Source organism: Oncorhynchus mykiss, chromosome 21, assembly GCF_013265735.2.
Source record: "Oncorhynchus mykiss isolate Arlee chromosome 21, USDA_OmykA_1.1, whole genome shotgun sequence".
NCBI lineage: Eukaryota > Metazoa > Chordata > Actinopteri > Salmoniformes > Salmonidae > Oncorhynchus > Oncorhynchus mykiss.
Genome location: NC_048585.1, coordinates 20372188 through 20433135, shown reverse-complemented (window position 1 = coordinate 20433135; position 60948 = coordinate 20372188). Strand labels below are relative to the sequence as shown.

At 43.0% G+C, this 60948-nt stretch overlaps 5 protein-coding genes across 15 annotated transcripts in view; 1 reads left to right on the top strand and 4 right to left on the bottom strand.

The window, feature by feature from the left end:
- Positions 1-1070: 1070 nt before the first annotated feature.
- Positions 1071-9800, bottom strand: LOC110499971 (serine/threonine-protein kinase 38-like). Of its 2 annotated transcripts, none has more exons than XM_021577053.2 (13): positions 8994-9800; positions 7243-7382; positions 6359-6410; positions 6078-6200; positions 5647-5854; positions 4751-4905; positions 4491-4593; positions 4303-4364; positions 3952-4069; positions 3698-3821; positions 2745-2840; positions 2447-2538; positions 1071-1854 (listed from the first exon to the last, which is right to left on the bottom strand). In XM_021577053.2, the coding sequence occupies exons 2-13, from the start codon at positions 7374-7376 to the stop codon at positions 1730-1732; spliced, it is 1392 nt and encodes a 463-aa protein (XP_021432728.1). In that variant the 5' UTR covers positions 7377-7382; positions 8994-9800; the 3' UTR covers positions 1071-1729. The 2 variants fall into 2 exon arrangements, with proteins under 2 accessions (XP_021432728.1, XP_036813110.1); XM_036957215.1 differs by lacking the exon at positions 8994-9800 and adding an exon at positions 8488-8630.
- A 1710-nt stretch (positions 9801-11510) lies between these two features.
- Positions 11511-15649, bottom strand: med21 (mediator complex subunit 21). Of its 4 annotated transcripts, none has more exons than XM_036956486.1 (5): positions 15511-15649; positions 13932-14028; positions 13522-13636; positions 12780-12880; positions 11511-12288 (listed from the first exon to the last, which is right to left on the bottom strand). In XM_036956486.1, exons 2-5 carry the CDS (start codon positions 13971-13973, stop codon positions 12109-12111), a joined length of 438 nt encoding a protein of 145 aa, XP_036812381.1. In that variant the 5' UTR covers positions 13974-14028; positions 15511-15649; the 3' UTR covers positions 11511-12108.
- Positions 14050-16737, top strand: LOC110499964 (FGFR1 oncogene partner 2 homolog). 5 transcript variants are annotated; one of them, XM_021577031.2, is made up of 6 exons: positions 14058-14325; positions 15283-15436; positions 15551-15668; positions 15774-15916; positions 16031-16144; positions 16263-16737. In XM_021577031.2, exons 2-6 carry the CDS (start codon positions 15302-15304, stop codon positions 16398-16400), a joined length of 648 nt encoding a protein of 215 aa, XP_021432706.2. In that variant the 5' UTR covers positions 14058-14325; positions 15283-15301; the 3' UTR covers positions 16401-16737. The 5 variants fall into 5 exon arrangements, with proteins under 5 accessions (XP_021432705.2, XP_021432706.2, XP_021432703.2 ...); XM_021577032.2 differs by having other exon boundaries at positions 14062-14343; XM_021577030.2 differs by having other exon boundaries at positions 14050-14120; positions 15774-16144.
- Positions 16738-18805: 2068 nt separating this feature from the next.
- LOC110499963 (transmembrane 7 superfamily member 3) lies at positions 18806-29447 on the bottom strand. The gene is made up of 12 exons (XM_021577027.2): positions 29070-29447; positions 27131-27285; positions 25847-25997; positions 25230-25350; positions 23696-23867; positions 23384-23561; positions 22758-22844; positions 22243-22323; positions 20756-20908; positions 20514-20611; positions 20181-20343; positions 18806-20065 (listed from the first exon to the last, which is right to left on the bottom strand). The coding sequence occupies exons 1-12, from the start codon at positions 29140-29142 to the stop codon at positions 19812-19814; spliced, it is 1686 nt and encodes a 561-aa protein (XP_021432702.2). The 5' UTR covers positions 29143-29447; the 3' UTR covers positions 18806-19811.
- A 10875-nt stretch (positions 29448-40322) lies between these two features.
- Positions 40323-60948, bottom strand: part of LOC110499962 (GAS2-like protein 3) — a 27967-nt gene continuing 7341 nt past the window's right edge. For 2 of the 3 annotated variants that reach the window (XM_036957213.1, XM_021577025.2), the window contains exons 2-9: positions 52027-52082; positions 48446-48623; positions 48095-48213; positions 47700-47841; positions 46986-47049; positions 46439-46580; positions 45736-45843; positions 40323-42959 (exon numbers count right to left, since the gene is read on the bottom strand). In XM_036957213.1, the coding sequence (XP_036813108.1) occupies positions 41718-42959; positions 45736-45843; positions 46439-46580; positions 46986-47049; positions 47700-47841; positions 48095-48213; positions 48446-48623; positions 52027-52050 (2019 nt within the window). In that variant the 5' untranslated portion in view covers positions 52051-52082 and the 3' untranslated portion in view covers positions 40323-41717. Of the gene's footprint in view, positions 42960-45735; positions 45844-46438; positions 46581-46985; positions 47050-47699; positions 47842-48094; positions 48214-48445; positions 48624-52026; positions 52083-57382; positions 57541-60948 lie in introns of those variants that run through there. The other variant, XM_021577026.2, reaches the window with a different exon arrangement.

Below are 60948 nucleotides of genomic sequence, written 5' to 3'. Positions count from 1 at the left end.
AGCCACGTTGACGTTAAGTTTTTTTTTAAACAAGTTATTTTTTTCATTTCACTTCACCAATTTGGACTATTTTGTGTATGTCCACTGCATGAAATCCAAATAAAAATAAATTTAAATGACAGGTTGTAATGCAACAAAATAGGAAAAACGCCAAGGGGAATGTAGCAAGGGCAACATTACACGAGTTTAGATTATTGGATATGCAAGTTGCTGAGGTGCACAACTAAATCAGAATCACTGAAATGTTTGACCCTTACGTTTGAATATCTATTTTTATGACATCACCCACAGCGGGTGTTCACTAAAGTTTAGTAAATGTTTACTATAAAAAAGTACATTTAATTGAAAATGTAGTTCCCAACTTAAATGGATGCATTTTGGGGAGCGATGTGAAGTGGAGATCAAACATGATTTCCAATGTTCTTTAAACAAAAAAAAAGTGCCATCTGATATTTGTCAATAAATTTTAACAAAAATGTAACTAATGTAAAGTTACACTCAGCGAAATGACATTGCCACGAGCAGCACCGCAGATACCGAGATGAGCGAGATGCAAGACGTTGCTCTCCCGCAGTCACACACAGCATCTGCGCATGTGCACGGGTTCGCTTCACACCGACCAAAAAAGCAGAGAAGTTAAGCATCACGCTTCAACGCGCTTAGTTGTTGCAGAAATTGACCCAATATACGGTTTACTTTCTGCATCATATTGCTACTTTTTAGTATTAGTAGCATTGCATTTTCATTGACATCCATGACAAGATCTCTAACTTGCAAAAACAAATCTGCTTCTACATTACCGTTTCTTATCTCAACCACTAGAATGCAACACTTTTCTATTCCTCTGACACCATTAAATAATTTAGAGCTATTAAATTCCAGATTATCAAGGCATTAAATTAGACACCACAATGGATTAATCCCAGAGCCATAGATACATGTACGGATGGCTCACCATACTCCATGTTAGCAGCGAACGTTCCATGACGGAAGGATTACTATTTGCATTGTAACTAGAATGAAACTTTTTGGCTAACATGGCACCCATAAAAGACTTGAAACGTTAGAACTTTTTATACCTACAAGTTTAGCAAACCACGTTTACTTAACATTAACTACATGCATTTTCTGCAGTCATACATGAGGTCACGAGATAACCCCCAACGAATACCCTGTCCTTCTCCAGCGTTTTAGACCCTGCAAATCAGTGTGTAAACATGCAGATATGATGGTCGCGTTCCCCTGCTCAGACGTTGCATCAACCAATGGTTGCGTACCTCGTCATCGACTATGCCGTCGGACACCAGATTGCTATAACATGTGGTTAGCCGATAGGTAAAATACCTATCCAGGTGTTGTAAAATCGGGCATAATTCAGCAACGCCTGGGCAGAAGAACCGCCCATTGATTTAGTCACCTAGTAGTAGTCACTTCAAAGGGGAAGTTCAGTTTTTTCAGGTTGAGGAACCATCTAACATCAAGTTGTAAAACACAAACTTCCCCTTTAACAGCCCAAGCAAGGCCTAAGACAAAATATGATACATGTATTGTTTATATCCCTGTTCCTCTTGCCGTTGGTGCCCCAATGGATGTGGCCAAGCAGGAAAACCCTGGTGAAGCATGTAGCCAAGAACCTCCTCATCATTATTCTTGATAATAAACAGCAGGGGTTTACCGCCCAACCCTGTGTCTACATTGTCTCTCCCATTTCCCTCATGCCCTCCTCATCTCAGGCCTTCCCTGCCTTCATGTATGTGGGGATGGTGCCTCGCTGAGTCAGCCCCTCAAACCTCTTGTAGGTGTAGTTCAGGAACACCCAGTCCTTGGATTTGTCTGGTTCTGTCACGTTGGAAACTGAAACAACAAGATGGTAAATTATATACAACAGTGTATTAAGGTTAACACCAGTGTTATTGTCGCCTCCTTGCCACTAGAGGGCAAAACTGAATAGGAAATTAATCTCGATCTCAGAAGTGTAGGAATGTATGAATAACAACAGGACTATGGGTCCTATTTCATCTAAATTGGAGATGACTCAAAGATTCCTGTACACCAAAGCAAACCTGCACTGCAGCACAAATGTTTCTTCTGCTTTCATAGTTTTTACATTTTATCATTCATTTCATAAATATTGTGAAAAACTTTTCATACATGAAATGCAGCTCAAAGTAGTAATAGAGATGTAACGGATGTGCAACGGCTAGCTAGTTAGCGGTGGTGCGTGCTAAATAGCGTTTCGGTGACATCACTTGCTCTGAGACCTTGAAGTAGTGGTTCCCCTTGCTCTGCAAGGGCCGCCGCTTTTGTGGAGCGATGGGTAATGATGCTTTGTGGGTGACTGCTGTTGATGTGTGCAGAGGGTCCCCGGTTCGCGCCCGGGTATGGGCAAGGGGACGGTCTAAAGTTATACACAAAGTGTAACAGTAAACAAAGTGATTATTATTACCTGGCTGAAGGATGTCAGATTCTGGGAACTCATCAAAGTTTGATGTGTCATCGATGCTCTTGATCTCAATGGAGATGGCGGCTGGTCTTTCCCTATGGAAGGAAAGCTAATGTGAGTCGGTCTATTTAAAACCTTTTTCCTAATGCCTTTTGCTGAAACGCACCAAAGACAACCAATTTAAAGCTAAGTGACTTGGCTTTTGTTTGGGCTGTGATTTCATGTTATACCTCCTTTAAGATATTGCTATCACACATGCTTAGACACACACACACGTATGTACTGAAGAACAAACACATACCTGATGTGTTCCCAGTCCACAGGCTCAAAAAAGGCGTGACTCTTCATCTCCTCAACACTCACAGCACCAACACGGTTCTCAGCATCATTACAGTACCTAAAATGGGTTCATGTTGTTGGAGCACCAAAGCCTTTGTTTCACAAAATAGGAAATTTATTGCGCTGAAATAAAATGTCTACTTTACTGCAGTTTGATACGGCGTGTTTTTGTGGATGTGATCATTTTGGTAACTCAGCCTGCAGATGTGACTTACGATCCAGTTCTAATGTATTATAAGACATGTCATTAACATGCATGACCACCTTATGTCTTCGTCATTAACATCTCATAATGATCATGAGTAACAGCTATTTTGAGTTCTCCCAATCTAGCAGATGTGAAGCTATAGGCCTAAAATATAAGACGTTATAAAAGGCTCACACATCTTTATAACAAGTATTAAAGCACTAACTATAAGCATTAGCGGTCAGAGCAGCTTACAGATCACTCCACCTGTACACAGCCCACGCAACTACCTCATCCCCATATTATTTTTTTTGTTGCTCTTTTGCACCCCAGTATCTCTACTTGCACATCATCATCTGCACATCTATCATTCCAGGTTTAATGCTAAATTGTAATTGTTTTGCCACTATGGCCTATTTATTGCCTTACCTCCCTAATCTTACTACATTTGCACACACTGTATATAGATTTATCTATTGTGTTATTGACTGTGCGTTTGTTTATTCCATGTGTAACTCTGTGTTGTTTTTGTCTCACTGCTTTGCTTCATCTTGGGCAGGTCGCAATTGTAAATGAGAACTTGTTCTCAACTGGCCTACCTGGTTAAATAAAGGTGAAATTAAAAAAATGATACCAGTAAAGTGTTAATACTTTTCTCCTAAGAGGACAATACCTTTTGATACATACACACAAGCAGATATCCTATAAGGTTTCATATGACCACAAACCTGAGAATCAAGTCCTTGGCCCGCTCTGAGATGGGCACCTCAGGGGGGAAGACCAAGGTCTCCTTCCAGTTCATCACCTTCCTATACGTCTCCTGGGGTGTTTCAGAACAGAACGGGGGGTACCCTGAGACACACAACAGGGGAGAATGTCAGTATGTTACAAAGTAGGAGCAATGAGTTAGCCAGCTAACTTTCTGAAAAAACGTCCTAACATACTTGGGCATGTTGTAATTGACTCGGTTACATAGACATACCTATCAGCATCTCATACATGATGACCCCCAGAGACCACCAGTCACAGAGCTTGTTGTATCCCGTCTGCAGGAACACTTCCGGGGCAATGTAGTCCGGTGTTCCCACTGTGGAGTAGGCCTGTTGGTTAAACACAAACAGATGTGGAGACACTAATATGTAAATTCAACCCAAAGGCTACAGTATTGGGTGTGCTTGTTTCACAGTGCATGGTCTGTGGTGCTCAGAGAATCCTTAACAAAAACATTCATGAGATCCCCGAGAGGGATCCTGCTCAAAGGACCAATGAGAAGGGCGGTACCAAAGATATAATAGGCAATAAAATATATAGTCTCTCACATCCAAACTCTTACCAGTTGCCTCCGGTTCTTCTTCCACGTCTCTGCTTTTCTCTTTGAGTTCATGTTTTGGAAAGCTGTGGAATATTTCAAGTTCAAAGACATGGCAGTGTTCTATCATTAAAACGACTGAATAAACAAATTATATTTTGTCTGAATGAAAATAAAAGTGAATGATTCACAAGTTGTAAAGAGTGACTCACAGAAGTCACTGGGAGGGTTGTGTGTGAGGTTCCTGTAGAACTCTGTACGGTGGGCCTTCTTCAGTCCCGTACACAGACCAAAATCAGACAGCTTTACATGGCCCTGCAGAAGCAAAAGACTCTCCGATCACACCTCCAATACAAACAGTTATTATATACTTTAATTGGCCATCTGTAAGTGAATGCTTCTCTGTGTGCGTGTCTCTGAGCATGTGTCTGTTTGTGTACAGGGGTAGGCCTGGACCAGGCCAGTGTCTCACCCTGGAGTCCAGAAGCAGGTTATCAGGTTTGATGTCTCTGTGGATGAAGCCCAGCTGGTGGATAGAGTCGATGGCCAGGACAGTCTCAGCTATGTAGAACTGGGTAGCTTCTTCAGACAGGGTGTCCTTTTTCATCAGCAGGGTCATCATGTCACCTGCACATATTAATGACACTATGCCACTAACCCCGTTTTTTTTACATGATGTGTGTAACAGATGACCAATTAAATTAAATAATAACAGCATACACTCATTGGCCAATTTATTAGCTACACCCATCCAGTACTGGGTAGAACCCCTTTTGCCTCTAGAACAGCCTGAATTCGTCAGGGCATGGATAGTACAAGGTGTGGCATTCAGACGTTGCACAATTGGTATCAAAGGACCTAACGTGTGCCAGGAAAACATTCCCCACACATTACTACCAGCCTGTACCGTAGACACCAGGCCGGATGGGTCCATGGACTCATGCTGCTTATGCCAAAACCAGACGCTGCCATCAGCATGACGCAACAAGAACCGGGATTGGTCGGACCAAATTACATTCATTGTTCTTGTTAACTACACTCAGTGGAGCTGCTAGTAAAACTTTCTTAACTTGGACATTCATTTTTGGCCATGTTAAAGTTTATACTTCCCTCTTTCAATTATCATGTGGGGAGGTTAAAATAATGAAAATAGATCTACCAAATCTATTCATTGATTGCTTCCTTGACATTATCATTCACCCGATAAGATGTGAAAATAGTTTGTACTACTAACATGATGGGAAAGGTTAAATAACCCTGCTCTAGATGTCTCTATGTACAATGTGTAATGTCACTATATCTATTTCTAATACAAAATGGTTTGATGTAATTTGTGGAGTCAGACTGTGGCCAGCAAGAGAAACCCACCTCCAGGTAGAAACTCCATGATGAGGTAGAGGTTCCTCTTATCCTGGAAACTGTAGAACATCTTAACCACCCAGGCCCCGTCCGCCTCCACCAAGATGTCCCTCTCTGCCCGAATATGAGCAACCTGCTCCTTCTCTAACATGTCAGCTTTCCTCAAGATCTTCATGGCATATATGTGCCCGGTGTCTTTTTTCTGCACCAAGCGGACCTGAGGACAAACGTAGGAGTCACACATGAGTATGCCACATTTGAGAGGCTTAAGTGTAATTAGTTGCTAACTGCTTTATAAATGAGTGGTCAGACCAAACCATGCATTGCTAACTTTTTTGAAAACTTCAGTAAAGACCATATTAATCCACAATCAATACCAGCATACACGCAAAGGTCCATATAAAGAAAATAAACAGAGAGAGAGAGATATAATAACCTACCTCTCCAAAGGCACCTCGACCAATGACCTTTAGTGACTCAAAGTCATCCAGGCCCAGCCGGGTCCTCTTCAGCCGCAGGAACTCTGTTTCCTTCCTGGCATGCTGGGAGCGTCGCATGACCTTCTGTTGAGAAACGGGCACAGAGACACCAATAATCAGTTCCATTTGGCTTCCTCTAAAATAGTAGATGTGACAAACATGCAAAGAAAGTGCTACCCACGACATTGATTCCAATCCATTATTGGAATTAAAGCCATCATTCCACACGAGTGGATGTTTACCTCTTCATCTATCAAGCCTTCGTCATCCATGACTTTCTCCAGCTTCTTCTGCCTGGAAAAACAGAGGGGAACATGCAGGTATTCTGAAGCCAGTCGACCCCAGTCTAGTTACTCTGAAGCCAGTCGACCCCAGTCTAGTTACTCTGAAGCCAGTCAACCCCAGTGTTGTTACACTACAATTTTCTTTCTGGTGTCCTTTGACAGCTCTTTGGTCTTGGCCATAGTGGAGTTTGGAGTGTGACTGTTTGAGGTTGTGGACAGGTGTCTTTTATACTGATAACAAGTTCAAACAGGTGCCATAATACAGATAACGAGTGGAGGACAGAGGAGCCTCTTAAAGAAGAAGTTACAGGTCTGTGAGAGCCAGAAATCTTGCTTGTTTGTAGGTGACCAAATACTTATTTTCCACCATAATTTGTAAATAAATTCATTAAAAATCCTACAATGTGATTTTCTGGATTTTCTTTTCTCATTTTGTCTGTCATAGTTGAAGTGTACCTATGATGAAAATTACAGCCCTCTCATCTTTTTAAGTGGGAGAACTTCCACAATTGGTGGCCGACTAAATACTTTTTTGCCCCACTGTATGTTATTGTTGTGCGTTACGGTTTCACCCTCCATAGTAGAGATGTCCTACAGGAGCCACCGTACTTTGGCTAAACAGTTGGGATTGTGATGCTAGCTCACAAACGTGAGGATGCTCGGGTTGGAATAAACCCCAGCCATTTTATAAAGAACAAAGTCTCTCCCATTCTCTCAACATAACAACCCACTATTTGGGTCCTCTTAAAATGTAGCCAAAACAAGCTTGCGTTGCCAAATGCAAATATTCAGAACACCTGGCTGTCACATTCATGGGTGGCCTATAGAAGACACGTACGTACCTTGTCTCTCGCTCCTCGTGTTGTGTCAGCAGAGTGCTGTAGAAGTTCTCCAGTGTCAGCTTTGCCACGGTCACCCTCTCCCGGGTATGGTTGCTCATGGGAAGGGCAGCAGCAGTCCCTCCCGTCATGGCCATACTATCCTGTAGAGCAAAGGGAAACAATGACAACACTGACTGACTGAGGCCCAACACACATGTACTGACTGATATTCAACATAAGCCTACTGTACATCCAATAGCTTTTAGTTCCAGTTGAGTAATATCTGAGAGAAATTGTATTGCTACTGTCTATTACTAGCAGTGAGGAGCCTGTTTTAACTTGTCTTCGCATAGTACAGACCAGTTATGCCCACACTAAAACATCTAATCTTACTGCTGTACCCATTCATAGTATATCTTATGTAAATTCATCCAGTGTAGATACGTATAGATTGCATTTGGATGACTGTTAGTGGTATTTGGGTTGTTAGGTTAATTGGATTCATTCGGATATTTCTTCACCTTGTATTATTTATGTTCTTGTATGACATTTTACTGCATTTTTAGGTGCTAGTAACATAAGCATTTTTCTGCACCTGCTATAACATCTGCTAAACTGTGTACGTAACCAAAAAAAACACTGATGCAAGTTCACGCTTTCTTGAAAGACAGGTGCAGAGAGAGGGGCCATTGTGTGTGTGTGTGGGGGGGGGGGGGGGGGGGGGGGGGGGGGCGTTAAACATGCAATCAAGAAACCAAGTGGTCTCCACCCTGTGAGTCAGCATCGGACAGGAAGCAACTCCCCTTCAGCATGAAAAGACCCAGTCATGATGCCAGAGGGAGGGGGACTGTCTGGTACACATACACACAGCCAAGAACAACACCAAGCTCCATGCCCTCAGCAACATCTCAATGGGCAGTGAGGAAGAGTGTCTTGGGGGACTGGTCCATAGGGTTGTGCTCATGTACCAGTCCAATGAATCACAACACAATTTCCAATGCCTGTTTTCATGAGTTGTGCACCAGGCTCCTACTCCGGTTGCCTAAAACATCACCCTTAATTTCTTCTGCTTTCCCTATGCAAAGGCCATCTTTAATTATACTATTAGGTATGTCAATTTAGCAACATCGACATATTGTATTTTCCTGAGATTTAAGCTAGTAGTTAGTACTAGCAGTAATGTCCTTTGTTGTGTGGATTTCAGATATTCTGTATCGCATCACTACTCAGGCATGATTGAAATAGGGAGATTTCGGATGGCCTTACCAAAGCTTGTGAATTGTGATGTTTTGAACCAGTGCTTCGGAGGTCCAGTGCTTCGGAGGTCCCATTGTTATTTGTGAATTTTTAACTATTGAATTTGATACATAGCTAGATCCAAAATAGAAAAGGATTGGACGTAGACGCAACATTGGAATGTTTTCACATGTTATTTCATTCAATTCCAATGACTCACTGTATATAACAAGATGGCCATGATGAGGACGCTGCTTATGTGGCGCCAGTGTTAATAATAAGGACTGTACGAGCAGGTGATGATGAACACGTCATTGCCATGATTTGTGCATTGAGTTGCGTAACAGACGTAAACATGACAAAACCACAGGTATGCATGCAACGAAACAAGTCTGCCAACGAGAAGATAACTGTATTGAATACTGTCATTGCAATTTGACATCTAGGCTAGGTGTAGGCTGTCTATGTCTTGATAGTTGTTGATCAACGTCAAAACTATCCAGACTTGGATTTAATAATAGCTTTTAGTTACCTACCTCTGTATCCTGCTCCAGATTCAATTGATGGCTAGGCTAGCTGCCCAGCCCTGCTCCAATATGACAGAATTTAGGTCCGTAAATTTGGCTAGGGAATGAGGGGAAAGACTCGACGTTAGGTACTAGCTATCTAGCGTTAACTAGATGCAAACACGGACTGTGTATGGAGAAAATAAAAGACTTGAGTCAATGACAACTATTTTTTGATATTTAACAAGACTAACAGTACAAGGGTTTGGTAAGCGTTGCTCGTCTCCACTCATCAATCATCGACCTCAACCCTCCCTGTAAATAGTAAAATAGCCAATTAGTCCCAGAATGGATGCACTAAAAACATAACGCTCACTCCACGCAAGTACATGCTACAGAAATGACACCGAGATGAGCCAATAGAAGAAGAGAAAATGAAATACATTTTTATTTTAACCAATCGGTCGTGGAAATATTGGGGGACGTAACCTAGCTAGCTACCAATCAGAGGAAAGTAATATGCCTTTTTTTCAGGTCCGTCCACCGGTTTACCCTGAGCGTGGTTGCGTTCCAGGCTGCCTACATTGTAGTAATTGAAAATACAGTACATTACAGGGAATGGTTTCACGATGATAGGACTACAATGTAGCCAGCCTCTGGAACACTTCTCACTCAATTAAATGTTGAAGGCCGGTTTCCCAGCTAGTGAGGGAGTTTTATCAATGTCCCGGTTGAATATTTTATGATAAATAATACACTGCTCAAAAAAATAAAGGGAACACTAAAATAACACATCCTAGATCTGAATGAATGAAATATTCTTATTAAATACTTTTTTCTTTACATAGTTGCATGTGCTGACAACAAAATCACACAAATTATCAATTGAAATCAAATGTATCAACCCATGGAGGTCTGGATTTGGAGGAAAATTAAAGTGGAAAACCACACTACAGGCTGATCCAACTTTGATGTAATGTCCTTAAAACAAGTAAAAATGAGGCTCAGTAGTGTGTGTGGCCTCCACGTGCCTGCATGACCTCTCTACAACGCCTGGGCATGTTCCTGATGAGGTGGCGGATGGTCTCCTGAGGGATCTCCTCCCAGACCTGGACTAAAGCATACGCCAACTCCTGGACAGTCCGTGGTGCAACGTGGCGTTGGTGGATGGAGCGAGACATGATGTCCCAGATGTGCTCAATTGGATTCAGGTCTGGGGAACGGGCGGGCCAGTCCATATAATCAATGCCTTCGTCTTGCAGAAACTGCTGACACACTCCAGCCACGAGGTCTAGCATTGTCTTGCATTAGGAGGAACCCAGGGCCAACCGCACCAGCATATGGTCTCACAAGGGGTCTGAGGATCTCATCTCGGTACCTAATGGCAGTCAGGCTACCTCTGGCGAGCACATGGAGGGCTGTGCGGCTCCCCAAAGAAATGCCACCGCCAAACCGGTCATGATGGAGGATGTTGCAGGCAGCAGAACGTTCTCCACGGCGTCTCCGGACTGTCACATCTGTCATATGTGCTCAGTGGGAACCTGCTTTCATCTGTGAAGAGCACAGGGCGCCAGTGGCGAATTTGCCAATCTTGGTGTTCTCTGGCAATTGCCAAACATCCTGCACGGTGTTGGGCTGTAAAACACAACCCCCACCTGTGGACGTCGGGCCCTCATGGAGTCTGTTTCTGACCGTTTGAGCAGACACATGCACATTTGTGGCCTGCTGGAGGTCATTTTGCAGGGATCTGGCAGTGCTCCTCCTGGCACAAAGGCGGAGGTAGCGGTCCTGCTGCTGGGTTGTTGCCTCCTTTACGGCCTCCTCCACGTCTCCTGGTAGCGCCTCCATGCTCTGGACACTACGCTGACAGACACAGCAAACCTTCTTGCCACAGCTCGCATTGATGTCCCATCCTGGATGAGCTGCACTACCTGAGCCACTTGTGTGGGTTGTAGACTCCGTCTCATGCTACCACTAGAGTGAAAACACCGCCAGCATTCAAAAGTGACCAAAACATCAGCCAGGAAGCATAGGAACTGAGAAGTGGTCTGTGGTCACCACCTGCAGAACCACTCATTTATTGGGTGTGTCTTGCTAATTTCCTATAATTTCCACTTGTTGTCTATTCCATTTGCACAACAGCATGTGAAATTTGTCAATCAGTGTTGCTTCCTAAGTGGACAGTTTGATTTCACAGAAGTGTGATTGACTTGGAGTTACATTGGGTTGTTTAAGTGTTCCCTTTCTTTTTTTGAGCAGTGTATGTTTCTGAATGATGCACAATGTTGACGATATCACGAGCTGTGCAGATTACCGTTCGATTTGAGCAGGGTGCCCCTCACTCACGAGTTTGCCCAGTCACGTTACGAGCTATAGTCGGTTCAACCCGGACTGCTCAATCGAATCCCGTTAATATATAAGACTTGAACACTTTCAATTCAAGGGCATTCTGAAAGCCATCTTTCGGTGGGGCCAAGGTTTGTCTGTGTTGCATATCAAAATACAAAACATTAAAAAAAGCACCAACGTGAAATGCAAAAAGTCAACTTCATTTTAAAATGCCATTTATGCCTTGAAATAAACTGTTGACAAAAACATTGGTATAAAATAATACAAAACCTGACTTTCTAAAACAACAGGGCTTGCTTGTAAAGGGGTAGTATTTGTTGGTGTGCAGCATGGTCTTCTATCAATTTAGGATTGTTGTTCCTTTCACCAGCTGCTTTCAGTATGTACAAAAATGGCTACCAACAGCACTCAGCAGACCCATAACTAGCATCCTCAAAATAACCAGGGTTAAGAAATTGACAGCAGATGTTGACACCGGAGCAGTGCTTTTTAATCCAAAATAGAGTGTGCTAAGAAAAGGACAGAGTAAACAGTTCCTTGCTGGAAGAACTCAAGGTCCTTGTGTAAAGAAACATGTGGGTTAATGGCTTGCCTCACTGAATTCCCCAAGCACCAACTTCCCAATGTCCCACTCACATATTGCAAGAAGTATTTTCCATAGATTTACATCCTTGAGAGGTCAGCCGTTCAGGTCCACCCAGCGGGTTCTTTATTTGATTTCCTGTACACATTTGCGCCCTCTGGTGTATTTATGTGAGAAAGTGATGTGAGAATGTCTTTGCCCCATGTGTGGGGGTCATGAGTCAGGCGGTGTGGTCTGGCTGGGCCCTCCACTGCGAGTACGAAGTTGTGACTGAGCAATATCAGCCAGGGCGCTTTGGATCTTCTCCAGTAGCAAGTCCCCTCGGTATACCACCTCTTCGAGACGTGCCGCTGCATCATGATTCTCCTCCTCCAACTGCCGCAGACTGGCCGCCTAGGGAGAGGGGCAGGGAATAAGATAAGAAAGATGAGAGGTGGTGAGGGGAAAAAGAGGGAGCGAAAAAAGTCAATAAAATCTCCATACAAAATGTATAGAAACTGTTATTTTATTTGAGCGTGAACTCATTGAAGTAATGTGTGCCAAAGTGAGAGTGGAGAGTAAATAGTCCCATCTACACTTCTTATAAGGCGATTTACCAAAGCTATTTGTTTGTATGCCCGGGACAGGGCTATGGTAACCAATGCTAAGGATAGCCACTTACAAGTCTGACTTGGATTGCAACCAAAGTAGTTACAGATTCCAGCCAGTCCTCAACTGGCTCCATATGCTATTTCCAAAGTAAGAGTATAGCAATACAGAATTAGAATTGAACTATCGCTTTCACTTGAAAGAATGTACTATAATCATTTTCAACATGGGAATGGCATTCTAGTTGGAGGTTTTCCACTCCTGTTGAATCACAGGAGTAAATTCAGCCTCCATACCTGTAGAGCTGCCGTGGACTCCTCACTAGGCAGTGAGTCAATCAGCACGTCCACATCCTTAGCTGTCCGGGCAATGAGTGCAGCAAATAGTTGGGCATACTCTAGGGAAAGAAATAACAACCCCATTTCAAATTAAAGATGTAATCCGTAAACTTTTCATATGCAAATAGCGCTGTTAGGTCAAAGTCGTTATTTCCGTCAAATTGTATTATATTTATGCGACATAAGATTACATTTGTATCAGCAAGGTGTCTAAAATGATTTTCACATTGCTGGTGGCTAACAATGTAAGCAAATGACAAGTGTATGTCTTGAACTTGGGTCACCCTGTCCGAAGGCAAACACACTGTCCACTGCTCCAACTTGGGGAAGGTTGAACAGACTTACATTGGCTAGGTTCCTTATACAAACCCCTCAGAACTGGAAGCACTCCAACTTTCTTTCAAGTGCCTTCCTATGTCCATCCTTACCTCCAACAGCATCACAGGAGAGTACATCAGAGAAATAGAATCAAGGATTCTATTTCTGTAGAGTACAACCCACTTCTGACACCAGTGCATTGTTGGTTAAGGGCTTGTATGTAAGCATTTCACTGTAAGGTGACCTGTTGTTGTATTCGGCGCAAATAACATTTGCTTTGTAGCAAACGATGGGTGTAAGTCTTGAACTCAGGTTGCCCGGCGCAAAGGCACACATGCCCCGATGGTATCCCACTTGGATCTAATATGTGACATGTCCTTACCCTCAGTGGGGTTCGATGGCTGGTCCTTGTTGATTGCTGTCTGTATGTTGCCGAACGAAGCTGGCGGCGCACACTGCTGCAGCACCCCGATTGCATTGCAAAACTGATCAGCAAGCTGAAAGACATCAAAAACACGTCAGAAAAATATTGTCATGAGAGCATTTTGACCTAACACAAATATAAGACATTAAACAACGTGATTGTTAGGTAGCTAAAGTTAATTAGCTCAGCAAACCTTGCAACCGAGAAACGATAAAGAGAACTTAGCCAACTAGCTAGCTGTCATTATTCAGCCTAGTCCGCTTCCAAATACTAAGTCAGTCAATCTAAACGTGACATGACAATTTGCTGAGCATTAAAAAAAATGTGTGGGGTGTACTAATAGCTAAATGAAAAAAAAAATATCATACCGAATTGACTGCATCTTGAAGTTGCGTTAGCCTGTCCGCCATCTTTGTTGTTTCTCCTACTTCTCCTAAATTGGATTTCCGGGCAGACTAAATGTTTCTTAGCGTGTTGTTGCCACCCACAGGTTGGAGTACACAACGCACACAGTGAAAGAAATTCAAAGAAAGAAAACTGGAAAATTAGTATCAGAGGTATTAAGTAATGTAATCAGTATCTGATTGGGGAAAAGTGTCTGATAGACCTAGCTATCCTAACTGGAATATAGAAGGAGGGGAGGCTATTCAGATTGACCGCAGCGCTTGTAATCTAAAGAATCCGGAACGTGTTTATACATTTCCCAGACTGCAGCAGTAACAACGGGAAGTGTACCGCTTGGCTAAGGAGTTTCTCGCTAAGGTAAATCTACGAGTATTGGTTCGTTTTGTGTGTAATTTCACTTTTTTTCTGACAGCTAAGTATAGCAACTTTTCAGAAAATACAATACCAACATGAGACTCTTGCAGATTTTGTTTGCTTGTATTTTCAGTGACCGATTCACCTGATTTCCGTAGCATTTAACTAGCTACTGTAGCTAGCTAATTTTGTTGATTCGCTAGCTAGTATCTGACTGACAACTGTCTTTAACAACATCATTCCGATTGCGACAGCCAGTAGGTTGTCGTAATTATCAGCTAGCTAAAGTACCCTGTTAGAATACTTTGAAAACATCCTTTTGGTGTCCACTGGTCAGTCACTGGAAAAAGAGTCAAACTCTGAAGGTTAGCTGTATACCAGGGGCGTATTCATTACGTCGATTATATTGTGAAACTTTCCCAAACGCAAGCAAACGGGGCGGGACCTTCCTTAAATTGTCCAGTAGAAACTCTTGTTTTTCTCTGTTTGCTTCTGTTTGGTTCTTAAAGGTAAAACTGTTTACGTAATGAATATGTCCCTGCTGACCGGGAGATTATGCGAGCTATTTAGGCAGTAAAGGTACATGAATGAGGGTCCAGGTCAAATCATGATGTTTAGTATTGTTTGGATATGGTGACTCTGTCAGGATTTTATTCCATGCATTTTGACAAGCTCATGTGCCAAGTATTTATGTAATGGATGCCAAGATGTAGCCTTGGATGCCAAGATGCAACTTTGCCTAAGAATCTTAAGTCTTCCTCTAAGTTACATTTGGACTGATTTGATAAATCTGGTTGGATCTCCCTCTAGTTTAGCACATACTTATACCAATCCAATACTTTCAAATCCTTGAGGGGCAGTGAGCAAGTGCACATTCTACGGAGAAGGGGGAGAAATTGAATGATGTATTCATGTTTGGTGAGGCTTTGGAGCAGCATCTTAACCTTATTTTCCTTCCAGTGTACTTATTCAAACAGAGATGTCGTGTTCATTAGAAAATGTATTGTCAGACGCCAAGTCGCTGGTGGAAAGACTTCGCAACCATGACAATGCAGCGGAGGTACTTATCGAACAGACAACGTCCCTTAACAAGAGGGTGGAGGCCATGAAACAGGTAATGCCAATGTCACTGGTGGTGCAGCTCTTTTGATTGGTGTTGGAAAGGGTACACACTTGCCTTTAACTGACCTTTATTGAGTTGACTGGAGTTCTGTGTATCTGTTTGCAGTATCAGGAGGAGATTGAGTTGCTGAACCGGGTAGCCCGGCATCGGCCCCGTTCCAGCCTCGTCATGGGCATCCAGCTGGAAAACCGTCAGATCCGTGACCTACAGCAGGAAAACAAAGGTAGAGCATTTATTGGTTTCATAACAGGCATATTACCAGTTGAAAAAGTACCCTGTCTGGATAAATCCATAGAAATGTGTGTATCTATATCTTCTCTCCCTGCAGAGTTGAGAACCTCCCTGGAGGAACACCAGTCTGCCATAGAGCTCATCATGACTAAATACAGGGAGCAGGTCTTCAGACTCCTCATGGCCAGTAAGAAGGACGATCCAGCCATCGTCAACCAATTAAAGGAGCAGCACACCACTGTGAGTGACCCACCCTCTTCTAGTGTCACATCGCACTCAGGAGCTACCCTTTCTTCTTGTATCGAAGAAGTTCAAAGCAAATATTTATATTGTTTCTATTCTATGACTCTGCAGGAAATGCAAGCGCACATAGAAAAGATCAACGAGATGGCTACGGTGATGAGGAAGGCCATCGAAGTGGACGAGGGGAGGTTGTGTGAAGATGAGGAGAGGATCAAGCAACTAGAGGTGAGTCACACCGGTTGTCTGTATTCTCACTGTTTACTAAAAGCATTTGACTGAGTACTAACAGTACTACTATTTCAAACATACTGTTAAAAATGTATGCATGTTTTTTTTTGAGCAGCTGGAGAACAGTGGTCTTCGTGAGCTGCTAGGGATCAGTCGAGAAGCCTTCCTAGTTCTGACGAGAGAGGAGGCCTCTGATAGCACATCCCTGTCTGCCCTGTTGACCAGCGCCGACATCAGCCTCCGGAAGAGTTAGGCCCACACCAGCACGAGCTTGGAGTGTGTGTGTGTGTGTATGCGCCCCCACCTTGTACAGACAATACCCCCCCAATCACCTACAGCCACACAGACTCCCAGAGTGCACTCAACAACGAACGATGCCCCAGGTCATACTGCCGCCCAACTGTCTCACTACATTGGAGGTATACAGTAGGAAGCCTCTGAGACAAATGGGAAAATCCTCCAGCAGTTTAGTCTGTCATGCATTTTTAGTCATGGCACGCATTGTGCTATATCTGATGAGCCTGTGGGGTTTTAAAGTGTGAATGAGTGAAAGTGCTGCTCTTGAATGACAATAAAACACTTGAAAGAAACATGTTAAAGTTTGGCCAGTGCCCTCCAGCTGAAACCCAGTGTTGGGAAAAACGTATGTGTGAACAGGACTATTGGACCTAATGGTTGCACCATGATACATCACAACTTCACTGATGACAAACGTTTGGGACAAGAGGAGCAGAGAAACGAACAAGTGATTTTTAGGAAAAACTATTTATCAAATTTCTCACACAACAAAACAAACACTGTAGACAAACAACCCATTTTAAAACAAGACATGGCACATGAAAAGGTAAGTACCTAAGAGCTGTAGTGAAAAATACTGAAAGGTAACCTTGACCTTTTAAGAAAGCTTCATCAGTAATCTTAGTGCATAGAAGCATTTCCTAGTGAGGAATTTCAACAGTATGGCTATAATTTTACAATGTCGGCGTCCTCACACCCCTGTGTGTTTTGGTTTGCAAACTGAGAAAAGTAGAAATGGCCATTTCTGCCTGCATTTCAGTCTTTCCCATCCTTGACATTGTAATCCTAATCTGAATCCTGTCAGGTGATTCTGCTAATCATAAAAGATCAATAAATTCCCTATAAAATTTTAATTCAACATCCTGTCGTGTGCAAATGGCGAGTATTTGGCGAGTATTCACAAAATCACTGGTTGGATATTACACTGCATCTGAGGATACCTTGTTGTTTTGCACAAGAGGGAAAATAATCTCAAATTATCTACTTAAATTTCAATATTACTGAACATTTGGAGGAAAAACTGACATTGGTCATGGAATGCATTAATAAACTATGTCATGTGACTGCAGGCAAACTCCTGTACACATCATTAATGCCTCAATAAGCCAGCTTTTCATACCAAAGCACATACTGGGTGGGTAATGAGAGAAATAACCTAAAGAAAAAGTCCCACAAAACACATATTGGACTACCTTAAAATTAGGAACCCCTAGGTTCATTTAGCAGCGGTGGCCACCTCTGCTAAATTGTTGCCACCGCTGCAATAAATTGCCGAGACGCGCTTTTAAAGGGATAGTCGTTTGGTCAATGATTGCAGGTCTATGGGAACAGCTGGCAGGACATTATACTTACAATACTAGCAATGCACCCACCCAGCTACCCTTGCACCACTGCTAAAGAAAAGTCATAGGGGCAACACTGAAAATGCTTTACCAAACGAAAGCTGGCAATAGAGAACATAAACAGCAGGCCACCTGACAGAGCAATAGAGGCTGTGGCACTTGTTGTTTGTTCTTCCTGCTAGTGCTCAACACTTCAGGAAACCCCCCTTGGGTTGTGCCGTGGCGGAGATCTTTGTGGGCTATACTCGGCCTTGTCTCAGGATGGTAAGTTGGTGGTTGAAGATATCCCTCTAGTGGTGTGGGGGTTGTGCTTTGGCAAAGTGGGTGGGGTTATATCCTTCCTGTTTGGCCCTGTCCAGGGGTATCATCAGATGGGGCCACAGTGTCTCCTGACCCCTCCCGTCTCAGCCTCCAGTATTTATGCTGCAGTAGTTTATGTGTCGGGGGGCTAGGGTCAGTTTGTTATATCTGGAGTACTTCTCCTGTCTTATCCGGTGTCCTGTGTGAATTTAAGTATGCTATCTCTAATTCTCTCTTTCTCTCTCTCGGAGGACCTGAGCCCTAGGACCATGCCTCAGGACTACCTGGCATGATGACTCCTTGCTGTCCCCAGTCCACCTGGCCGTGCTGCTGCTCCAGTTTCAACTGTTCTGCCTGCGGCTATGGTATGACCTGACCTGTTCACCGGACGTGCTACCTGTCCCAGACCTATTATTTGACCATGCTGGTAATTTATTTGAACATCTTGACCATGTTCTGTTATAATCTCCACCCGGCACAGCCGGAAGAGGAAGAGGACTGGCCACCCCTCATAGCCTGGTTCCTCTCTAGGTTTCTTCCTAGGTTTTGGCCTTTCTAGGGAGTTTTTCCTAGCCAACGTGCTTCAACACTTGCATTGCTTGCTGTTTGGGGTTTTAGGCAGGGTTTCTATACAGCACTTTGAGATATCAGCTGATGTACGAAGGGCTATATAAATACATTTGATTTGATTTTGGCTATATCCCCATTTTCTATAAACGTCATTGCTCAGGATCCACCTACACCTGCCACTTGTGGTTTATGATTTTAGAGTGCTATCAAACATGTCCCAGAAATCAAGAGAGGATACATTTTATGCTGCAAGTTCCCACCCATACCACTAATTGTTCGATTCAACAACTGTTTCGCAAAAAGGGTCCCCAAAACACATGCATATTTCAATATAAACATCGCTCATATTTCTTAAATGTAATTGTTCATATTTGTAAATAGAAAAAAACTTGTGGCCTCTAAATACACAGTTTTACAGAACATGGTGTAAAAGTGACAGTTTGCATACAAAAATGTTGACAAAACATTAAAAACAATTTGCAGCCATTGGAGCCAAAATGGGCATACCCAGAACTCCCTGACAGTGGTGTCATACCCATTAAAACTGGGGGGACATATGCCCTCCAATTTCAATGAGTGATATTAAGATAAACAAAGTATACTTACTTTTACACTAAAATGAATACCTACCTACCAAATGTTGCTGTCAAAGCCATTTCAAAAAGACTGTCTGCATGATGTGTCTGCATCTTACTGTTCCAAATGTTTTCTTGTGCTATTCAGTGGTACTAAAACACATATGTTGCCCGTACCGGTATGCTGTAACCCTAGTTGTTTAAAGGCACTGTGATGTAGTAGGGGAGATAGTGGCCAACTATTTTGGCACAATATTAAGTGGCAGTGGTAACAACTTCCTCAGTACCGTCTAAGAACATGCAGCCAAATACCACAAGACTGAGGAAGTGAATCAAATCATGCTTGAAAATAATCTTTTGAAAATTCTCTGTGTGCACTTTTTGACAAAGTTCCTCCCCAGGCATATAAACACTACCTTAATGGACTGTTACCATCATCAAAGGCATGAAAACATACATAATCTGGAATAGAAAGACTCCAAACGCAATGGTGCTTCCCCTGTAGATAGAGAGCCCATGCCCCATAGCACCCTCCTAGTGGGGTGAATCTGTCTACCTGGCTGGGTAAAATGGGTGGGTTTAAAGGAGGAGGGGTGTGCACTCGCCAGCGGACTCTCTCCTGCCAGTCAGCTGTCGGGCACGGGCGAGGAGACGGGAAGGGAGTGAGGACGTGTGGTGGCTTGGGTCCAGAACGTTGGTCTTGCGGCGCTCCCGCTCTTGCAGCCACATGAGGTAAGGGCTGGGGGGGAAGAAGGACCGTGTGCGTTCCCGGTAGAGCTGTAGCACGATACCAGACACACCTAGAACCACCCACACTGTGATCATGATGAAATCTGGAAGACCAAGAGGACAAAAATATGTTAGGTTGAAAGGTCAAAGTCAGGTGCCCAACATATGGCCTGCCTGCAGGTTAAATAAAAGAAAACTCTCTGAAGTGATTTTACTCACCAATGTCCTGGAAAGGCACATCAGTAAAGGCCTTGCTGAAGTTGTCGTTGAGGAAGCGTTTGAGGATGTTAAGGGTGATGTAGGAGAGGCTGGTATATATGTAAGCATTCACAGCCAGCACCACAGCATAGGCTCCAGCTACACCACACGTAGTGATGTTACCCTGCAGACAGACAACACCCACACAGCAATTTTACCCAGAGGCTCCATTTCCACATTTGTCCTCTCAAATCTTTGAAAGCTCTAAGCCCTTCTTGAGTTCAAAGTGGGAGGGGACTATGGTGTTGAATTGGACAGCCACTGTAAAGAAAGTGCAGAGGGGTAGGGATCTACCTCTCTTGGCCAACGGACAAAGAAGAGCGGTACCACCACCACGATGCAGCTGAACGTCACCCAGAACACCACATTCGAACGGAACACCTGTATGTCACCTGAGGAAGTGATGAGAATGTTTTTACAACTTTGTTACAATACTTTCTGTGTCATACAACATTCAGCTGATTGAGCATTATCCTGCTTGAACTAGTCAATCAAATAAATAATAATCTGACATAGGTGTTTTTTGGTTATTTTACCGACAGGCGTGAAGAAGACAATGGAGGAGATGAGGAACCCCAACATGAGACCGACGGCGACGACACAGGACATAACTGAGCCGAAGCGCCACCAGCTCATCACCAGGATAACTCCCCCCACTACGCCAATCACTGCTGTCAGGGTCAGGCGGACTGCAGGGAGGAAACACAGACACTTCTGTCAGGGTCAGATGGAGAGGGAGTTGGACAAATATCTTTATTTTTCATAGAGCCATAGAAGAATGAGAACCTGAGCTTCTGGCCGGGGATCCAACTCAGACTGACCCCAAATAAATTAAAGCAAGTCCAGGAATTTCTCCATCAATTCTAAACTCAACTTCTCTACAGATAATTAAAGAATGTTAATCTATCTTTATACTAAACCATGTGTTCTTCAGCATGTTGGAACCCGTGCGCCAACTTAATTACTGGAATGGGCTTTTACAGTGAGATGTTTGTTCTATGCAGAAATGTGTTGTTTCACACTGAACTGTGTGTTGTGCACTGGGGAAGTTTCCCATTGCGTCCTGGATGAGTTCTGCCACCCATCCATCAGCTCCACCACTGACCAAATCACATTAGGGTTCGAGTGTGTAATTCTGAATTCAAACGCTCACCGCCATCCTCTATGACTAACACATATACAAGCCAACACTGACATCACCTTGCATATGGGGAGCACAAACACCCATGCAAGCCATTCTAGGTTTCTCCAAATCAAAATACACAAACTGTAAAATAAGCATAAAATGCATACGTGACATATTTTGCTCTGCCTTTTAGATGGCATGTGAGGCGGCAGGTATCCTAGTGTTTAGAGTGTTGGGCCAGTAACCGAAATGTTGCTAGATCGAATCCCCGAGCTGACAAGGTATAAATCTGTTGTTCTGCCCATGAACAAGGCAGTTAACCCACTGTTCCTAGGCTGTCATTGTAAATAAGAATTTGTTCTGAACTTACTTGCCTAGTTAAACAAAGGTTAAATTAATTTTTAAAAATTAAATATCACTTATCTTCATACTGTAACAACTGTACTGACTTAGTACTGGCGAATCGGATTTCCCAGTTAATGAAACCAACAGGAGTTTCTTTCAACTGAGCTGACCTGATTGAATCACAGAAAAACTCTATGCTTTCAGGGGGCACCGACTGGAGCTTCCAAATTAAAATAGGATAATTTTTGGGGAAAATCATATTGATATGGCATGACTATCTAATTCGCATTTATGAAAGACCTGTGACGATTAATGCAATTTGTCTGGCCGCAAAGCCAGTTTATATGGCTAATTTCATTCCAAAATACTGTATGCTTTGGAGACGCATTAAAAACTACAGAGGGAGTACAGAGATAACTGAACAAGCATATGACCAAATAAACTGAAGACCAATATTTACTATAGAAAAAACACACACCATAATTAATGTCCTTATCAACCTGGCTGACAAGGTCTACAATCTTATGTTCATTTGAAATCACTTGAACTTACTGTCATAGTCCAGTTTTGTAGTTCGTGTGATCAGGACAAAAAAAAGAAACGCTGCAAAGCCAAAGCCCATACAGAAGAGCTCTAAGAGAGAGGAAGATGGAGAGGGGAACAAGGGAGGAACGTTTAATACGGGAGAGCAACACAGTAAACACACATTTTCTAGCATGACATCTACGACTGGTTTCATAGACCCAGATTAAACCTGCTACTGAACTAAAAACATGACCAGCGAATAGTCTATTTATTATTTTTCTTTCACATTATTTTTGCCCATTATGTGGGAGCAACAGTTTTACAAAAAGACCTTTAACCTCCAGGCCATATTTTCATTAGCTGGCTGGCATGAACTTGGACTTGGACTTTTACAAACCATAAATAACTGGGATACAGCTAGTTGGGAGCGGCTATTTATTACTGGTGTTCTATAGGGAGGAAAAGCCCTCGACTTCCCAGACTTATCTTCCAGTGATGTAGTGGAAAACTTGGTAAGTCAACACTTGTTTCCCCCTACTCACCACATTTGAAGAAGCGGTGCCCAAAGAAGCACACGAAGAGGCCAGCTAAACCAGCAATGGTGAAGAAGATCCTTGTGGATATCTTCCCTAGAAGAAAAGAAAGTGCATCAGCCTTTAGTCATTCTGTCTTTCCCCATAGTTGGTCTAACTTGTTGTTGGTACTACACGAGACACTGTGTCGATTGTTTCTCTTTTTTCTCCTGCTCTGAAATTGCTTATTGCTCCATTACAGTGTGTTACTGTTGACAAGAGTTGACATATGGGTTCATAAGTCAGTTGCTAATCAAGATAGAGGCTGAAATCAGCTGACAACATATTCCCAGGGGACTGGTGTTGATCTTCCCTGGTCTTAAATGCATGCTGTCCTTCAAGGTGCATTCTATAAGATTTCCACGGAAATAGCCCTCAAGGTCTCAGCCAGAACGATTGCAGTACAGTAAACGTCTTCTGTGTAGAATGACATGATGCTCTTCTTCCACTCAACAACAAGTCTCATTGAATAAGGCCCCGGGAATTCAGACAGGAATACTCAGATATCTTTAGAAATGTCTCTATTATAGAAATATATTGACTGACGTTTCCCTGCAAAAAGACCCTTTTGACCCAGTGCTGATTGTCCCACTTACCCAGAGTGTCACAGCCATCTAAGGTGGAGGAGAAGCTGCAGGCGTAGGTGTGGACAGGGATATACGAGGAAGAGGTGTTAAGCACTGGGTCTCTGACTATGACAGAGTAGATGACACCCTGGCCCGGGATGGAGCTAAACACTACCTCTGTCTTATCATTGGATGATAGTGTCATGAGCTACAGGGAGAAAAAAAAAATTGAAATGCTCACCATACCATTACACCACAACCAGCAAGTTTACAGTCTACAATCCCAATCTGTATTTTTATACATGTCCATTTTGCACTACATTCACACTATTATCAACTCACCCTTTTCCCATGCTCTCTCATGGTCTGCACATTGGCCACACTCTGGATGCTGGTGATGAGGCTCTGCTCTGAAAGGTCACTCTCAGGCAGGAAGTACTGGTAGATGTCATAACTCAGGCGCCATCGAGTGTTTTCACCTACTTCAGTGTCACAGGCAGGCGGATTGGAGCCCCTGAGGAGGTTAAAACAGAGGTCAGTTCACAATGGATTCTGAAAGTTTGCTTTAAAGTACGAATGCGCATTTGGGGGAAACAGCACCACTGTTCGCCCCCCAGTGCCTTTGTTATTGTTTTGTTGATGAAAACAGAGCAGAGAAGAGTCCGGCTGCGGGGGGAAAAAAAAGTACACTGCATATTTGGCTGTTCTATCGTGTGTACAGTGATGTCAGAGGAGAAAAACAGTGGTTGTTTCCAGTAACTTCTCTGTTGTTGTAATATCCTAAACGGACATGGCACTTTCACCTATTAACGATTCTAGCTTTAAAACAGAAATGTTGTACATTTTTTTTATTTAAAAAATTCAACATTTTTCACAATGAAATAAGATGGCTCAGAAGGGCCGTCACAAATAATAATAACACAACAATATGAAACAGCAACGGAAAGGGCCGGAGTCTCCTTCTTTTTTTAAATACAATTCAGAGACTACGCAAAATAAGTGTCCCCATCACTTTTGTCTCATTCAAAATCTTTGAGACTCTTTTTTTGTTTCGCCACAGACCTCCCAGACCTCTTTGGTCTTTTGCTTTTTGAATCACTGCTTTTCAAAACCTATTTATTTTTGTTCCAGGTAAATTTAGATACAGTTCAGTCTACAGACCACAGGCCAATGTTACATTATAGCTTCTTGATGCAAAATAGGAAGATTGTGTGTGTGTGTGTGTGTGTGTGTGTGTGTGTGTGTGTGTGTGTGTGTGTGTGTGTGTGTGTGTGTGTTTTCCGCTCTGCAGTCTGCTTGGCCCTGACAGAATTTTGTGTGCGTTTCCACTCTGCGGTCCGTGTAATGCGAGTGAGTAGGTACTGTATGTGGAAATACTAAAAGCCAGCACTTCCCATATCCTGGTCACCAGATCTGTTTGGGATGTCTTGCCAACTCCTATGATCATTATCACACCATAGCCTGATTAATAGCAACAAAGTATTTTCTTTATTTACATAAGAAAATATCAATGATTTCCCTCTCCCAAAATGCTGAAGAGGTTGGTTTCCAATCACTGTACTTCGCCACTTGTGGGTAAATCTATTTTCTCTACTAAAGCACATTCCTAGCCAGAGCCCTGGCATTAAAACATTTCTTACTCTGCTTCCACCACAACGAAAGCCACACAAATGTAGGACAACACATAATGCACTCATAAGAATGGATTGTCTTTCAGTCACAGGACAATTTCTTTGGCTAATTGTTGACTTTTCACCAGGGTTAACTTTAAAACGAAAACATATGCAGAGTGTGCCCTGCCTCACATCTGTTTGCAGTGAGACAGAAGTGATTAAATCAAAGATGCTCATTCATAAACCCTCTAGTGTGTTGTTACCTTGAATATCCAATATTTGCAGGTGCAAAGCGGATAGTAGTCTCAAAAAGGTTGTAGTGGAGATAGACATTTGGGTCAATGTCCAGGTCAAACTCCAGATTACAAGCTCCAGGGACTGGGTCTGCAGAGAGAGAGAAAACACGTTATTAAAACCAGCCAATCAAGTTACTGTTTTTTCTTGAAGTCCATTGACAGTACAGTAGTAGCAGACTGTTGAGAGTTTGTACCATTGGTCTATGCAGATGGCCTACTGGTGACTGTGGAGAAGTTGTAGAGTGCAGATTACTCTACACAGATACAATCAGTTTGGTGGAAGACAAAACAGCTTTGAAATTTGTTCTCAGTTGACTATTTGTTTTGTTCAATAATCCACCTGACATACTTTGTTTTGGGGTTTGTTTGAAACAGGCTCCACATCTACAAGATACTCTTGCTATTGTTTTGACATGGTATATGGAGTGGTTAAAACAATGGTGGATTGAGGGTGAGTAGTGAGAGGTATAATATCCTGGAACACTAAAAGTGATGTAAGGCATTGACAGATAGTGGGAGGCCACCTAAAACTTAGAGGAATTGGTGGATTATTTTGGGAAGCGGAGATGGAAGGGCATACATACCAGAGCTGGTGTAGGGGAGGATGACCCCAGTGCCGGCCACAGAGTCACCATCAGGGGCCAGCAGGAACCAGGAGAGCTTGGTCTGACCGGGGATCAGGGGTGAGAGAAGGCCTGAGTCCACCGCTGTTAGAGAGAGGCCAATCCCTGGCATCTGCCCAAAGTAGTCAACCAGACAACCAGAAAATCACTCAAATAGTCAGTCAATAACACAGCCCTATTTCCATCCAACTCTGTCGCCAACCAAAGCCTGAAATCCCATGAAGACCTGTGTTCTAAAGCTCTAAGTCAGTATTTAGTTGATTTCAATGCACTGATTTGCCTGAAAGTTTCAGTTGCTCTCAATTTTCTATGTATCCTGGCAAATAATGTCTCCATTGTGAGTAACTCTAACGTAGTAGTTACCATACTACCACCATGTTATTACTGCTTTATTCAGTGCTGTAATGTAAAGTACTACTGAAAAGTGCACAGACGCCCGGCTGACCACCTCTTCACACCTAGCTGTAGGCTATACCTGCCAGATGGTTTTGACAGGCAGTGGAGAAAGAACGACTTGTAGTGAGTGATATTCACTTCCAGACGACACTCATTAACTGTCTACGCTGTGTTTGGTACATTTGCCCCTTAATAGTTGGGGACAGTTTTCATTGTTGACTTCACTACAGTCAGAGCATGTTTACTGCTTTAGCCTATTCCCACCATGACTTACAACTACTTTGAGTTACTTGTGTTATGACTACTTTGAGTTACGACTATTCTGAGTTACGACTACTTTGAGTTACTTGTGTTACGGTTACTTTGAGTTAGTTCAAAGCGTTTTCAGTAGAAAGAGGGAAAGGCGTTCATAAAGGTTTCTATCAGCACCAAAGAGCTTGTGACCAGCCTAACACATGACCATAGCTCTACTCAGAGTGTCTGCAAATCTCACAAGACTCTGCCGCAAGTGGGTCACTAGATGTGTGTGTGATAGGGTGTGATAGGGTGATTGGCGATTGTTTCGTCACCCAACTCTCTGGGACCAAGGCCAGGATTGGTCAATCCATCTTACCCTTGCCTCATGCCTGTCTTCCTCCCATGATGAGCAACCAGCCTGGTTCCACATCATCTGACTTCCCTCCACAAGTCAGTAGACCAATCAGTGCCGATCATGTGTGTGAGTTTGTTTGTACGTGTTTGATAGGGCAATAGGTCATTTTGAATTAATGAACATTGACCTGAATTAGACTATTAGATACATCTATTTTACTGTGAGCGTGTGTGTTTGTGCGTGAGCCAGTGTCTTACCCTGGTGTAGGACAGCGTAGCATTGCTGTGCTGTGTGTGGAACTGGAGGGTGATAAAGGCCACGTCAAGGGGGATTCTGGAGACCACAGCCTGCACTGTCTCGTTCTCATTCACATTCACGTTCTGAAAGGTGTTGAACAGGAAAACCACCCGATCTGAGGGAGGAAATACATGCCACAGCATTATCCTCCCAGGCTATCCACAACCTGTTACTAGGTTTATTTATATACAGTGGTTCCTAAATTATTGACACCGTTAAAGATGAGCAAAAATGACTGTATAAAATCAAAAATTAAAATACTGAGCTACAGTATATTCTATGCTCAACTAATTTGGAAATGATATTGTTTTAAACTAATACAATTGCTCAGAAAGAGATTCTGTTTACTAGTAATACTTTTTTCTCAAAAAGGTAGTGGTAAAAAAGTATTGACACCGCTGTTTTCAATACCACTCAATACCTCACCTTGCAAGGATAAAATGTTTTATGAGTTGGCCACCCGTAAGTGTGAATGTCTTTCCAGTTCTGCTGTTCTGATTTCCATTGACGGCCCACTGATAAATCTCGCACAGGGTGCTGTGACTATGTGGTTACCCCTGTGGTTGTGACAACATCATCCAGGATGTGAGCCTATCGTAAGTACATCTGAGAAGGACACCTTTAATCCGCAACATATACCAAAAAACAAGGCAGGCCAGATCCTCATACAACACAACTATTGTATTGTAACTACTGCGACACCAAATAGACTGCTGGTTGTTCTCACTGATTGTGTATTGCACATGCTTTTTTCACTTTCTACTCTCCCCATCCTTTGTACAGCCTTGTGTCTACTTTTCTGGTCTCCGTCTGTCCATACCTCCTGAATTGTCACCTGTCTTTCTCACCGGTCTCTTATCTCTCTCTCTCTCTGTTGAATCTTCCAACACGTGATGGTTTGTCAGAGTACAAGAGTAATAGACTGAAAAAGAAGCATGACTGCCATGATGGGTTCTTTTCCATTCGTTTAACAAAAAAAACATAAGCAGCCAATTCCTAATGCTTGCTGCTTTCTCAAGCATTAAATATGTCAATGGCATCCAACCTGTCCACTAGGGCCAATCCAAAGATGCCTCACTAGCGGCCATTTCACTTGCAGTGTAATTAGCCCTACATTTCAATTATATGTAGTATTAAAGGAATTAGATTCCATGAGAGAAATATCTATTTTTTTATGTTGTGCATACTGACATGGCAAGAGTGGGTGTATACAATCAGTATTTTATCCTATTTTTAGTGTAGCATTTACATAGCCTATACAACCTGGGTATGAAATTGAGTTAAAGATAACACTTTTTTTTTTTATACCATGAAAAATAATAGCCTTTTTTGAAATCTAAACTAGTCTAATCTAATCTAAATCCAAACTAATTCCACATAACTATGTTACTGTTGAAGACATATTGAATAGTGTTTTGCTTCCACTTTTCCAGCAACTAGTACAACTGTCTTCACTTCATCATAACCCAAACAATAAGGATGTTTAAGTCCATTGTTTGTTTTTGTTGATATTTGAGTCTTTGTAAACAAACAATGCCATTTCAAAATACAACTAGTTAACGTTAGTCCATGTCGTCATGGACTATCAGCCCGTGCATCCACAGTTCCATCTATGAATTTGAGAGTGGTTCATATTTCTCCAGCCTCAATGTGAAGACTAACTACAACAATAGGTAACATCTCCAAACATAGGAATGGTTAACAATTCACTGAGTTAGTGGAGTTGATATCTCTGATTCAAAGAAGGCGTATGTATATATCTTCTTCATATAAAACAATAAGACGCTAACGTTAACTAGAGTATGATTGGCTTTCAACCAGAAACCTTGATGTAATCTGAAAGTTATACAAATTAATCTCTTGCCAATTTTATTTTAAAATATTAAAAGCACGACTTACTTTCCACTTGTGCTACAACTCCATCACAGACCAAGACATATAAAAATATGTACATTAGCCAGGAGGACGGCATTTTCTTCAGGCCCACGTTCCTACTTCCTAGTCTGCTACAATCACTTGCAACACAGTTGCTGAGATATTCAATAAAGGCTTACAGGCCAGTGCAACATAGTGTGGCTACAAATTCGTTTTCATTGCTGTTGTTGCTTCCGCGGAACAACTCCAACCACGTCCGGTCGCTCAAACGTATTACGAATGTCAACTGCTGCAAGCCACTTCCTTTCTCCAGGAGACGTCAAAACAAACTGGGCAGGTCCCAATCCCTAGTCCTAGCGGGCGTTCCAGAGCACAGAGATTGTAACCTCGTGCTGGGTTTACATTTGCCCAATCACTGAACAAAGCAGCAACTGGGTGATTATCATGAAACCAGTTTTAAACATATCTGTAGCAAATTGATTTACAAAACCATAATGCATCTGAAAAAATCAACGATCATTCTAAGGACTAAGATGTATCATTTTTGGCAAAGTGTATATTTTAAATCGGTTTTTAACGTTCTACAGAATTTTGTACATTTTCATACCAAATTCTCATTACCGAAATGCATCCAGGCTAAATTCTCGGGTCCAGATTGTATACAATTTTACTTTAGAAAACCAAACTTATTTGAATAAAACACAAAATATGTTGCTGTAGTTTGTCCATAAATCATCAAATGTAACACATGTTGACATTTACATTAAATTATCATATTTAGTTTTATTTACCTATGATGCATCATCTAGAGTTGTAGAGGTTAAGTTAATTGATTTAATTTCAATGCCTTCAGAATGAAGTTCTTATTCTCAATCACCCACTTTATGCAATTGACCTTTTCATTACAAAAACGGCTAAAACACTCAAATCGGAAAAAAACGTCTGATATAATTGTATAGCTTTTTTATAGTTTAATTTATTTTCAGTGTTATGTTTAACTCAGACTTTTTTATTTGGCCAGAAATGTGAACAAAATATTAGAATGGTATTGGTTTATTACTTTTTTGGACTGTTACGGTAATGAGAATTTTGTGGAAATTTCGGTCAAATGCACAATATCTGATTTTTAAAAAAACATAAAAATAATTATGAAACAGATATATTGCCCTCAGAAAGTATTCACACACCTTGACTTTTTCCACATTTTGTTGTATTGCAGCCTGTTGTCTCTGGCCTACACACAATACCCCATATTTTCAAAGTGGAATGATATATATATATATATATATATATCATTCCAACTCCTGGACAGTCTGTGGTGCAACAGTCTGTGGTGGATGGAGCGAGACAGATGTGTCCCAGATGTGCTCAATTGGATTCAGGTCTGGGGAACAGGTGGGCCAGTCCATAGCATCAATGCCTTCCTCTTGCAGGAACTGCTGACACACTCCAGTCACATGAGGTCTAGCATTGTCTTGCATTAGGAGGAACCCAGGGCCACCCGGACCAGCATATGGTCTCACAAGGGGTCTGAGGATCTCATCTCGGTACCTAATGGCAGTCAGGCTACCTCTGGCGAGCACATTGAGGGCTGTGCGGCCCCCCAAAGAAATGCCACCCCACACCATGACTGACCCACCGCCAAACCGGTCATGCTGGAGGATGTTGCAGGCAGCAGAACGTTCTCCACGGCGTCTCCAGACTCTGTCACGTCTGTCACATGTGCTCAGTGTGAACCTGCTTTCATCTGTGAAGAGCACAGGGCGCCAGTGGCGAATTTGCCAATCTTGGTGTTCTCTGGCAAATGCCAAATGTCCTGCACGATGTTGGGCTGTAAGCTCAACCCCTACCTGTGGACGTCGGGCCCTCATACCACCCTCATGGAGTCTGTTTCTGACCGTTTGAGCAGACACATGCACATTTGTGGCCTGCTGGAGGTCATTTTGCAGGGCTCTGGCAGTGCTCCTCCTTCTCCTCCTTGCACAAAGGCGGAGGTAGCGGCCCTGCTGCTGGTTTGTTGCCCTCCTACGGCCTCCTCCATGTCTCCTGATGTACTGGCCTGTCTCCTGGTAGCGCCTCCATGCTTTGGACACTACGCTGACAGACACAGCAAACCTTCTTGCCACAGCTCGCATTGATGTGCCATCCTGGATGAGCTGCACTACCTGAGCCACTTGTGTGGGTTGTAGACTCCGTCTCATGCTACCACTAGAGTGAAAGCACCGCCAGCATTCAAAAGTGACCAAAACATCAGCCAGGAAGCATAGGAACTGAGAAGTGGTCTGTGGTCACCACCTGCAGAACCACTCCTTTATTGTGGGTGTCTTGCTAATTGCTTATAATTTCTACCTGTTGTCTATTCCATTTGCACAACAGCATGTGAAATGTATTGTCAATCAGTGTTGCTTCCTAAGTGGACAGTTTGATTGCACAGAAGTGTGGTTGACTTGGAGTTACATTGTGTTGTTTAAGTGTTCCCTTTATTTTTTTGAGCAGTGTATCTATATATATACATAAACTACCGTTCAAAAGTTTGGGGTCACTTAGAAATGTTATTGTTTTCCATGAAAACATACATGAAATTAGTTGCAAAATGAATAGGAAATATAGTCAAGACGGTGACAAGGTTATAAATAATGATTTTTAATTGAAATAATAATTGTGTCCTTCAAACTTAGCTTGTGTCAAAGAATCCTCCATTTGCAGCAATTACAGCCTTGCAGACATTTTCTATTCTTGTTGTCAATTTGTTGAGGTAATCTAAAGAGATTTCACCTGATGCTTCCTGAAGAACCTCCCACAAGTTGGATTGGCTTGATGGGCACTTCTTACATACCATACGGTCAAGCTGCTCCCACAACAGCCCAATAGGGTTGAGATCCGGTGACTGTGCTGGCCACTCCATTATAGACAGAATACCAGCTGACTGCTTCTTCCCTAAATAGTTATTGCATAGTTTGGAGCTGTGCTTTGGGTCATTGTCCTGTTGCAGAAGGAAATTGGCTCCAATTAAGCACCGTCCACAGGGTATGGCATGGCGTTGCAAAATGGAGTGATAGCCTTCCTTCTTCAAGATCCCATTACCCTGTACAATTCTCCCACTTTACCACCACCAAAGCACCCCCAGACCATCACATTGCCTCCACCATGCTTGACAGATGGCATTAAGCACTCCTCCAGGATCTTTTAATTTTTTCTGCGTCTCAAGAATGTTCTTCTTTGTGATCCGAACACCTCAAACTTAGATTCATCTGTCCATAACATTTTGTTCCAATTTTCATCTCTCCAGTGTCTGTGTTATTTTGCCCAGCTTTTCTTTTTTTTGGCCAGTCTGAGATAGGTATTTTTCTTTGCCACTCTGCCTAGAAGGCCAGCATCCCAGAGTCGCCTCTTCACTGTTGACGTTGAGACTGGTGTTTTGCGGGTACTATTTAATGAAGCTGCCAGTTGAGGACTTGTGAGGCGTCTGTTTCTCAAACTAGACACTCTAATGTACTTGTCCTCTTGCTCAGTTGTGCACCGGGGCCTCCCACTCCTCTTTCTATTCTGGTTAGGGCCAGTTTGAGCTGTTCTGTGATGGGAGTAGTACACAGCATTGTACGAGATCTTCAGTTTCTTGACAATTTCTCGCATGGAATAGCCTTCATTTCTCAGAACAAGAATAGACTGATGAGTTTCAGAAGAAAGTTATTTGTTTCTGGACATTTTGAGCCTGTAATCGAACCCACAAATGCTGATGCTCCAGATACTCAACTAGTCTAAAGAAGGCCAGTTTTATTGCTTCTTTAATCAACACAACAGTTTTCAGTTGTGCTAACATAACTGCAAAAGGGGTTTCTAATGATCAATTAGCCTTTTAAAATGATAAACTTGGATTAGCTAACACAACGTGCCATTGGAACACAGGAGTGATGGTTACTGATAACGGGCCTCTGTATGCCCATGTAGATATTCCATAAAAAATCAGCCGTTTCCAGCTATAATAGTCATTTACAACATTAACAATGTCTACAGTCGTGCCAAAAGTTTTGAGAATGACACAAATATTAATTTCCACAAATTTCCACAGTTTGCTGCTTCAGTGTCTTTAGATATTTTTGTCACATTTTACTATGGTATAGTGAAGTATAATTACAAGCATTTCATAAGTGTCAAAGGCTTTTATTGACAATTACATGAAGTTGATGCAAAGATCCAATATTTTCAGTGTTGACCCTGCAATTTGCCCTGGCATGTTGTCAATTAACTTCTGGGCCACATTATGACTGATGGCAGCCCATTCTTGCATAATCAATGCTTGGAGTTTGTCAGAATTTGTGGGTTTTTGTTTGTCCACCGCCTCTTGAGGATTGACCACAAGTTCTCAATGGGATTAAGGTCTGGGGAGTTTCCTGGCCATGGACCCAAAATATCGACGTTTTGTTCCCCGAGCCACTTACTTATCACTTTTGACTTATGGCAAGGTGCTCCATCATGCTGGAAAAGGCATTGTTCGTCACCAAACTGTTCCTGGATGGTTGGGAGAAGTTGCTCTCGGAAGATGTGTTGGTACCATTCTTTATTCATGGCTGTGTTCTTAGGCAAAATTGTGAGTGAGCCACTCCCTTGGCTGAGAAGTAACCCCACACATGAATGGTCTCAGGATGCTTTACTGTTGGCAAGACACAGGACTGATGGTAGCGCTCACCTTGTCTTCTCCGGACAAGCTTTTTTCCGGAAGTCCCAAACAATCGGAAAGGGGATTCATCAGAAAAAATAACTTTACCCCAGTCCTCAGCAGTTCAATCCCTGTACCTTTTGCAGAATATCAGTCTGTCCCTGATGTTTTTCCTGGAGAGAAGTGGCTTCTTTGCTGCCCTTCTTGACACCAGGCCATCCTCCAAAAGTCTTTGCCTCACTGTGCGCGCAGATGCACTCACACCTGCCTGCTGTCATTCCTGAGCAAGCTCTGTACTGGTGGTGCCCCGATCCCGCAGCTGAATCAACTTTAGGAGACGGTCCTGGCGCTTGCTGGACTTTCTTGGGCACCCTGAAGCCTTCTTCACAACAATTGAACCGCTCTCCTTGAAGTTCTTTATGATCCGATAAATGGTTGATTTAGGTGCAATCTTACTGGCAGCAATATCCTTGCCTGTGAAGCCCTTTTTGTGCAAAGTAATGATGACGGCACGTGTTTCCTTGCAGGTAACCATGTTTGACAGAGGAAGAACAATGATTCCAAGCACCACCCTCCTTTTAAAGCTTCTAGTCTGTTTTTCGAACTCAATCAGCATGGCAGAGTGATCTCCAGCCTTGTCCTCGTCAACACTCACACCTGTGTTAACGAGAGAATCACTGACATGATGTCAGCTGTTCCTTTTGAGGCAGGGCTGAAATGGAAATGTTTTTTGGGGGATTCAGTTCATTTGCATGGTTAAGGGGGACTTTGCAATTAATTGCAATTCATCTGATCACTCTTCATAACATTCTGGAGTATATGCAAATTGCCATCATACAAACTGAGGCAGCAGACTTTGTGAACATTTATATTTGTGTCATTCTCAAAACTTTTGGCCACGACTATACACTGTATTTCTGATCAATTTTATTTGTTATTTTAATGGACAAAAAAAATGCTTTTCTTTCAAAAACAAGGACATTTCTAAGTGACCCCAAACTTTTGAACGGTATATATTTTTCTGTCACAATTTTAGTCCTATTTCACCTCCAATTCGAGCCACCAGGAGGCCTGAGTGTAACGCATATAGAACCTTACAATTGGGTGTTTAAACACTTGAGTTGAGGCACAGGCATTTTGGCATTGATTGCCCTTTAAATTTGTTTCAGTTGGGTTGATTCAGACAGTCTGTTGTTTTACACTATGGAAGTTTGCAAGATTATTATATGGTTACCAGGGTCATATTCATAAGGACATGCATACCATAGCAAATGTGGATGGATTGAATCTCATCCCTTTTAAGAAATGGCACTGGGTATTACATTTACATTACATCTGCCCTGGATTAGTTTAGCAGACGATCTTATTTGCAATTTACAGTTAGTGCATTCATCTTAAAGGGGTAATCTTCTACATCCATAGAAAATATGTAATTTCTAAATCAATATTGGGACTTTTAAATTAATGATATGTACCTATTGATTCTTGAAGAATATAATTTATACACTGGGTGTTCAAAACATTAGGAACACCTGCTCTTTCCATCACCTACATTGCCTTCAGAAAGTGTTCATAACCCTTCACTTATTCCACGTTGTTGTGTTAAATCCTGAATTCAAAATGGATTAAATATATTGTTTTTCTCACCCATCTACACACAATATCCCATAACTGGAAAACATGTTTTCAGAAATTGTAGCAAATTTGTTGAAAATTAAATTCAGGGGGCGGGAGGGGTGGCGCAGTGGTTAAGGGCGCTGTACTGCAGCGCCAGCTGTGCCATCAGAAACTCTGGGTTCGCGCCCAGGCTCCCAGGGCCGTGCGCAGTGCGCGCCAAGATTGCCAGGTGCACAGTGTTTCCTCCGACACATTGGTGCGGCTGGCTTCCGGGTTGGATGCGAGCTGTGTTAGGGTTGTGTATCGGACCTTCGTCTCTCCGGAGCCCGTACAGGAGTTGTAGCGATGAGACAAGATAGTAGCAATGAGACAAGAGAGTAGCTAAAATTCAAAGAAATTGAGATCTAATTTACATAAGTATTCTATTCACACCTCTAAGTCCCCCCTTGCAGAAGCATGTTTGGCAGCAATTACACTTGTAAGTCTTTCTGGTTAAGTCTCTTAATAAGAGCTTTCCACAACTGGATTGCGAAACATTATTATTTTCAAAATTCTTCAAGCTCTGTCAAAATGGTTGTTGATCATTGCTAGACAAACATTTTCAGGTAAAGCCATAGATTTTCAAGTAGATTTATGTCAAAACTTCTCAGCCACTCAGGAACATTCACCGTCTTCTTGGAAAGCAACTCCAGTTTAGATTGGGCCTTGTGTTCTAGGTGATTGTCCTGCTGAAAGGTGCATTCATCTCCCAGTGTCTCTTGTGGAAAGCAGACTGAACCAGGATTTCCTCTAGGATTTTGCCTGTGTTTAGCTCCATTAGTTTTTAATCCTGAAAAACTCCCCCATCTGTAAGGATTACAAGCGTACCCATAACTATGCTTGAAAATATGAATGGTGGTACTCAGTAATGTGTAACACTTTGTATTCAGGACAAAAATGTAATTGCTTTGCCACATTTCTTGCAGTACTACTTTAGTGCCTTGTTGCAAAGAGGATGCAGGTTTTGGAATATTTTTTATTCTGTACAGGCTTACTTCTTTTCACTGTAATTTAAGTTAGTATTGTGGAGTAACTACAATGTTGTTGATCCATCCTCAGAGTTCTCCTTATCACAGCCATTAAACTGTAACTGTTTTAAAGTCACCATTGACCTCATGGTAAAATCCCTGAGTGGTTTCCTTCCTCTCTGACAACTGAGTAAGGAAGGCCTGTATCTTTGTGTATTGATACACCATCCAAAGTCAAAGGGATACGGAATATTTTTTATTCTGTACAGGTTTCCTTCTTTTCACTCTGTCATTTAGTATTGGGAGGGTGCTCTAGCCAACAAACAGCAGAGACCTGAGGACACCATTCCAACCTGGAACTGAGCCAGATACAAATTCAATTAGCACTAAGGTGTGAAGTAAAAGGCATTTGGGCCCAACAAGAGGCTTTGAAGCGTCCTCTGAAGCCCCCTCCTGCTGTTCAAAGACCATTCACTGGCATTTTCTACAAGAAATCTGCCTCCAGATATAAAAGCTTCCCCCCAGTGGGTGTGACATCTACTCCCGTTGCCTGCTGCACTGCTGCTCCGATTCCACCTGGCGATCTGTTCACCGTCTGCCCTGGCCTGTCTCCCCCTGTCTGGTACAGGTACCTCCATCACACTCACCCCTATCTGTTCACCGTCTGCCCTGGCCTGTCTCCCCCTGTCTGGTACAGGTACCTCCACCACACTACCCCCCTCTCTGTTCACCGTCTGCCCTGGCCTGTCTCCCCCTGTCTGGTACAGGTACCTCCATCACACTCACCCCTCTCTGTTCACTGTCTGCCCTGGCCTGTCTCCCCCTGTCTGGTACAGGTACCTCCATCACACTCACCCCTCTCTGTTCACCGTCTGCCCTGGCCTGTCTCCCCCTGTCTGGTACAGGTACCTCCATCACACTCACCCCTCTCTGTTCACTGTCTGCCCTGGCCTGTCTCCCCCTGTCTGGTACAGGTACCTCCATCACACTCACCCCTCTCTGTTCACCGTCTGCCCTGGCCTGTCTCCCCCTGACTGGTACAGGTACCTCCATCACACTCACCCCTCTCTGTTCACCGTCTGCCCTTGATTACACACAGGTGGATTGTATTTATCATCATTAGTCATTTAGGTCAACATTGGATCATTCAGAGATCCTCACTGAACTTCTGGAGAGAGTTTGCTGCACTGAAAGTAAAGGGGCTGAATAATTTTGCACGCCCAATTTCTCAGTTTTTGATTTGTTAAAAAAGTTTGAAATATCCAATAAATGTCGTTCCACTTCATGATTGTGTCCCACTTGTTGTTGATTCTTCACAAAAAAATACAGTTTTATATCTTTATGTTTGAAGCCTGAAATGTGGCAAAAGGTCGCAAAGTTCAAGGGGGCCGAATACTTTCGCAAGGCACTGTACTTGGGAGTATGGCTAGGCGGTGCACATATCAAAGCTGTAGGCTAAAGTTACATCTAGACTTGGTTTCCTCTATCATAATCGCTCCTCTTTCACCCCAGCTGCCAAACTAACCCTGATTCAGATGACCATCCTACCCATGTTAGATTACGGAGACATAATTTATAGATCGGCAGGTAACGATGCCCTCGAGGGGCACGACGTTCTTTACCATTCGGCCATCAGATTTGCCGTCAATGCTCCTTAAAGGACACATCACTGCACTCTATACTCCTCTGTAAACTGGTCATCTCTGTATACCCATTGCAAGACCCACTGGTTGATGCTTATTTATTAAACCCTCTTAGGCCTTACTCCCCCCTAGCTGAGATATCTACTGCAGCCCTCACCCTCCACATACAACACTCATTCTGCCAGTCACATTCTGTTAATGGTCCACAAAGCACACACATCCCTGGGTCGCTCCTCTTTTCAGTTCGCTGCAGCTAGGGACTGGAACGAGCTGCAGCAAACACACAAACTGGACAGTTTTATCTCAATCTCTTCATTCAAAGACTCAATCATGGACACTCTTACTGACAGCTGTGGCTGCTTTGTGTGATGTATTGTTGTCTCTACCTTCTTGGCCTTTGTGCTGTTGACTGTGCCCAATAATGTTTGTACCATGTTTTGTGCTGCTACCATGTTGTGTTGCTACAATGTTATGTTGTTTTGCTACCAGGCTGTGTTGTCATGTGTTGCTGCCTTGCTATGTTGTTGTCTTAGGTTTCTCTTTATGTAGTGTTGTCTCTCTTGTTGCGATGTGTATTTTTAATCCCAGGCCCGCAGGAAGCCTTTGGTAGGTCGTCATTGTAAGTAAGAATTTGTTCTTAACTGACTTGCCTAGTTAAATAAAGGTTAAATAAATAGTCCACAATTTTTATTTTATCAGTTTATTTTTATCAGTTTTCTCCTATCACAGCCATGGAGTACAGAGAAGAGGTAGTCCTTCAAATATCATGTTAAACGCTATTATTGTACAGAGTCCATGCAACTTATTGTGACTTTTTAAGCACATTTTTACTCCTGAACCTATTTAAGCTTGCCATAACAAAGAGGTTGAATACTTATTGACTCAAGACATTTCAGGTTTTCAGTTAAAACACAATTCCACTTTGACATCACGGGGTATTGTTTCTAGGCCAGTTACAAAATATCTATATTTAATCCATTTTAAATTCAGGCTGTAATGCAACAGTCTCCCTCAACAAATTATAATTAAAAACAAGTTTTATTAGATATAATTACTGGGAATAAAAAATAGTGTCATAACACATTGTACACAGAGACATCTAGAGCAGGGAACTTTAACCTTTTCATGCCCCCCCCCCCCCCAAATCAGGTGAATGATAATGGCAAGGAGATGTAATCAACATATTAACATTTATGGATTTGGTAGACCTGCTCTTTCCATGACAGACTGGCCAGGTGAAAGCTATGATCCCTTATTGACATGACTTTAAGGATGTATAACCCTTGAGACAATTGAGACATGGATTGTGTATGTTTGCCATTCAGATGGTGAATGGGCAAGACAAAATATTTAAGTGCATTTGAACAGGGTATGGTAGTAGGTGCCAGGCGCACCGGTTTGAGTGTCAAGAACTGCAACGCTGCTGGAGTTTCCCGTGTATCAAGAATGGTTCACCATCCAAAGGACATCCAGCCAACTTGACACAACTGTGGGAAGCATTGGAGTCAACATCCCTGTGGAACACTTGACACCTTGTCGAATCCATGACCCGACAAATTGAGGCTGTTCTGAGGGCAAAGGGGGGTGAAACTCAATATTTGGAAGGCGTTTCTAATGTTTTGTACACGCAGTGTAAATGCCTCATGAGCTTAGTTCAACTGTCATAACCCATCAGAATCCAAAACACAAGCTTGTTTTACTTTAATGTTTGTAAACAAAGTATAAACACCATATATATAGCCTCAAAACATGGATAAAACTAGCATGTGTATATTATGGAAGGTCACTCCTTGCAACCATAGCTCTATGCATTTCAGTGGTTACATTTCTCCAGCCCCAGTAGTCAGCTTTTTACCAAAACAGGGAGGACGATTTGTTATCGTTTCAACTGCTGATTGCTGCTTTAAGGTCCCCAGCTGAGACAACCATCACATTAAGTAAAAATGTTCCTCAAAGCAGTCATCACTGAGCTGATCAAGTAAATGAAGTGGTAACCAAGGACTATAGTGGAAATTATATGAATCCCTATTGAACTAAGTATATGGCTCTACTCTGACTGCACAGATCTCAACCTTCAACGACCTTCTAGTACTTTATACTGCACATACCTTTTATCACACTACTGAGCCAAACCCTTGGATGATTCTAGGCCAAGCCACGCTCTACTGTGCCAGCCTGGTTACACATCCATTGTAGTTGCTAAAAGTGCTGGAAAGGACCATGTGAAAGCCAGCTCCGTACGGTTAGGGTTAGCACAACAGTGTGAAAAGGGTATGAGTATGCTTAGTTCCTGGAAGTCAATACCATTTCCACTGACTTCAAATGTTACTGTCAATTATGAAGCGCAGACATGTTTTACAGGAAGTCTGCCAACGTTTGGCCTTTTATTGGACAATGTAACAAAGGTAGATCAGACAACACAAATCAACAGAATCAACATCCAAAGTGACAAACGCACCAAGAGGTTTTCATAAAGTGCTGACCAAGAAAACAGACAAAGTAACTTAGACATGAAAACCACATAGAAAAGTAAAAACACGATCAATGAAAAGACTCAGATGACAAAACAAATTAAAATCTACCTCACGATAACTTCCGCCTCTGGAAAATGATTAATGGCTTTGCTTGTCCCTTAGTTGCCATCGCCTCTACGAGTTCAAAGGGCGTGTAACAGGCATATTATCAGTAGTAATTCATTTGAGATTTGACCATGTAATAAAAAAATACAAAATAAAGAAACGTGGTCCGAGCGCTTGTACTTTGTGCAATTCTCATTTGTAAAAAAAATATTAAAACCCTAGTTTCTAGTACATTCTAACGCCACTCAGCAACAGTCATTTCTAAAGGCACACGAGAAACATTTCAACAGTGCTTAATTTGACCTCTAAAATGGAAAACACCCCACCATCATCATCATCATCCAGTCTGAGAAAGAAAAACAAATGTCTATATTCAATCAAACCTCCATCAATGAAAAGCTTATCCACACCGAGGACAAACATTCAGTCCAGTTATATTTCCTGTCAAACAGTTGGTTACAATGACCTGCTTTGTAATGAATAATTAACATTTTCAAAGTGTGCTGCCTTAGTTAGCTCTGCTTTGCACAGAAATGACCCTTTCTGAAAAGAAAATGCCAATGTTTAAAAAGTATAACTTTTATATGCAGAGAAAAATATCTATCAGATCAGATGGACAAAGATGGAGCCCTCTGTAGAGAACCTCAAGACATACGAATAGATGTTAGAAAGCTTTCAAAAGCACTCAAAATGATAGAAAAAGGATAAGAAAACAAAAGTCTGTTGATGGGATGTTGGTTTACAACCATTGAGTGTTTCGGTGTTAGGCTTAAGACTGAATTGAGCTGACCTCAGATAAAATCAGTATCACTCACTTCTCAACCCATTCAAAGACAGCATAAAAACTGACTTATTGTCAGATGCTATTTGAAGCATGAACTTTTGACAACAGGACAATTAAATGAGAAAGTAAGTAAGATTAAAAAAAATCTGACCAACTGAGAAACAAATGTAAAAATGGTAGCGGTGCAAATGGCGTTTTGAAAGTGAAACACTAGCTTGTGTCTTGACAGTTGCTGCATCTATACCCGGTTGGGTATACATTTGTGTGGACATTGGTGTTCTGCTGAATCCTGGTTGGGGACTTATTCAGACAAATACCGTGATGGAAGCACTAATGTTCAGTAGGACAGTACAGTCCTTCCCCGTCACGTTACTACGTCGCCCAACTACGTCTTCTGATGCCTTCTGCCGTTCATTTCAAAATAAGGGTCCTCGCTTTTGTTCTTGAGTTGGGTCTTCTTCGTGAGAGCAGTGTTCTTTTGGGAAGGGAGGGCTTTGATGTTGGGGCTGGTATTTTGGGGGGCCGTTTTGGTGGGCAGCGGTTTGAGAGAGGGGATGATGGCAGAGGGCGCTTGCCTCCGTACCGTTCTCTGGTTTGGCTTGCCAACAGCGGTAGAGCCACTAGGGACCCCATGTAACCGCCCAGTGGTGCCGCCACGTAGAGGCACAACCACTTTGGGGATGGCCCTGGTTTGGGCCTGGCTTTTGCCTGTGGTGTCTTTGCTCTTGGGGAGCGAGATGGTGGATTTGGGCAGGGCTGTTGTGGCAGTCCTGGGGTTAGGGGTTAGTGTCCTGGTGGGTTGGGCCGTTGCCGGCCTGGGTGTTTGCACAGTCACACGGGGGGTTGGACGGACCCGTCTGGCAGCATCCGGACGAAGGCGCGAGGCCGGGGAGGCGGGCCGCCTCTGAGACAGGCGGCGTTGAGTGGCACCGGTTGGGGGTCTGCCCTCTTTCTGGAAGGGGACCCTCGGTGGGGCTGTGGCGGGGCGTGGCACTGTGATGGAGGTGTGGGTGGATGGAGTGGAGGAGGGTTTAGGAAATTTACAGGAGGGCTCGGGGCACACAGGGCTACGAGGCTGGGAGAGGGCGCCGCGAGGGGACGGCCTGAGCTTCAGCTTGGGGGCAGAAGGAGCCACAGCTGGGGAAGAAGAGGAATGGAGCAGTGGTGCCGTCTGCTGGCTCTTGCCACTGTGAATGGAAGGGCTTGGGCCCTGCTGCGAAGACAGGGTGGGCGACACAGCAGCCACCTTCTTGGGGATTGGCAAGGGCTTCTGGGTGGGCTTCTTGGGGGAAGGAAAGGGCATCTGCAGGATCTTTTTGGGTGCTGCGGCTACTTTCCTGGGCAGAGTAGGGGTCGAGACGGGGGTGCAGGTGGCTTTGGAGGCCGAACCAGAGGAAGACGAGGAGGAAGACGAGGGGATGAGGTTGACTGCAGCGAGAGGGTCCATGTCAGGTGGAGGGGCTGCTGCTGCAGAGCCGTGGACCAGTGGACCCTTCTGGTATGCCAGGATCTTCTGCTCCAGAGTGGTGAACTGGAGCACCCGGCCGGGGTCGTACTTGAGCAGGAAACCCCTTAGGGTGTCCCAGCCACCCCCCACACGCACCATCACATGCTTCCCATGCAGCATCTACCACAGTGAGAGGGGGAGAGACAGGGATAAATGTGAGACATTGCAGTTAGACTCTTTAAAGGGTTAACATGGTTATTTTTTACTTAACTATTCCTCGAGACCCGCATCTACACTCACTCCTACTTACCACCCACTACTCACTCCTACTACCATCACTACTCACTCCTACTACCACCAACTAATATCTACAGTGCTGCCAACTACTATCTACAGCCACCATCTATTTTCCAGCTGCTTTTTGATGGAAGTGTTAACGCTGTACCTTGGCCAATAAGGGTGTAATCCCTCCTGTAGGTCCAGTACTAACAAGATCCACTCTGCTTCCCTAATGAGCTTAGGGAGTGATCTGCTGCTGTGTGGAAACGTGAGACAGACCTTTCCTCCTTCCTGTATCCTACACCGCTGCTTTTTACACTTGGCGCGGTTTTTTACTTTCCAGTTATATAAGCATTTTATCAGCCTTAAATACCCAACATCGGTACTAAGCTTACTTTTCCAAAATGTCTTTGTCTCAAGTCTACAGAACTATCTTGTAGGTTGGTCTCCAGTCTACAGGAATATCTAGTCTATATAATAGGTTGGTCTCAAGTCTACAGAACTATCTTGTAGGTTGGTCTCCAGTCTACAGGAATATCTAGTCTATATAATAGGTTGGTCTCCAGTCTACAGGAATATCTAGTCTATATAATAGGTTGGTCTCAAGTCTACAGAACTATCTTGTAGGTTGGTCTCAAGTCTACAGGAATATCTAGTCTACAGTGCCTTGCGAAAGTATTCGGCCCCCTTGAACTTTGCGACCTTTTGCCACATTTCAGGCTTCAAACATAAAGATATAAAACTGTATTTTTTTGTGAAGAATCAACAACAAGTGGGACACAATCATGAAGTGGAACGACATTTATTGGATATTTCAAACTTTTTTAACAAATCAAAAACTGAAGAATTGGGCGTGCAAAATTATTCAGCCCCTTTACTTTCAGTGCAGCAAACTCTCTCCAGAAGTTCAGTGAGGATCTCTGAATGATCCAATGTTGACCTAAATGACTAATGATGATAAATACAATCCACCTGTGTGTAATCAAGTCTCCGTATAAATGCACCTGCACTGTGATAGTCTCAGAGGTCCGTTAAAAGCGCAGAGAGCATCATGAAGAACAATGAACACACCAAGCAGGTCCGAGATACTGTTGTGAAGAAGTTTAAAGCCGGATTTGGATACAAAAAGATTTCCCAAGCTTTAAACATCCCAAGGAGCACTGTGCAAGCGATAATATTGAAATGGAAGGAGTATCAGACCACTGCAAATCTACCAAGACCTGGCCGTCCCTCTAAACTTTCAGCTCATACAAGGAGAAGACTGATCAGAGATGCAGCCAAGAGGCCCATGATCACTCTGGATGAACTGCAGAGATCTACAGCTGAGGTGGGAGACTCTGTCCATAGGACAACAATCAAGTCGTATATTGCACAAATCTGGCCTTTATGGAAGAGTGGCAAGAAGAAAGCCATTTCTTAAAGATATCCATAAAAAGTGTTGTTTAATGTTTGCCACAAGCCACCTGGGAGACACACCAAACATGTGGAAGAAGGTGCTCTGGTCAGATGAAACCAAAATTGAACTTTTTGGCAACAATGCAAAACGTTATGTTTGGCGTAAAAGCAACACAGCTCACACCATCCCCACTGTCAAACATGGTGGTGGCAGCATCATGGTTTGGGCCTGCTTTTCTTCAGCAGGGACAGGGAAGATGGTTAAAATTGATGGGAAGATGGATGGAGCCAAATACAGGACCATTCTGGAAGAAAACCTGATGGAGTCTGCAAAAGACCTGAGACAGGGACGGAGATTTGTCTTCCAACAAGACAATGATCCAAAACATAAAGCAAAATCTACAATGGAATGGTTCAAAAATAAACATATCCAGGTGTTAGAATGGCCAAGTCAAAGTCCAGACCTGAATCCAATCGAGAATCTGTGGAAAGAACTGAAAACTGCTGTTCACAAATGCTCTCCATCCAACCTCACTGAGCTCGAGCTGTTTTGCAAGGAGGAATGAGAAAAAATGTCAGTCTCTCGATGTGCAAAACTGATAGAGACATACCCCAAGCGACTTACAGCTGTAATCGCAGCAAAAGGTGGTGCTACAAAGTATTAACTTAAGGGGGCTGAATAATTTTGCACGCCCAATTTTTCAGTTTTTGATTTGTTAAAAAAGTTTAAAATATCCAATAAATGTCGTTCCACTTCATGATTGTGTCCCACTTGTTGTTGATTCTTCACAAAAAAAATACAGTTTTATATCTTTATGTTTGAAGCCTGAAATGTGGCAAAAGGTCGCAAAGTTCAAGGGGGCCGAATACTTTCGCAAGGCACTGTATATAATAAGTTGGTCTCAAGTCTACAGGAATATCTAGTCTATATAATAGGTTGGTCTCAAGTCTACAGGACTATCCAGTCTATAGTATGTGAAGGTATAAAAGGACCAGACAAGTACTGACCATAGAATTACGTCATGTGTAGTAATTTAATTTATACGGTGCTGACACAGCCAAACGTGTGCCAGGCACCGAGACTGAACCTTTGGATTAGTGGCCAGGTAATGAATGAGGTTAAGGTGGAGAGATGTTTCCTGGTCACTTGGCAGAGGACAGAAAGGGTGTGTCACTAGCTACAGGTCTAATGCTCACTTAGCAGTGGAATTGACCCCAACACTGGTGTTCAATATTTGGGAGTATTCAGTGTGTCACTCACTATACAGTGTGTGCTGCTTACCCGGATGAAGAGGGTCTTGTCTCCCAGTCTGTAACGGCCCTCTGACAGGTATTCAATAGATACTCTCTGGGAGCAGTTACACGGAGGCTCGTCCGTCAGATGTTGCTCCTGTAACACAGAGGGAGAATTAACATGGGCCTATAGAGTCCTGGCTAAGGAAGCAAGAACATGGGAAAGACATTTTCTAAAACATTGAGAAACCCTGTTTCATTAACCCATCGCCTAAGGATAAAGCACAGTTGCTAACAGGAAAACTCAATGAACCGATGAAATCAAATGAACCAATTATAAGTTGCAAAGACTTGAAAGGCTAAAGAGCAGCACTCAGTAGCAGCCTCTGAATACTGTAGTTTAAGAGGACCGCTTTGGCAAACACACTAATCAAAGGCTAAGTGTCATGCAGCTTAGGCTGTGGACACAGGAAGCGTTCTGATGTCCGTTGATGTTGTGACTGCGCTGCATTGGTGCCACAGGCTACAGAGTCACATGACCCCGGATGGATGGAGCATCACAAGGACCATAATGACTCATACAGCCCTGAGCAGCGAGGCAACTAGAGCCACTGCTGCCGCCATTTTGGATCTGATGAACTGGGTCAACAACTAACTATTTTAATAGAACAAGAGATGAGACGAAAGTGGAGTCGAGTCCCTATTTAGTCAGTACAAATTTGACAATAGCAGTTTTAACTCCTGTGACTTGCCCCAGGCTGGTAGAGGCCTCCATGCTGACAGCACACAGTGAAGGTTTTGACTGCAGTAGCAGGCTCTGTCGTCTTCAGCAGGGTCTCCTCCAGCTCAATCTCCTTCTCCAGTTTCACCAGCACCGGAGGCTCCACACCATACCTATGGAGAAAAACAGATCAGTTCAGTGCTCTAAAAGGACTGTTAGGAATGGAAAAAAAGATGCCACACATATTCATTTTTGCTGCATTGTCCATCTTTCTACCCCAACATACCACATTGCATAACTACAGGATCAGTGAAAGGTCAAAACAAAACGTGGTGGTCATGTTCTAGAATGATCTCATCTGATACCTGTCACAGTGCAACACCTACAGCACATACAGTGCCAGTCAATAGTTTCGACACACCTACACATTCAAGGGTTTTTCTTAATTTTTTCTATTTTCTACATTGTAGAATAATAGTGAAGACATCAAAACGATAAAATAACACATGGAATCACTGTAGGCGTGTCCAAACGTTTGACTGGTACTGTACATCATCTATCAACCAAGGGAAACTTACTTGGAGACGATGCGGCCGATCTCTAGCAGACACAGACACACCTGCCGGGGATCCTTGTGCAGAACTGAGAGACAGAGAAAATACATACTGTAGAGAGACGACATGGTTGTATAGCATAGCAGCAGTGTCACAAACCCATTACTTATAATGAGAAGGTGTCCACATAAAGAACTTATGTTAATTGCTCTCTATGGTGGATCCTATTATGTTATTAAGGAGGATGGCTTAAACAAAAGCCAGAAAATGGCTGCAGTGGAGGCATCTGCTCCGTTCAATCATTAAAGGCTTACAACTCAGCCCATGTTCCTTTGAACCGATTAAGCTAAGAAGCCATTAATCAACTCCAAGGGTAATGCTGTAATGTATCAAACAACACCAAGGGCAACGTAGTAATGTATTAATCAACTCCTAGGGAATTAACGCCAAGGATAATGTAGTAATGTTACATGAGTGGTGGGATGGAATGGAGTTGGACCCTACCTCAACTGTACAACCATGGTTCTGCTCCACTGATTACACAAGACTGAATGGGTTTTGATTTGATTGATACCTGTGGACATTTGTGCTAGAATGCTAAGCTAACTAGAGGCTGCCGAGAAAAAAATTACCCAAATATACACTTCAAAACTATCTGGAGCGATGGCCGTTTGTGATTAGCTCCTACTTGCTGTGTCTACTGGTCAGTACAGCCTCCTGACCAACTAAAACACCTACCCAGGCCCTCCGACTCAAACAGGTACGTCTCCTCCACGCCTATGTGGCGACACCAGCCCAGGAAGTTGGCAGTGTTGTCGCGGGCGAAAAAGGACCCTGGAGAGGCATTGCACTTACATGCCACCTTCTTCATGGGAAACAACTGCAGGGAAAGGCATTCAAAAAGTTAAAAAAAATTAACCTCACATGCATCACAGTTGACATATGACCATTCTTGGTTAGGTAATATTTTCAAATGGACAGAAAAACAAATAATTTCAGAACCAAACACACCAATTCTTTTCAGATGGGAAACAGACCACCAACTCAAACTACCCTATCCTTACCACTCTCCCCACTCCCCTACTTTTCCTTAATATCCTGTTCCCACCGCCATTCCTCTCATCACAGCTCACCTTGCCCATATCCGAGGCCCTGCTCTGAGAGATCCTGCTCTGCAGAGCTCCAATTAGCCGACACAGCTTCACACCGTTGTTCAGCTCCGCCATGAAGCTCTCCGCTCTCACCTCCTCTCCTGTGTATCAGAGACAGAGAGGAAAATATTAGCATGAGTATGTAATGTTGGGAGTGAGGGGTGAATGACAGGGCAAGACATTTAAGGCCAAATTATTAACAAAAAAGGAAGAATTCTAGGCTGCACATCCAACAAACTTCCATTGCCAGGTTCAGAGCACAAATAATGCCACACGAACCAGACAACGACACACTTTTTGAATTATTTTCCCCCATGACCCTCCTGGTCTTACCCAGCATCCCGGTGAGCCAGATGGCCAGGTCCTCCTGCATGGGTACCAGTGTGGCTTCGTGGCGCACGGCCAGCCACTGGTCATACTGGAAGACATCGGCCAAGCCCGGCCCATGGCGCAGGGTCAATGGGCTGCGTGGACTCTGCAGGGGCGTGTCAAACTTCTCCCCGAACCACATCTGCGGGGGGGGGGGGGGGGGGGGGGGGGGGAATATAGAAAAAACACATTGAGTGACAAACTACCACCAGCTGGTGTCGTTACTATGGGAAGAGGGCAGAAAAAGGTTTTGGGGGCTGACAATTAAATCTTCCGAGCATATCGCTTACATTCATCCGTCATTCAACCCTTCCATTATATTACAAGTGGTGTCAGCCTGGCAAAGGAAATGTGTCATATTTTCAGTATGGATTCCAGCACTGTAGTGATTGTATCCAAATGCTCGTAGACTAAAGGAGCTGCATGGATCACTGGAAGTGGGTTTAGACACGGCTGGCAGTGGGATAGACCAGGGGGAGAAATCCGAAATCCTTCACTCACACAGGCTACTAGAACTCAGCCCCTGGCACAGACTGTGCTTTTGTCAGGGCAAGAATAACATGATTGAAGTATATCAATTTTCAAACATGTTGATATTCATCAGTATACAATTTCGACATTTGGACAAAAAAACAACAAAAAAACAATCCAGCTACACTAATTAGATTGAAATGCAAATAGACGGAGGAAAGGTTGCCTTGGAGATTGAGCAGCGTTTTGTAGGACTCTAAAATGGAAGAAGAATAGAAGAATAGTCGAGACAACCAAGTACTCTGAGACGGCCTACTAGATGTCTGCGGTGACATTCCACTCGCAGTGAGGGAAAGGAAATCAGCTGAGGGGAGGAGAATGCCTGGAGGCTGGAACAAGCCTTGTATTCTACAGTCACATCAGATCAACATCCAATCATACACACAGCTGACAGTATATCCGCTATCGCTTCCTCTCTCCCACACCCTCATTGGTATATCATGATTGAGACTTTCCCTGGGTTTAGCCTCACAGAAAGGCCTCGTTTGTTCTTTGGGAGTTTTTCCACGACCCCATTTGAGTGACTCCCAAACTTCAGTGGGGGAAGAGAACGGGGGTCAAGTTATCACTGCTGGAGATATCAGATGTCACAGAAAACATCCCAGACTGACGAGAGTATGAGAGAGAAAGAAAATATGAGAGAGAAGGAGGGTATGAGAGAGAAAGAGAACGAGAGCAAGTAGAAGTGAGATAGAAAGAGTGAGCATAAATGGCCCTGCTCAGTAGAAAGTATTTAAAATTCTGTCTGGTTCTCAAAAAGAGATGCATTTAATTAATACAGAAATAAGAAGACAACTCCTCCTCCCCAACCCCCTCTCCCTTACATAACTGTGTTCTAAGGATAAAGTGCCTGGCTGGTGCTCTGGGCAAGGCAACCCCGCAACATATGTTGTTTTCCATCTTACTCGTATCAAATATAGCTAATTAGAGAAAAGGCGACTAGGAGTGGAGTGTTTGAGTTACATAAACATGTGGAGATTACCACCATACCATTGGGGATTACCCGTGGTGACCTCTCCAGCGTCACCTGACTGGATGCAGGTTTCACAGAAATGAAAGCTTTAGTAGCCCTCACGTGGGCTTATTGTAGTTAGACATCAATTCAACTGATCCTTTATGGTAGTACTTGTGCAGTAGAATACCTACCACCTTTCTTGATTGCATGTTGGTGTGACCTTTCTTGATTGCATGTTGGTGTGATCACAAGTCAGACACCAAGCCAATGAGTTTGAATACTTCTCAAATGCATCCTTTCACCCTTCCTTAACAGAATCACATGATTTGAGTGCGAAAAAACTACGTTTCCACTATATTGCTTTCACTAATGTCACATCAGATTAGTGATGGTGAAAAAGATGTTTACAGTTACATATCGCGATAATATTTGCGCTGTACCTACGCCATAACTCCAGTATTTTTCATCCTATATCTTGTTCTCCATCTTTTTAAAATAGTGAGCCAACATGTTTTCAGCACTTTTATTTCCCTGATCAACACTCATTTTCTCATGGCTCTCCATCATCCCTCTGCAGCAGACATAGGGTGAGCAATTTGTTAGGAACAGCAAAGCATAATAAAATCATAGTATCAAATCGTAATACACATTGTATCGGCACCGACGTATCATGATAATATTGTATCATGAGGTCCCTGGCAATTCCCAGCCCTACATCAGGTCAGTGATAACGTCAAGGACGAGAGGAAGGAAGGATTCAAACAGGGCCAGAGTTACACCTGCTAGTCCTTTATGCTCCTCCTAATTGTGGAATCTTCCCATGGTTCTCGTTGACCTTTGACCTAGAGAGTAGAAACCCCCCACTGCCGTAACCAAGGTCTGAGTTTTAGTGAAGTCTGGACAGGGGGGAAAGATGAAGCTCATTTACTGCATTTCTATACCATTTAAAAACTACAACATGCTATATGAAAAACAGCAAAAAATAACCCTAGCCATAATCACATTCCCTTCAGTCCATCTACAAACACATAGCCTAGTGCCTATATAATTAGCTGCTAAACATTAACCCAGCACCGTGATTAAAAACTATCATTTAATATGTTACAGAGGGATCTGTTTGCAGCAAAACTATTTTATTAACAAAAAGTAAACAAATGAGTTTGCTTTACAGAACTTCCATTTCAGACCATTTTCTGCAATTGTACACATTTTGCCACAGGGTGGGAATTTTTTTAAAGCACATTTTCTACAATTCTACCATGTTAATATAATATCTGAGTGAGAGTGACTAACAAAATAAATGGGTGCTCCCTGGAGGTCAGGGCCCCTGGGCACGTGCCCGGTCAGTAATTCAGCCATGATTACTACAAGTTTAGTTAGCTGGCTAAATGAACTAATTTACCAATCAAAACATTTTTACTGACTATCAGTGAGTAACATAACTGGAAAACTGCTTATGTACATCCAAGTTTCAAAATTGCACTTAGTGGAATACACTATCTTAACTCAACAGTAAATTGAGATCCTCGACAACTGTGTGCCCCCCAAAAAATAAATCAAATAGTTTATTCCATTTGTTTTATTTAACAAAAGAATGTACGAGATCCAGACCTCTGTGTCCTCATATGTAGTACGGCCCTGACCACGGGGTCTTATTGGCCTCCTCAGATATCAGACAGCCTTGAAAGCAAACAGATTACGTTGCTGGAGATAAGACCAGGAAAAACAGTAAAGCGATTGGATTGGGGTCAGTCCGCCTCCTGAATAGACTAGCTAAACCAGGAAAGTGTTAAGAGATTTTGAATGACTTGTGAGGGGGTCCTAAACTGATGAAAAAAATAATAAAAAATCACGATTTTGCTTTGCCATTGTATCCAAGGAATTTTGCTTACACCCGACTCCTACTCCTATCCTTTAAATATGTAAACACAGCAGGGATAGGGACCACGGTATGAGAAGAGGTCTTTGGACTGGGCCTTTGAGGGAAACAGAGTTACCCCTTCTGAACAAAAAAATCCAAAAATCCTTGTATGCGCATGATAATAAGTCATTTTCTTACCTGTATGCCAGCCTGCACTGCCATCGCTGCAATCAGAGGAGATTCACCTTTTCATCCTGAAACAGACACGAGGCTATTAAGTATAAAATATCTAGAAAACAGCATTGGAACATGGGCCACATGTATCAAAGGGGGTATCAAATCACCATTCTTATAGGAAATAGGGTTGAGAGATTGCTGCCTCCTTGATCTTGCTTTATGATTATATACCAATTATGACAACACATTCAAGCATTCCCATTCGATACATGTGGCTCACGCATCATCATGTCCTATCCACCACGTGCTAACAAAAACAACACTTCCAGAAAATCTGAAACATCTGCAGCTGACACACATGGTGAGGATGATACAGTCCACAGGGCTCAGAAACATCTGGCAGTAGCAACCATCTCTGTATATTTTGTCATTGTAACTTAGCTCACTCAATAGTAGAGCTTCTCTCTCATCTAGGTAAGAACACTTTTAAAACACATTCAGCTAAAGGGCTGTTTAGCATGTAGTCTGGAAAGTTCAAGAATGGGATGGGACAACACTGATTCAGCATCAGTCCATGATATCAATTACACCTTCCAGCCTTAACAGCTTCTACCCCCAAGCCATAAAACTGCTGAACAATTAATCAAATGGCCACCAGACTATTTACATTGACCCCCCCTCAATTTGTTTTGTACACTGCTGCTACTCGCTGTTTATTATCTATGCATAGTCACTTTACCCCTACCTACATGTACAAATTACCTCCACTAACCTGTACTCCCGCACACTGACTAGGTACCCCCTATATATAGCCTCGATATTGTTTTACTTTTTACTGTAGTTTATTTGGTAAATATTTTCTTAACTCTTCTTGAACTGCACTGTTTGTTAAGGGCATGTAAGTAAGCATTTCACGGGAAGGTATACACTTGTTGTATTTGGCGCATGTGACAAATACAATTTGATTTGATTGAAAAGGACATGAGTCAAGGACCATGTGCCATGTAAATGACATGATATAGGTTAGTGACAAACGAATGAAACTATCTAGATTAGCTGTAAAGCGCTGTGCTTTACCTTAAGAGATTATGACTCAAAGATTGACATGTTTTTTTTATGACTAAGCACACATACAGTGCCTTGCGAAAGTATTCGGCCCCCTTGAACTTTGCGACCTTTTGCCACATTTCAGGCTTCAAACATTAAGATATAAAACTGTATTTTTTTGTGAAGAATCAACAACAAGTGGGACACAATCATGAAGTGGAACGACATTTATTGGATATTTCAAACTTTTTTAACAAATCAAAAACTGAGAAATTGGGCGTGCAAAATTATTCAGCCCCTTTACTTTCAGTGCAGCAAACTCTCTCCAGAAGTTCAGTGAGGATCTCTGAATGATCCAATGTTGACCTAAATGACTAATGATGATAAAATACAATCCACCTGTGTGTAATCAAGTCTCTGTATAAATGCACCTGCACTGTGATAGTCTCAGAGGTCCGTCAAAAGCGCAGAGAGCATCATGAAGAACAAGGAACACACCAGGCAGGTCCGAGATACTGTTGTGAAGAAGTTTAAAGCCGGATTTGGATACAAAAAGATTTCCCAAGCTTTAAACATCCCAAGGAGCACTGTGCAAGCGATAATATTGAAATGGAAGGAGTATCAGACCACTGCAAATCTACCAAGACCTGGCCGTCCCTCTAAACTTTCAGCTCATACAAGGAGAAGACTGATCAGAGATGCAGCCAAGAGGCCCATGATCACTCTGGATGAACTGCAGAGATCTACAGCTGAGGTGGGAGACTCTGTCCATAGGACAACAATATTGCACAAATCTGGCCTTTATGGAAGAGTGGCAAGAAGAAAGACATTTCTTAAAGATATCCATAAAAAGTGTTGTTTAAAGTTTGCCACAAGCCACCTGGGAGACACACCAAACATGTGGAAGAAGGTGCTCTGGTCAGATGAAACCAAAATTGAACTTTTTGGCAACAATGCAAAACGTTATGTTTGGCGTAAAAGCAACACAGCTGAACACACCATCCCCACTGTCAAACATGGTGGTGGCAGCATCATGGTTTGGGCCTGCTTTTCTTCAGCAGGGACAGGGAAGATGGTTAAAATTGATGGGAAGATGGATGGAGCCAAATACAGGACCATTCTGGAAGAAAACCTGATGGAGTCTGCAAAAGACCTGAGACTGGGACGGAGATTTGTCTTCCAACAAGACAATGATCCAAAACATAAAGCAAAATCTACAATGGAATGGTTCAAAAATAAACTATATATATATCCAGGTGTTAGAATGGCCAAGTCAAAGTCCAGACCTGAATCCAATCGAGAATCTGTGGAAAGAATTGAAAACTGCTGTTCACAAATGCTCTCCATCCAACCTCACTGAGCTCGAGCTGTTTTGCAAGGAGGAATGGGAAAAAATGTCAGTCTCTCGATGTGCAAAACTGATAGAGACATACCCCAAGCAACTTACAGCTGTAATCGCAGCAAAATGTGGCGCTACAAAGTATTAACTTAAGGGGGCTGAATAATTTTGCACGCCCAATTTTTCAGTTTTTGATTTGTTAAAAAGGTTTGAAATATCCAATAAATGTCGTTCCACTTCATGATTGTGTCCCACTTGTTGTTGATTCTTCACAAAAAAATACAGTTTTATATCTTTATGTTTGAAGCCTGAAATGTGGCAAAAGGTCGCAAAGTTCAAGGGGGCCGAATACTTTCGCAAGGCACTGTACATACATACATACATACATACATACATACATACATCTCTCAAGGTATTGGAGTGGCCATGACAAAGCCCTGACCTCAATTCTATAGACAATTTCTGGGCAAAACTGAAAGTGTGTGAGAGAAAGGAAGCCTACAAACCTGACTCAGTTACACCAGCTCTGTCAGGAGGAATGGGCCAGAATTCACCCAACTTATTGTGGGAAGCTTGTGGAAGGCTACCAGAAACATTTGACCCAAGTTGAACAATTTAAAGGCAATGCTACCAAATACTATTTGAGTGTAGAGGTCGACCGATTATGATTTTTCAACGCTGATACCGAATATTGGAGGACCAAAAAAGCCGATACTGATTAATCTGCCGATTTTTATTTATTCATAATAATGACAATTACAACAATACTGAACACTTATTTTAACTCAATAAAATCAATTTAGCCTCAAGTAAATAATGAAACATGTTCAATTTGGTTTAAATAAAGCAAAAACAAAGTGTTGGAGAAGAAAGTAAAAGTGCAATATGTGCCATGTAAGAAAGCTAACGTTTCAGTTCCTTGCTCAGAACATAACATATAAAAGCTGGTGGTTCCTTTTAACATGAGTCTTCAATATTCCCAGGTAAGAACTTTTGGTTGTAGTTATTATAGGAATTATGGGACTATTTATCTCTATACCATTTGTATTTCATTAACCTTTCACTATTGGATGTTCTTATAGGCACTTTAGTGTTGCCAGTGTAACAGTATAGCTTCCATCCCTCTCCTCGCTCCTCCCTGGGCTCGAACCAGCAACACAACAGCCACCATCGAAGCAACGTTACCCATGCAGAGCAAGGGGAACAACTACTAGAAGGCTCAGAGCGAGTGACGTTTGAAACGCTATTAGCGCGCGCTAACTAGCTAGCCATTTCACTTCGGTTACACCAGCCTCATCTCGGGAGTTGATAGGCTTGAAGGCATAAACAGCGCAATGCTTGAAGTCATAAACAGCGCAATGCTTGAAGTCATAAACAGCGCAATGCTTGACGCACAACGAAGAGCTGCTGGCAAAACGAACAAAAGTGCTATTTGAATGAATGTTTACGTGCCTGCTTCTGCCTACCATCGCTCATTCAGATACTTAGATACTTGTATGCTCAGTCAGATTATATGCAACGCAGGACACGCTAGATAATAGTAATATCAACCATGTGTAGTTAACTAGTGATTATGATTGATTGTTTTTCATAATTTAAGTTTAATGCTAGCTAGCAACTTACCATGGCTTACTGCATTCGCGTAACATGCAGTCTCATTGTGGAGTGAAATGAGAGAGGGGCATGTCGTTATTGCGTTGGACTAGTTAACTGTAAGGTTTGCAAGATTGGATCCCCCGAGCTGACACGGTGAAAATCTGTCGTTCTGCCCCTGAACGAGGCAGTTAACCCACCGTTCCTAGGCCGCCATTGAAAATAAGAATGTGTTCTTAACTGACTTGCCTAGTTAAATAAAGGTAGATAAAAAAAATAAAAAATCAGCAAATCGGCGCCCAAAAAAACCGATTTCCGATTGTTATGAAAACTCGAAATTGGCCCTAATTAATCGGCCATTCCGATTAATCGGTCAACCTCTAATTGAGTGTATGTAAACTTCTGACCTACTGGGAATGTGATGAAAGAAATAAAAGCTGAAATAAATAATTCTCTATCATTCTGACATTCCACATTCTTAAAATAAAAGTGGTGATCCTAACTGATCTAAGACATGGAATTTTTACTAGGATTGAATGTCAGGCATTGTAAAAAACTGAGTTTAAATGTATTTGGCTAAGGTGTATGTAAACTTCCGACTTCAACTGTGTGTGTGTGTGTGTTTATATATATCACACACACAACTATATACAATTCAGAATGTAAAGCTCTCCCTCTTCCTCCCAGGATGTAGGGGATTACCCAGACCCATCCCCTTGGCCCAAAGGATGTGTGTGTGTGTGTGTGTGAGAACAAGAGAGGGAGAGCGAGAGACAATAATGAGCTATAATAGCCTCTGACACTTTAGTCAACAAGAAAACACAGCTCCCCCCCCAACACACCCCAAAATTGCTCCCTTTCTCCCTCAGCAATCCACCCAAATCCCCTTCCCAGTCTGTTCTGTAGGATAGAGACTGAGAATGTAAACTTCTCTACTGGGCTGAGCTCCAGTACTCAAACACAAACGTCACCATAGACCCGAGGGGCAGGCAGCACAAACTAAAACCCTAGCACTATGACCGCATTTCAATGTCATAGATAGGGTTGCAAAATTCTGGGAACTTTCAATAAATTCCCTGGTTTCCCCCGAAATCCCAGATGGGGGATTCGCCGAGTCCGGAGGGAAGAAGCAGAAAATCCAGAATCCTCCACCAGGATATCTGGAAAACCAGGGAATTTATTGAAAGTTCCCAGAATTTTGCAACCCTAATCATAGATCCACATTTCAGCTACTTAATACGCTGTTGTCATTTCAAAGACAGCTCTTTATGTGCACAAAAAAAAAATGTGCATTCAGTTACTCTGACACAGCGTGAGAGAAATCAATCCATGTCTCATCTGTGATGCGTTGCTCTCGGCAGAGAACAGGATGACAGCAGTGCAGACAAGCAGAATTACCTTAGGACAGGAGGAAGACAGTAGTCATGTACGAAAAGAGCTGCGTAGAACCCCCAGAAAGTTGGAAAAACCTGTCTCCACCCTGCTTCTGACCGGAAAGCAGAAAGCGCAGCACAAAACATGCAGGCTCCTACTGGCTGGTTCCAGACTTTAGAGTGTGTAATGTCGACAGCCAGCGAGAGAATGACAGAGGGAGGAGAGAATGGAGGGAGGAGGGAGAACATTCACTAATGAAGTGGCTCTGCTCAGCGCTGCGGAGGCCCCCCACTCCTGCCACAGCCAGTCCTCCTCTCACAAAGCACCCATTGTTACACACCACACCCCCCTCCAGCCACCCCACACGTCCATCATCCCAACTCTGCAGCCTGCCCTGGGAGCTCCCTGCAAGGAGCTAGTGGAAATGGAGGGCTAGGGGGCAGGGGAACCAGCCACTTCCTCATCCCATCCTCCTTCCCCAAGCCCCACTCCAAAAAACATGATCGCAAGGGGAAAGTTTGGTGTGGGGAAGACTGAAGAGGAAAGGGCAAGGGCCAGGGTTCAAATTGCACATTGTGACTGTCCCAAAGTTTGCATTGTCTAACGCTTATGCGGGTGCCCAGGCCAGTGCACATGTCCTGATTTGCTAAAAGGTGACAAGCACTGCCATAGTTGGAACCCTGGCAAGACTTGCTCCTGGAGCAGATCAGTAGGTCTAAACTACTGGACAGTAGACAAACAAAGAGGGGGAGAAAGAGAGAATGGGGTGACTTTCAATTTGAGTAGGGAGGCGTATGGGGCTGACAGCAGAGGACAAAGGGAGCACTAGTCTCTAGAATGTGCTGCATCTGGGGCCCCAATGCGCGAGCTGAGAGAATGCCTCCCCGTGGGGACCAAAAGGGCAGCATGTGCGTCCACACCACCACCAAAAGTCAATGCGAGGGAGGGAGCGAGAAATGAAAAGAGAGCCGTTCAAAAACAGAATGTGTTTTATGCTGCTGGGTTGGCTGAAGTGAATGTGCGAGTGTGAGGAAAGGGCAAGGCTCGACACTTGACAAGGGCCGCTGCCTCGCACATTCGACAGTGGTTGCTGAAACACTTGAACAATGCCTGTTCGCTCTTGGCAGCCCTGTTCAATCAAAACTGGTCTTCCAACAATGACCTTTGGGTCCAGAATGCATGTTTGAATTAATATGCATGAGCTAGTTTTTGCTTCATAATATAAACCGTGTTAGGTACATTATTATTCACGTGTTTTGCTTCTGATAGAACCGGGATGTAAAACTACAAATCAAAAACCTGACAGCTCTTTAAATGAATTGAAATGGTGGGTCTCCCTTTGTGAGTGAGTAAATGGGAAGGTTTAATGAAGTAGAGGGACATGAGCCAAGCCTCTCTGTAGTCCTGAAGATAAACATACACAGATGGATGAGGGATCAGTAATCATTTAAGAGGATCAGGGGCTATTCCAGACATGGACGATCCACCCTCACCGATCACAATACTACAGACAGCACGTGGCACATGGATGGAGCTGCAGTCGGAGTACATCATGTGTTTGATGTGCATTCACAGTGGATTGTAAAGTGTGTGCGAATTAGTGAGTTAGGGGGGTGATTTGCGTATTTACCAATAGCATGGAGCAGCTGCATAAGTCTAACGTAAGAGTGTAAAGGGGCTGTAAGCCAGCACATGGGGCCATAACCTTTTTTATTTTAACCCTGCTCTCCTGCCAAACGGGGTCTGCTCCACTCTCCCCAGAGACTACCAACTTCTCATTTATTTAACTTCTCCTGCTGAGCCCTTTGTGTCTCAACTTAATTGGCCTGTCAGTTGAAGGTTTCATTCGGTGCCTCTCCATCAGAAATGGACCTTGTATCCATTATGGGAGTAGGTGCATTCAGGCAGGATTAGGCCTAAGTGTAGCGTACATCATTTAGGCTCAAACCCATGTCCTTCAAGAAGAGTTGTCCTGAAGATGACGGGTCGCCAGGAAAGCCCCTCATCGGCTTTTAGGTGTGAACTGAGGAGACACCTGCCAATCCCACTTCATCCTGGTTTGATTAGTCTATTACTACAGCATGCACTTTGAGGCTGCTGGGAAGTTTTTTTTTTTTTTTTTTTTTTTTTTTTTTGAAAAGACAAAAAAAAAATTGAGACAGTCACACTTCTGGTAGGGAGTAAAAATGGATGGATTTATTGAAGTCCGAAATTGAGGCAACCAAATGAAAGTTGTCAAAGGGAGCCAGCATTGAGTTAGATCTCCTATAGGGTGATTGTGCCCGTTAAGCTGCGGAAGGACTGGCAGCTTGCCCATTCATCGGGGGAAGTTCGCTCGCTGATTAACATAGGCTAGCTAGGCCACTGAATAGCAAGTCAACGCAGATGACATCATCCCTTCAGAAAACAATATCCCAACTGAAGTAGCTAAGAATGTCCCAAAGACCGCCAAGAGCACTGATCTAACCTGACAGTTTCATAAATGTTGACATTTGCTTTAAATACATTTTCCAGAATGAATAGGGCTCCATGGCCATACTGACAAAGTCATCAGGAAGAGATTCTGTGATTATCAAGGAGAGGGCTGTGATCTGATCATTGCAGTGATGGCAACAACTGCAGAAGCTGCTGTATTCAAAAATGGGTCAGTTGTAAGGACAAGGCAGTTAATGACCTCATCTGAAACTGTGACTGGATGATGTCAACAGAATAAAAAAAAGGGGTTTGACTTGTTGAGGAAATGTTCTGTGTGTATTAGGGTATGCCGAAATGCTCTTATGACAGGAACATACATATTTTTTGGGTTATCTTAAGAAGGTATACAAGACTAGGGTTAGGGTTAGCCTAGTGTTTTCCATTGTGCTAAAACTCAAAAAAGAAAATCCTAAAAAAGGACACAATGCAAGACCAAATATGGGCCTAAGACGTGTAGGCTAATTTGTAACCGGCTTTATCAAAGTGGTCAGATAAGCTGCTAGACATCCGAGGCCCTGAAGAAGACCCTCACAGATGGTCAGGTAAGGAGGGTTACTTGCCTGTATGATAATCCCCGGGGTAGAGGGGAGTGGGACTGGGTAAACCTTTCCCCTTAACATGAAAAAAGCTCAGCCCTCAGTAAAAACAAAAGCTACCATAGACCCGGTTGTCATTAACTAATGACCTCCAAACACCCTTTCAGCATCCTCCTCTCATCCTGTTCATTGTTTTGAAACTGGACTCATCAACTGTCAGAGGAGTCCAAAGACCTCTAGAATTAAACTGTATATATTCACAGGACGCCTAAAAGAAACTCCTCTCACTCTGTCAATTAATCGATGTTCATTGATTCAGGTCAGCGAGGTAATTTCAGTAAGGCCCTACCTATAGAAGTAAGTCAACTCTTGTAATAGAAGACTCCAGGAAAATACGACACTCAAATCATGTCTGTTTTTATATAAGAAGAATTGAGAAATGTACTATTGAATGAGGTCATTAGCCATGAGGGTTCGGCAGGTAGAGAGTGAGACAATGGAGACGTTCGCTGTTAGCCAGACAGGCTACAGCCCAGCTGAAACCTGGCCAAAGGAGAAGACATTTAAGCCAACAGAGAA

Bases quoted from the DNA above. Each gene is read 5' to 3' on its own strand.
- LOC110499971 (XM_021577053.2), bottom strand. From the start codon at position 7,376: ATGGCCATGACGGGAGGGACTGCTGCTGCCCTTCCCATGAGCAACCAT. The intron at 5,855-6,077 runs GTAGGTTATTAT...GTTTGTCCTCAG, and splicing joins GTCGAGGTGCCTTTGGAGAG to GTCCGCTTGGTGCAGAAAAA. The intron at 4,594-4,750 runs GTGAGACACTGG...TTGCTTCTGCAG, and splicing joins ACCTGCTTCTGGACTCCAGG to GGCCATGTAAAGCTGTCTGA.
- LOC110499963 (XM_021577027.2), bottom strand. From the start codon at position 29,142: ATGCCGTCCTCCTGGCTAATGTACATATTTTTATATGTCTTGGTCTGT. The intron at 25,351-25,846 runs GTATGTATGCCC...CTCTCTCTGCAG, and splicing joins CCTCCCCTACACCAGCTCTG to ACCCAGTCCCTGGAGCTTGT. The intron at 22,324-22,757 runs GTGAGTAGGGGG...CCTCTCTCTTAG, and splicing joins GCACCGCTTCTTCAAATGTG to AGCTCTTCTGTATGGGCTTT.
- LOC110499964 (XM_021577030.2), top strand. From the start codon at position 15,302: ATGTCGTGTTCATTAGAAAATGTATTGTCAGACGCCAAGTCGCTGGTG. The intron at 15,669-15,773 runs GTAGAGCATTTA...CTCTCCCTGCAG, and splicing joins CCTACAGCAGGAAAACAAAG to AGTTGAGAACCTCCCTGGAG. The intron at 16,145-16,262 runs GTGAGTCACACC...TTTTTTGAGCAG, and splicing joins AGAGGATCAAGCAACTAGAG to CTGGAGAACAGTGGTCTTCG.
- med21 (XM_036956486.1), bottom strand. From the start codon at position 13,973: ATGGCGGACAGGCTAACGCAACTTCAAGATGCAGTCAATTCG. The intron at 13,637-13,931 runs GTATGATATTTT...GATGTCTTTCAG, and splicing joins TTCAAGATGCAGTCAATTCG to CTTGCTGATCAGTTTTGCAA. The intron at 12,289-12,779 runs GTATGGAGGCTG...CCCTCTCCCTAG, and splicing joins AGTCCACGGCAGCTCTACAG to GCGGCCAGTCTGCGGCAGTT.